Raw genomic sequence first — 65,170 nt, forward strand, 5'->3', positions numbered from 1 at the left:
ATTAAACTAAAAATTTCGATTTAGAAATATAGTGAGTTTGTATCCATCTATTGGTTAACATAGAAAAATAATGTTTAAAAATTGATTATGTAGGGTTGGGGTTTTAGACATTATAATCAAAATCAGTTTTTGAACTACTTTATTTGAAGTTAGAGCTAATGCTATTTTTTTTTTAATTCTTCAGGGGAATAAAAAAACAAAACATTCACAATTGCTTTAAAATTGGGAGGGTCGTCTTCAAAATGATCATTCTCAAGTAAGCATAAATATTTACAGATCAGTTTTTAATAATTGTCATTTTGGGATAATTACTGTTGTAATTTTAATATAAATTGGACCTTCCAAGCTGTTGTTTTATATTTCATATTTCTTTTAAACAATAGCAAAGCTTGGTATTTACAAGAATTTTCATTGTGGTATAACTAACTTTTTGTTGCTATGTACTTCAGTGAAATTTTTTATCTAAAATTTATGATTTTGATTTTGCCTTTGATTTTACACATGTTCAATGTATGATTTTGCGAAGCACATGGCCGCTTTGAATTTTTCTTTTAAGGTTTTTAATTGGGTTTGGTGAAAACATGAATTCGGATGGTTTTTTCCTAAAATTTAAAGTCTTGAATGATTTGAAGTTAATTGGAATGCATAACCCAATTAAATCCCGTATATCTTTATATAATTTTATACATTTATAGCCTATGATCAGGTATCAGAATATTAGTTAACACAATTTGTTTATTTCAAACACCTTACATGGAGATATAAAAATGCTTCAAACTGGCAAATCCAAGTTTGATTATTTGACTCAATAAACACGACATTTGTTTGATGCTTTTCACTATTTTTTTCCTCAATTCAGAGAGTTGCATGTAAAGAGTTGTTACCAGCAGGTTGTGAAGTCATCATATCATCATCATCGTACTCAGTATATCCCACCAATAGCAAAGCTATAGTAGGGTCTGAGGAGGGTAAGATGTAGACAGCCTTACCTCTACCCCATAAGGATAGAGAGGCCGCTTCCGGTGAGACCCCCGGCTCGATAGTAGTTTTGCATCAAGCCTTGGACATAAGGCACATAACACTCAATCATCGGGACACCGGCTGATCGGTGCATGTACCCTTGTCTTTCGGCTATCAACGCCACTACATGATGCCTGATTAACCGTCCGTCACTTTTAACGTTATTTTCACGAGATTAGTAAAATAACGTCAAAATTAGTGCAATTTCACTTTTGCCCACCCGAGGGTTCACACATATATACATCATATGTGCGCACCGCAAGCAGGGCTATAGGTTGTGAAGTTTATGTTACAAAGAAGTTTTTAAATTTCTTTACGGCAGTGGTGGTGCTTTATAGTTTATACTTTATAATGCGGAGGAGGGGAGAAGGATGATCGAGAAATTGAAAGTATCACGGACTTTGTAACGAATTCTAACAAATTTTCAGTCAATTAGATGGCAAATACTTATAGTAAACAAATATTGCTCTGTAGTGCACTGTAACAAATTTTTAAAGTTGTCTATGTATATTTCTAAATATGATCAACTTTTGCACTGTATAACATTAACCAAATAAAAAATCTCTATCTTTTAATACTTGACATTTCAAATATGTGAGTAAGATCACAATCAAAGTTAGAATTTTACGTTTCAAATTTTGTTTATATGATTTCTCCATTAATTCATCCAATTCAGCACAGATTTTAATACTTATTTTTGTTATATATTAATTTACCACTTTGTATCATTCAATTAAGCAAGTAACGACCAACTTGATAAGAGGAAAACCAACTTTTACCATAAGAGTACTTGAGGCATGCTTCTTTGATACGATTGGTTTTAATTTATCTAATTATTTATCAAAAATTTCACCATTTTAGGTTTTTAACACGTTAATTGACTCATGCAGATAAAGCCCATTAGAGTTTGTAGTACATAGACTTTGCAATTGTTGAAGTTCATTAAGACCAAAATGACTTGTCAACCGTTTAAAAAGCAAGTTGCCAATAATAGTCAAAATGTATCCGAAAATGTAATTGTAACAAAAGAGAAAACACTTTCAAGTGACTTGTGAAATCATATTGTTTTCATGTTTCACCTTGTGTAATTATTTATATTTCATATTAATTTTTTGTTGCTTTTATCTTATTACCAACCCGTGTATCACACGGGTTCTAATATAGTGTTTTATTAAATTTGAAACCCACAAGTACCAATCAACAAATTGAATATGTGAATTACATTCAATAATTAAATATAATGATTCAATCAGAATGGAATGCTAGCTAACGTTGATTTTATGTGATGCAAGCCACAAAAGAATCTCATGACAAATTACAAATAAAGTGAAAAATTTGATGCACCGGTAAAGATAAAATTCATGTTACACGCCATATACTATTTAGTATTTATTCATATGAATGGTTACTTGGTCTATGAAAGATAAGGGGCCCACCAGTGGAATTTGCAAGCCCACATGAGTTTTCTGTTTAGAATAAAAGGGGGCTCAATAATTATAAACCTAATGTTTTTTTGAGAGAAGAGACGACAGCGGCAGAAGTCTTTTTTTGGAGGTGATATAAGTTGGTTAGAGGTTTTTTTGATCTCAAGAAAGAAGAGGAGAGTGACGAGCTAGCATCAAAGATTCCAAGCACAAGAAAGTATTTATCTTCATCTTGGTTTGAACTATTCTAGTTTCAATCATGAATATTATTCGTTTTGGATGCCTTGGTTTGTGTTCGTTTATTATTATTATGATAGGCTAAACTTGTTTGAACCACCTGGGTTTTGGTTAATAATGATTGATTAATGAGTTGCGCTCTATTTCTTTAACGAGCATGCGTTGATTATTTAGTTGTAAAGTTTAATTTTATCGCTTTATTTTTTGTGACATACTACTACGTTTGATATTATTTTTGTCAAAGTGAATGATATGTGATCCTGTCTTTCATTAATTAGTTTCGTGTCAGTTTAGGGTTGCATGTAGTTTGATTGCTTTCTATTGTGGTGTATCTTTTTGATTATGGATATTAAGGTTTGCAATACTGTGATGTGTATGTGATAGGTTATTATACACATAAGTTGTTTGATAAAATGTTTTAGTGAAATTTAGATTCCATTTGGGATTTACTATGTGATACAAAATTTTATATCTTATGAAATTGTTTGATATAATATTCAGTGAGGTGTATATGCTAAAGACTATGGATGCCAATGTGTATATCAGTGCTCAAATACAAATTCCATTTGGGACTTTATTGCATCTTTGTTAATAGAATTATTTCACTACTGATTTGATTTGGTTAACGTGTTATTTTCATAAACATTTTGTTGACTCAATGAGGGGAATTTATGTGATGGTTTAACTATGGCAGGTATTTGGTTGAATTCATAGATCACAAAGGAGAATTTGGTCACACACAAGTGAGTTACGATTTTTTCGAAAAACAAAACCTAGATCATTTCATTCATAAGTAAACAAGCTTAGAAATTATTACATTTAGAAACTGTGGTGGTTGTATAGTTTGTTTAATGGGATTGTATGATATTATCTTGTTATAGGAAAAAGTTTGAAGAAGAGAATGAGAGCTTGTATCTAGTTCAACTCATCATACTAGGTGTTACCAATCTGGTTAGACGTCTTCATTTGATAATTTCTTTTTCTTTTTTCTTTTTGGTTTATGTCGATTAACCTTGTTTAGATAAAATATAATCAGAATTAACAAATGATAACAACATGAATCGTAGTAGCTAACACAACATCCCACATTAAAATGCTTTAGCTAATATCATAATATTCTGGCATGCAAGGATCACAAGCAAAGATAAAATATATTTATGGAAAAGGGCCTCAAAATTCCATTTCGGTTTAGACCTTTAAAATGGTTGAGCCGACCCTGGGTAGACAAACCATAGGATTTGTTGACTAGATTTGTTTAGCCCGGTAGTCCACCTTTTTTTTAGTCCTACCCGGATAATTAGAGTCACTTATCTTGTTGCGTGACCGTTTTAGGTTGACTGTTACGAGACATTGATCGGTTATTCTTTATTAGGTTAAGTTGACTTGTAAGCTGAGTTATTTAGCGGCTTCAGTTGAATTACCTTTTTTTCCCTAGACCTGTTAAGATTACGAGTCTTAGAGGAAACTGCGTTATTGAGGCCTACCCGGAGATATAGCATTAGGGTACGCTAAGTTTTCATCGGTCATTGTTACACGCTTTCTAGAATTGATTATGGATTATTAGTGAGATCTACCCGGAGATCTAATTTCCCTTTGTTATCCCTAGTTAACTATCTTTAGACCCCGGTTTCACATGTTCGTTAGCACAATAGCACCCATAACTCGTTGATCATCATTAGGATACCAGACCTAGGTGGTTCCCTTTATCATATCTGAGAGCTCCGTTAGTTCATTAAGTTTCCTCATTAGTTAAGTTAAGTTACTTTATTATTTAGGTAAGACTTGGTTAGGGTTAGTGATCCGAGCCACCTCACGTGTCTTTGTGTTCGATACTCGGACTTACTAGACTGTGCTGATACGCAACTGGTACACTTGCCGTTTGTGTGAAACTTAGTTGCGTTATCCGTTTTATACTAAAACATAGTGTTGAATTGCAAGAATTAGTTATTAATATTTATATATATTTTCGCGCATCAATTTTTTGATAAAACGTTAACAAAATAATAAATAAAACATCCATATTATACATTTTTTCTTTCAATTATACAAACAAAAGTAGTGTGTATTTATTTCGTTTTATGTTTACTTATAGGTATAACATGGTTTTTGTTCCATTTACAGGAATTGGCAACCATAATAGAAATGTTACTCTTGATGTGGCTCTCTTTGGATCTGAAACCGCTGAATCTTATGCATGGTTATTGAGGTGTTTTAAAAGTGCTTTTGGGTAACCCTCAGTGGTTGTAATTGACCAAGACCCCTCCTTGAAACGTGCAATTAAAGATGTTTTCCCTAATTCTAGACACGGGTTGTGAATGACACGGGTTGTGAATGTGGCATATTATGGATAAACTATCTCGGAAGGTATAAACTCCATTATATTTTATTTTTCCATTTTTTTCTTTATAACAATAATGATTATACTGTTTTTAATTCCCTAAATAGATTACATTCACAGGTCGATGTCAATCTTTGCAACACTACTGACTTTAAGACTCGGCTTTGTGATATTTTGTAGACTGATTCTATAACACCCGAATTGTTTGAGAAGAAGTGGGATTCAATAATGACTTACTTTCAGTTAAATTATCATGCCTAGATGAAAGATATATTCCAGACTAGAGAGTCATGGATTCCAGCATGCTATCGTGAAGAAAATATGTCTGGTCTAATGCGTACTCATCAAGATTAGAGAGCGAGAATTATTTTTTTGGAAAATTTTGCACGCACGTTGCACTTTGGTCGAGTTCTTGGCACATTTTGAAACTGCATTGGAACATCAAAGACATGAACATCAGAAGAATAATCATAATTATCGTTACACAAGTGTAGGAATAATGAGTAACTACACTCTTGAAAAACAAATTCATGAAATATATACTAGAACTATCTTTTTTGATGTCCAATTGATAATTTCAGGCTGCACTTCTCGAAGCTACAAACCGGTCGGTGATTTTATAAAGTTTAACATTCGAGACTTTGAGCATCTGCCTGCTTCTTTTCACGAGGTATATCGAACGGTCTTACATGACTTTTTTCTGATACTTTTTGTTTCTTACATAACACTATATAGTAAATACTACTTTCGTGGTCATAGTTTCTAACCAGCCAGTAGCCCAAACCGATTGCTATTTTCTATATATTCATTCCTAGAATTGTACCGAAACCCATACCTGCTACCACTTTTTTTTTGCTCATCGGTCAACTTTGTGATATACTCATGGGACAAGCTGTGTTTCACCCTCGGTTTAATCTTCTGCCCAACATATTCATAATATTTTAACATTTTCTTTTCTTTCAACTTTCCTTGTTTCAACATCTTCTCACGGGGTGATACAAAGTCATCATCCGAATCGCATCTACTAGCTGCATTTACTTTCAATTAATAACACATTTTACTAAAAAACAATCGCTTACTTAGTGAGCATTTAAGTATTAACAAGCATCTTACACTTAAAAAATTCCTCAACTATAGATGTTTCTTGGCGCAATGAACTTCCTTTCATTGCATTGCTTGCATTATCTACAACGGAACACCAACATTAACTATATATCGACTACAAAAATATATATTGGAATATTATTACCTTTGATGTTAATCTCTTTCTTGACCTTATTCCCGGAACCTACATTTCTCAAAGTACTTTTGTTTGCTATTCTTGGACTTCTCTGAACTAACAAACCAACAAACAATGTCTTACTAACAAACCAACAAACTAAATCATAACCTCCCATATTTGACAACTTCAAACAGCAACTGATCACTCAAAAAACACATCCCCGTATAAACAACGCAACAAAACAAATAATCTGACCCCATAAACAAACAACTTTCCCCGTATACAACATTAAAAAACTCATCAAACCCAACACTTAAACAGAACACTTAAAACACATAACAAATCCGATTAAACAACACAAAAAAATAATTAAAAAAATCCAACCTTACCCGTATACCATACCACGATACAAACAACACAACACAACACACTTTAAAACCACCTGAACAAAACCATTAGAACCACCCAAACAAAACACACTGTTTTGTTGTGTTGTTTATATGTGGATATGTTTTTGAGTGATCTATTGCTGTTTGAAGTTGTCAAATATGGGAGGTTATGATTTGGTTTGTCAGTAACACATTGTTTGTTGGTTTGTTAGTACGAAGAAGCCCACGAATAGAAAACAAAACTACTTTGAGAGATGTAGGTTCCGGGAATGAGGTTGAGAAAGCGATTAACTTTAAAGGTAATAAGATTACGATATTTATTTTTCTAGTCGATATATAGTTAATGTTGGTCTTTCGTTGTAGATAATGCAAAAAATGCAATGAAAGAAAGTTCATCGCACCGAGAAACATCTATCTTTGAGGAATTTTTTAAGCGTAAGATGCTTGTTAATACTGAAATGCTCACTAAGTAAGCGATTGTTTTTTAGTAAAATGTGTGGAAGTAAATGCAGCTAGCAGATGCGATTCGGATGATGACTTTGTAACACCCCGTGAGAAGATGTTGAAACAAGGAAAGTTGAAAGAAAAGAAGTTAAAGTATTATGAATATGTTGGGTAGAAGATTAAATCGTGGGTAAAACACAGCTTGTTTCATGAGTATATCATAAAGTTGACCGATGAGCAAAAAAAGTGGTAGCATGTATGGGTTTCGGTACAATTCTAAAAATGAATATATCGAACATATCAACCTGTTTGGGCGACTGACTGGTTAGAAACTATGACCACAAAAGTAGCATTACTATATTAGTGATATGTAAGAAAAAAAAGTATAAAAAAGTCATGTAAGAGTGCTCGATATACCTAGTAAAAAGAAGCAGGTAGATACTCAAAGTCTCGAATGTTAAACTTTATAAAATCACCGACCGGTTTGTAGCTTCGAGAAGTGCAGCCTTATTTCCATTTGGACATCAGAAAAGATGGTTCTAGTATTTATTTCATGAGCTTATTTTTCAAGAGTGTAGTTACTCATTATTCCTACACATATGTAACAAAATGATGATCATTCTTATGATGTTCATGTCTTTGATGTTCCAATTCAGTTTCAAAATGTGCCAAGAACTCGACCAACGTGCGTGCAAAATTTTCCAAAAAATTAGTTCTCGCTCTCTGATCTTGATGACGTACGCATTAGACCAGACATGTTTTTTTCACGATAGTATCCTGGAATCCATGACTCTCTAGTCTGGAATATATCTTTCAGCCATGCATGATAATTTAACTGAAAATAAATCATTATTGAATCCCACTTCTTCTCAAATAATTCGGGTGTTATAGAATCAGTCTAGAAAATCACAAAGCCGAGTCTTAAAAGTCAGTAGTGTTGCAAAGATTGGCACCGACCTGGGAATGTAATCTTTTTAAGGAATTGAAAACAATATAATTATTTTTATAAAATAAAAGGGAAAAATAAAATAAAATGGAGGTTATACCTTCCCAGATAGTTTATCCATAATATGCCACATGCACAAACGTTGTCTAGAATTAGGGAAAACGTCTTCAATTTCACGTTTCTTGGCGGGATCATGGTTAATTACAACCACTAAGGGTTCGTACCCAAAAACACTCTTAAAACACCTTAATAACCATGCATAAGATTCAGCGGTTTCAGATCCAAGGAGAGCCACACCAAGAGTAACATTTCTATTATGGTTGTCAATTCTAGTAAATGGAACAAAACCATGTTATACCAACAAAAAAACATAAATAGAAACAAATACACACTATGTTTGTTTCTATAATTAAAAAGAAAAATGTATTATATGGACTGAAAGTTTTGTACTTGTTATGAGGATTTGTAGCATTAAATTAGGTGCTGTTTGTTTTTTTACAGGTAAAATTTATGCAGTCTGCGGACCATATCTGCATACATCTGTAGCAGAAGATGTGGACCAAACCTCTACAGTCTGCTAGAAGATTGTTTGTTTTTTAACTTCTGCAGACTAAAATAAGCTGAAATTTGATAAACTGATTTTTTAAAACTTAATAAATGTTGGGTCACCGATACTTTCATAACTTGTTTACGGGTAAGGTTGGGTCACCGATGCTTCCATCTTCCAATAATCATTCTCGACTTTTTTTATCTATAATTTTTTTTTATCAGTTAACGGATTTGATGAAGTTTAGTTGTTTGGTTTGTTTTATTAGATTCATTTCGAAAAAGCATATTTATACTTACAAGAAGTTAGGAACAACAAATTCTAAATTAGATAACACATATTAAATAATAAATAAATTAACGATGTAAAACACTATGAAAAAAACACAACGGATAAAACACTATGAAAATAAAAACACAATGACAAAAACACAATTAAATAACACAATGTAAAAATCACAATGCAAAAAACACTATGAAAAAAGAAAACACAATTGCATAACACAATTTTGGTAAACACAATTTGTAAAAACCCACCGCCGCCCACCGCCACCACCTTGTCGAAAATGGCCACCGGAAAAAACTCAATGGAAAACACTATGAAAAAACACAATGAAAAAAAACACAACGTATAAAACACAATGGAAAAAACACTATGAAAATAAAAACACAATGACAAAAGCCCAATTAAATAACACAATGTAAAAAACACAATGCAAAAAACACTATGAAAAAATAAAACACAATTGTATAATACAATTTTGGTAAAACACAATTTGTAAAAACCCACTAAATGTTTTTTATTTTTATATAACAATATGATACTCATATAAAAGATAAAAAAATACTCATTATTATGGTGAAATTGTTTTTAAAAAAAAGTCGTATAAAAAACTTATGGACATTTTAAAATGATGGGAAATTTGGCATGTGCCTTGCATTTGGAGAGAGAAAATCAACAAATGGCTATTATGCCCTTACCCTTGTTTTATACTTGATTTTCTCTCTAATTTAATATCAATCATTCAAGTTTAAAATGAACGGACAAGATTATTTCATATCATTCTTACAAAAACTAATCTTTTTATTATAATTATAAAAAAATTTTGGTAGTAATAGCCCACTATTCTAGTAGTGTAATTCAACCCTATATATATCTTATCCAATGCAACCTAAAATTATTTAGATACAAGATTAACAATATAAACAGTGGTGGAACAATAACTTTTAAGTGCAAGCTCACAATTTAAACGATCATAGTGACAACAATATAGGGTGTTAAACTATAAAAAGTTGACGCCGGTGAATAGCTGTATCAGTATGAGTATAGAACAGAGGATTAAGGTGCTGTTTGTTTTTCCTCAAAAGCACTTCTCCACCTCTTTTGTCTGCACTGAGAAGAGGGCGCGCAGACGTTGGGCTCTGCAGTGTGTTTGTTTTTCCGAAGACGTTTCATTAAAAAACGTCTGCGCGCCCTCTTCTCCCAGAAGTGTTGGTATTGTTACTTCTCACCTCTTCTAACCAATTTCTTTCCCTCTTTCTTATTCCATCAGACACTCCCAAACCCTAATCCCCTCATCCTCTCCACTGCCACCCAACTCACCCACCATCAACCTGTCGCTCCACTGCCGCCCAACTCTCCCACCGCTGCAACCCCATCTCTCCACTGCTCCAGCGCCGCCGCCCCACCGCCGCAACCTGCCGCTGCCGCTCTACTGCTCCAGTGCCGCCCCACCGCTGCAACCCCGCCGTCCTCTATTCCCCCATATCAGGTTTAATTTCATACCTTTTGTTACTATTGATGTTTGGTGTGTAGGTTCTGTTATTATTGAGTTTGGTGATTTTAGGGTTTATTGAACCAGATTATGCTATCTCGTAGTGGTTAATACATGTTTTGATTGATTTTGGTGATTGTTAGGGCTTATTGAACCAGAGTGTGTGTTTGTTTGTCTCGTGGTAATGAATACGTGTTTTGATTGTTATTTTTATGCTATAAACATTTTCATGATTTTACTTGATAATTGTTGCTATGTTAGGCGTTAGTTTGTGGAAAAGATAATTGCTTTGAAGTTACTTGAACTGTGAATGCTAGCTAATATATCAAACATTAACTTGTTATATGTCTTATGAGATTAGATTAGATTAGATTTAGAATAGTTTTGGTAGTCTGCAGTTATTAAAAAACAAACAGTCTTCTTGTTGCAGACTGCAGAGTTTTGGTCCACCTCTTCTGCTACAGATGTTGGCAGATGTGGTTTCGCAGTCTTCTGACATTTTACCTCTGAAAAACAAACAACACCTAACATACCTGAAACTATATTTCGTTCGGCAGATGTTAATTTGACACAACCCATAATCTAAAAGGTTGATAGAAGAATATCACATATAACATAACCGAGTATAAGATGTTGCATATGATCTTATTAACTACATAAAGATGATAATACTTTAAATTCATAAACCACGTACACAACATGTTTAGTTGTTTACCATAAAATCTACCATTAGAAGCATAAAAACTCACTGGTCGAAGTTGAAACCATTAGACCCACCGGTATACACCGGTAGGGGTTGGAGAATGGTCCGACATGGCTGCCATGTCATCCGTGTGACACAAGTGAACACCACCCGCCCTAAAATGGTTCACACGTGACCTAAGGGGAATGACCATGGTCATTCTGGTCATTCACCCAATGATGGTGGGGCCAACCTTTTTAATGGCTTCATTTTCTTTTTAATAAAATCTAATCTAATAAAAAGAGATAGAAAATGGATAATGAGAAGAATAGTGTATTTCCTTGGGTGAATGGTGTTAAATGATGATATTTAAGGATGGGGGCAAAGATGACGTGACGCAAACGTGACGAATGAGAGGAATGGTGTTGAGGGGGCATATACTCATTAGCCTTATCATAATTAGGTGTTGGCTAACCATGCTACGTGCTTGGAATCATTAATAAACCAGTTTAAATGAGCACATGATTCATCCTAATTAACCAGGATGCCGAGACTAAACAAACTTGTTTATATAAAATTAGTATTTATATTACACCCATAATGATGATTAAAAAAACTTCATAATTTATATTTAATTACAAAGATTATAATACAAATAAAAATATCTAAAAAAATTAATGAGTAAGTAATAAACAACCCAAACTCAAAGCTTGTATTATTACTTAAGAACTCAAGCTCAAGTTTCAAGCATAGGATTCAAAACGAAGACAAACTCGAGCTCTTTTAAATAAAATAAGAAAAAGTTAAATGTAGTTGAGTTTGTACTTTACTCGACTCATTTACAGTTTATACCAAGAAGAATGGAATTAATCAAATATCATTGTCATGTTATCAAAATAGCAAGTAAATTTGTGTTTTAAAACATTAAATATTTATTTATTTATTTATTTATTTTGTCAATAAATTAATTTCTTCATAAATAAAACAAAAAAAATTCAATTACAATAGAGAGGTGGATGAGCGGGGTTACAAGTTGCGTCGCCACCCCTTTTTGAATGACAAACATTATCCTACTGAAAACAAAGTTATAGTTCTTTGACGTCGATAAGTTAATGTTCACGACCCGTTGAACTCTTTTAAAAAACGTAATACGGTAATAGCTTTGGGGAAAGGGACCCAAATGTATCAAAGAATTCATACTCATTCTTAATTCATACTCTTATTAGCATTTAAAAAAAAGACAAGAAAAACTATGCGCTTGAAAGAATTCATGAAATAAAATATACAACATTCTTAATTCACATGGTATTGTTATTTGTATATACATACTCATCTTGCTAGATCTTGTTGACCTTAATCTTGTTGTCTTCTCGACCATTTATAGTCATCCATTTTTGCCATAGTACATACACAAGTGTGTGTGTGTATATGTGTACTTATTGTTCCTTGAACCCTACTAACTATTCTTTCTTTAAAGAATCACACTTCTAGTCCTCACAAAACAAAAGGCCTTAGCTAACAATATTCAATACAAGTTCTAACCATGGATGCCAAGATGTGGCGTAGCTCGACAGTCAAACCCGATCGTGCTCGTGACCGAGTTGGCTCAACTACTCATGAGCCAAGTGGATCTTCAAAGTCGGTGTGGAAAGTAATATGGCAAAAGATAAGGAGAGAAAGAAAGAAGTTTCTAATGAGACTGCCCACGACGAATGCTCGAGTTTCTTATGACGAGTACAACTATGCCCAAAATTTTGATCAAGGGTCGGAATGGAGAAACGAGATTGATATACTACCTCGATCTTTCTCTGTTCAATACACAAATCGACATTCACCTATCATCTAGATAGTCAGTTTCTATTATCAAGTATATTTGAAGTTAATCCTGAACTGGTTAAAAGAGAAGGTTGTAAGGGCTAAGTGAAAGAGTTAAGATTAGTTAGTATTTAATCAATACTATTAATTTTTAGAGTTATGGGTTAGTAAGTTGGTCTATTTGGATGTTCATTTTGTTAGTTTGAAAGACTAGAAAGCAGGAGTTTGAGTCATAGTATGTTTAGGAAATTAATTAGTATAAAAATAGATAGTTAGGTCATATGTAATTAGTGCAAGTGTCAAAAATTATAATAAATATAAAAGTTGATCTTTTTTTGTGTTCGTGTTGTTGAGCCTGATTTCCAACAAAGCATATATCAAAAACAATGTTTTCATAACTGATCAGTCCAAATGAAGACAAGTTAAGAGTCCTCAATCAACCTTCATATGGCTATGATTACTGATCGGATCAACCAGTGAATCCGGTTCATAAAACACCAATAAAATTAGTATGATTTGTTGGATCAACCAGTGAATCCGGTTCATAAAACACCAATAAAATTAGTATGATTTGTTATATATTTTTGTACTTATCTTTTCCATTTTGGTTGATGTGTGATATTTTGGGTTATGATTGATGCTATCTATAATTTGATAATGATAAAGTCTTTTTCTTCCCTTCCTTTTGAAGGTTTATTTTATTTACAATAAAACACATTTCGTGTCTTATAAAGAAGAAACAATAGTATGAAAAATATGTCATTATGTTTGATTTTATGTGATTTGACATAAACTAAATTAGCTGCACTCGTTTGCTAGCTCGGTCTTAGTTATTAAAAATCATTTTATTTAAAAAAAATGTTAAATGACTCGTTACATGCACGTATGTAATGTGTCAAGTCCCGGATCGATAATCAACACATGAATTAAACGAATAACTCACGAATAACTCTCGTTTATATTAATCAAAAAACTGATTACAACTCTCTCAAACCCTAACTCGGTTTAACTCTTGATGAACACTAACACGGTTACATCTAGATGAACCCTAAATCGGTTACATCTCGTGTGTGCCTCTTGGATGAACCCTAACTCGGTTGCATCTCACACCACCACAAACTATAATGTCTAACCATGACATGTTTATATAGGACTGACCTAACTTGCTAGCCAAGACATTACCTATTATAATTACAATACAATTAGAAAACATACTATAATTATGAAACATAACCAACTATGACCGACTTGTCATTATTGGCCCCTCAAATTCACCAACTTATGAATTGATGTATGAAATTACTTCCACGAATGTGTAAATGAGTTAAGCCATAAGCTACTCTATTGAAGCTCAAGTTGAAATTGAAGCTTGGCCGGTATAGATGAACCTGAGCACGAGCTTTATATTGCAATTCGATACAAGTCTATTATTCTTACATATATTATGATATTTACATAATATAATAAAATATATAATTGCAAAATTATTCTCTTCAAATTTAATGATTATAGAAATGTTATGTTCTTTACATTATATAAAATATTAAAATTTAAATGGATTAAAGAATAAATGAACATATAAATATGAAAAAATAGCTAAATAACAAATACAATATAACCTCAATAAATTAATAATGTTAGAACCGGAATATTTTATTAATTTAACGAGATATTATTATATTGATAAATTAATAAATTATTAATTTAAAGCATTGAAGAAATTATGGCGGATACCGTTCAAATCCGGTCGATGATGATTCAGTACCTTTGGAACCGGTCACTCAGAAAGAAGCATTGCAAGCGACAACAACTATTCACAACTTTTTGTTGCAATGCGAGAATATTGTGTCTCAACTCTTAAGTGCAATGGGAATATTTAAAGATGAACCGAATATAGATTTGAAGTTAAAAAAACATGTGACTATAAATATATTTTTTACTAAACAGTCCTAGAATTTTGAAATATTTTAGTAGTAATTATTAACTTATAGTTTCGCTAGGTCTAAGAGCATTCACGGCATGTTCTCTATCTCTATCTCTATAATTACACTAAAAAACACTACATTTTTTTCTCTCATATACAATTAATTAATACTTTATTACATATTTATCATTATATTTTCTCTCTCCTCCACTCACAAACAACTTCAAATATATTAAATAGAGAATGAACAGTATTTTTCCAAATTTACTCAAAATTTACTAATCTTTTTAAAATTTTCTCTCTCCTTCACTTACAAACACTTAGCATCCTCTAAAAAAATTTAGAGAACTCCTCGCATAATTATAGAGGAGCGGTTGAGAATGCTCTAATATATTTACACTGGGATTTCAAAAATTTATTATTTTATTATTTTATCGATTGGGGTCCAATTTTGTACCGGTCCTAAGTTGAAACCGGACAAATTATTAATTATATCGAAATTATTAATTAATCAAGTATTAAGTTATAGAAGTTCTACTTTAAATAGTAAACCAAACACACCAAGCCTATTAGAGTTTTTAACATTAATCACAACTTACAAGTCAAGCGCTACATCTCTTATGTAAAATAGTCATGCTCAGTATTAGTTGAGCTTGATTTGCCCATTTACACCACCAACATATAAGTGTATAATATTTTAACTTAGAATTAATAACTTCATCTAATTTGTTTTTTAGTTTGCTTGCTCTCACCTTGTGTGTGCGAAATGGATATTCAATCAGTTTGCCCTTCGTAACACACATATGTATGTTCGTGTGGTTGCCAACGTACGTGTGTGTGTTCACATGTACACTTTAATGAATTAGTTGAAGATTCACTTCATTAATAAATCTTTTTGGTAATTTTAGCGTTTTTTAACTCGAATCATTTTCCAAACAAGTCTCTAGTTTCTGATAAATATATGGTTCTATCTGGCCTTGAACTACTTGAGGAAGTGGCTCTCATATTAGCCTACCCTAGGACATGAACAAGATGACATTAAATTGATTTAATCCAGTGGCGAAGCTTGGGCTGAGGCATAAGGGGGGGCCGAGCTCAAAATGCATACAAAATTCCACAAACGAAAGGGGCCGGGCTCAGATTTTCGGCCGAAAAAGGCTAAACTTACACTACGTATACAAATTTTCGGCCGAAAACGGGTAAATTTACACTACTATGCAAAACACAGGGGGGTGGGGCCACCCCAGGCCTCAATGAAGCTTCGCCCCTGATTTGATCATAACTTAAAACTTGTCAAGATATGAAGCCATTACATTATTAACACTTAGGGACCCTAAATACATAACATAATATTCTTATATTTTTATTGATAATGGTACTTTATATTATCTAAAAGGTCACACGACTATGTGTAATTCCATACATAGTTGTGCTCGAAAAGGTTAATAGTCGTTTCTAGCAACTTAGCAAGGTTGTAAGCTTACTATGACATCTTAAGCCATACGATCATGTTTGAAGATAATATTCGACTTTTAAAAGATGTGACAAAATGGCAATTACATATCTTATTCATGTAACATTTTAAAGCTAGATCCAAATATGTTATTTTTGACAAGCTATAGGACTATTGATGTAATTCTCTAAAAAAGACATATGCTTCTTAGTCTTGACCATCATACATACACATGTTGTCAATATGTATTGTTCCTTTATCGTACGAATTATCGTCCTTTAAGCTTCACTTCAGCCATGGATATCAAGATGTGGCGTAGCTCAACGGTCAAACCTGATAATGTCTGTGCTTGACTAGGTTCAGCAACTCGAGAGCCAAGTGGGTTTTCAAAGTCCGTGTAGAAAGTCATATGGCAGAAATTAAGGAGGGAGAGAGAGAGAGAAATTTCTACTAACGTCGTCCAATAAGCATGCTCAATTTTCTTATGACGAGTACAGTTATGCCCAAAACTTCCATCAAGGATCAGAATGGAGAAATGAGATTGATATACCACCTCGATCATTCTCCGTTCAATACTCAAATCCAAATTCTCCTATCACCTGAAGATAATCACTTTATCGACTTATTTTCGATTACATGATTATTTTCAATCGTTGTCATTGTAACATATTTATTTTTCATTTTTTTCTCACGTCTATTTTGTTCGATTCTTGTAATAGTTTTAATGTCGTCTTCATAAAGAATAAAACAATAGTATGGGAATTGTGAATCAATGTTTGTGATTTCACATAAATATTTATGATCACATCTAATGTGCTATTACGTTTGCATGTCATTCGCGTTTAGTTGTTTCTCATCCTATTCGTGTTCACAACATGTTCTCGTGTTAATTTATTTTTAACACCTATAATTTGATAACTTCGATTAGAAATTCATTTTTTACACACACAAAAGACGAGATGTATGTACAAACCGATTGAGAAATTAAGTAGAAATTCAAATCGCGTTTAAAGTATTATATACGGACATTTGAACTACTACTTTTAGTACTTCTCTCGATTTGTTAACCCGACCCGTGTTCCAAACAAGACCATAGTTTCAGATTATATGGTGCTATCCTGCCTTGAATTACTTGAGGTAGTGGTTGTCTTATATAAGCCTACCCCAGGACATAGATTCAATTATGTTATACAATTATGTGATCTGTTAATAAAACACATAATCAAAGTTTGAAAATCAACACATAGGGACACTCATACACAACATATTTTATTTTTTAGATTAACTACATTAATATAAGATATATTTTATTTGTGATAGTTGAGACATGTTATCGTGTTAGGGGTTGTTTGGTAATCTCTTAACCGTCATTAAGAGGATACTTCTTAATAGGTCATAACCTCTTAAATCCGTCAAAATTGTATGCTCAAATATCTATAACAGATCAAAGGTTGGGCAAAAGGGTTGGCGGGAAGGACTCTACAGTTCTCAGCAGTGTGACCAGTACGGCCACATCGGTTACATTGTCGACACGGGACTTGAGTTGGATGGTGAAGTCTACAGGTTGGGCAAAAGGGTTGGTTTCCTGTGTAAGGTTTCTTAGTTGACGGGGCAGGGAGTGCGGGATTGGTTAAGGCATAGTTATGGACTACAGGGGGTGTTGGGTAGGTTGACAGTAGGTTAGGAGCGTGTACTGGAGGTTGGTAGGCGGGTTGCTGGACAACGAGCGGGTTGGTAAGCGCGTAGGTTTGATGATTGGGTCTGCGCCTACGCTTGAGGTTGTTACGGTTTGAGGGTTCTGGCTTGGTTTCTGTTGGTTCTGGGACAGTCTTGGTGAGTTTGGTCTTCTCGGCTCCCCGCAGGAACAGGGTTCCTGCCCTGACATGGTTGTCGCTGAGCACAGCGGCCAACTCGATGGCGTCAGAGAGGGTTGCTGGGTTCCTGGCCCATACAGAATCTTGAATTTCCATGGGGAGACCCCCAAGAAACTTCTCGATGGCTCGGCGGGAAGGGGTAACTAGGTGCGGGACAAGCAAACTTAGTTCGTGGAAGCGCGTAGCGTACTCGCGCGCTTCGCCACTGTACTGCTTCAAGTTCCAAAATTCCTCCTCAAGGCGCTTTATTTCGTTGGGAGGGCAGAATTCTCTAGTCAAAAGTTCCTTGAATTCCTCCCAGAGCATGCTAGAAGCAGCCTCTGCGCCACTCGCGTGAGCTACTCCGTTCCACCAAGTAAGCGCCCTTGATTCTAGGACACTTGAGGCGTATAAGGTTCGTCGGTCTGGAGGGCATTGGGTATGGAGGAAGGTGTTCTCAATTTTCTCGAGCCATTGGAGCATTACGGTGGCTCTTTCAAGCCCTGTGAATTTCGGAGGGTTACCCGCATTAAAGGATTTAATATTGTATCCGGAGGGGTTGGTATTATTTTGGTTTAAGGCTTGGGCTATTGCGGCGGCCATTTCCTGGGAACGTTGCTGCATACGTCTGCGCGCGGTTTCTCTCCTCTGATGACGGTGAGCTGATAGCGGAGGCATTCTATAAAAGTTTTAATTTTTTGTTAATATCTTGGTATGGGAAATCGTTTTAGCGCAAAGTATATCGTCGTAAAGCTTGTTTCGCGGAGTTAAATGCTATCAAATTTTAAAGTAAAATATGAATTTAAATACAAACTTAATACAGGTAATGAATTCGAATTGAAAATCGACAATTCATGCATCACCATGACTTTCCGAATTCTCAATTTAAAATATCGAGTAAATGAATATTGGAGATTGACAATTCATGTATCACCATGACTTTCCGAATTCTCAATTTAAAATATCGAGTAAATGAATATTGGAGATTGACAATTCATGTATCACCATGACTTTTCAAATCTTCAATTTAAAACATAAAGTTAATGGGGATTGAAAATCAACTATTCATGTATCACCATGACTTTTCGGATTCTCAATGCTAAATCCCAACAACAAACGAATATGTAAGTAAAGAAATAAATTGAAATTTAACAATAAAAATCGAAAGATCGCGGATAAAACACGAAATCATGTGCTGCGTATGCGCAAGCATATTTTATAAATATCGAGTAATTAACAATTAACGCGCAAACATGAGATATTTCTCATGCGCGAAAAGGGACTCTTAGGTATTCTAGGTCGTTACGTCTAACCACCTATCATAAAGTCACGGAGCTCTGATACCAATCTGTAACACCCCGACCGATGGCGGATTATACATCGGGGCGCCACGTATTGTTTCATTACTCGTGACACTATTTGGGTGTCAATATTTAATAAATACATTTTCATTGCGCACGCGCAGAACACAAATCGTAAAGTAACATAAATCATATCATAACTCAAAATATTCAAATAACATAATTTGTCTTGTTACATTTTAATCTAGGTCCAAAGAAAAGGAAAACATCCTACGTGTCCTTGAGATTCCCAAAAGCAGCTACAGCAAACCTGAACATGTGTTAAAATAAAACGTCAACACTTGCGTGTCGGTGAGAAATCAAGTTTAATAGATATAAATAGATAATAACAAACACTGCGCGCAACATGTGCTTAACTGGGGTTTAACATAGGGTGTAATCAGATTGTGATCAAGCCTAAATAGATCATAGCTCATAGTTCAATCCGTGCTCCCAATCGAGCACAAAAACAAATAATCATACGTGCATGTGTAAACAAAACAAGAAAACCGTAAACGATAGGTCTCCCGTGTTCATCTAATGGATCCATGAAAACTTCGGAATAGGCCGAACAAAGCGGTTAATGATTCACACATACAAATAAACAGCCAAGTAAACGTCCATAACACATGGGGTTTTGCGCACATAAATTTCATAAACAAGTTTAAGACTCAAGTTGTACGAACACATGAACATCCCAAAACGTTAAAAATAAAAGGGGATTAAGTACGAGATTACTCACTTGTAAACGGTGCGTTGAAAGATAATGCAAGAATCCAATTTTTAAACAAGCACAAGTTAACCTATAAATAAGAGGTTATTGGTTTAACGATTGGTTTTTATGTCTTGAATATATGTAAGTCACTTAAACAAATTATTATAAATTATTTATTTACCGAGATTCTGGGCAGAACAGAAGAGAAGACGGAGGCAAAGAGAGGAATGGAGTTGCTGAGGAACTACGGCAGAGAGCAAAGGGAGAGAGATTTGGGGAGTGTTTAAGTGTAGTGTGTGTAGTGTAAATAAACAAGAAATTAGCTTAATTTATAGGAAAACCCAAGGGAACACAATCCCTTGAAAGGGGAAAATATCTTATCAAATCAAGCAAAAGATATTAAAAAGCACAAGAATCCAAAAGCAAAAGATATCAAAAGATATGCCGGCAGCTGCAGGGGATGGGGAAAAGCTGACAGGTTACAGATCAAAGCATGGGAGGTGTCAGATAAAGCACTGTTCAAGACATGCAAAAGAAGATTTCAAAAGATTATGTCAGTCACTTTTTCTGTCAACCAATAGGATTGGTGCGCATGCTGCGCCGAAAGTGGCTTTTCGGACAGATGTCGGAACTGACCTACAGTGCTCATACCAAAGATAAGATATTTCAAAAGAATACAGGCTGACCTAAACTGAAGAAAAGACTTAAGGTCTAGCGCGAGAAGACTCGAGCGCGCGCGAGGGCGAAGGCAGACAGAGAACAATCCTTAGCGCGCCGCGGGAAGAACTATAATCCTTAGCGCGTCGCGGGAAGAACTACAATTCTTAGCGCGCCGCGGGAAGAACTATAATCCTTAGCGCGTCGCGGGAAGAACTACAATTCTTGGCGCGCCACGGGAAGAACTATAATCCTTAGCGCGCCGCGGGAAGAACTACCATTCTTAGCGCGCTGCGGGAACAGTTCGCCTCACGTATCGCAGGAACAGCTGGTCTTCGCGCAGGCTTCCTTGTAAGGAGTCTGGCGCGTGGAGCTGCGCAGACATCCTTAGGCGGGAAGAACCAAAGGACAAGCAAAGAGTTAAGAGAAAAAAGGGGTTCAAGGCGTAAGGGTTAAGCAGAGGGGCGGGACGGCGACAAGAGAGAAAAAGGCGAGATGGCGACAAGAGAGAAAAAGGGCGAGATGGCGACAAGAGAGAAAAAGGGAGGCGGAACGGCGGAGAGAAGGAAGAAAGGGACGGGTCGGCGGAAAAGAAATTATTATTATTAGTAAGTAATATTAAAATATATATATATATAATTTATTTAATGTTAAATTTACAAAGATTAATAATCAAATTTTAAATCATAAAAAGAATCGGATTCGAAAACGGGTACCTGGGTCGGGTCGAATTGGGCAGATGTCACAGTATAGTCTCATTCACTTTTGAGAACTAAGTAAAACCAAACAAGTTTCATGATAACATTACTTTCATATGAAGTTATCTCAAACACTTCTTATTATTTTAATAATATTGTTACTTTAGGAGTATAATGAAGACGTGACAATAAAAATAGTCTTAATCAACTCTTTCTCATAAGTAATATTCTTTTCACGTAATATTGTATGAGAACTAATTACATGACCAAATGAGGCTAATACTTTATACCGTTAATAATGAAATTTAGAAAGTATGACACCTAGGGTGTCATATCAAAACTTATATGTATTCTTTTATGAGATTAATAATAATAAAACATATAACTTGGTCTTTTATTTGCTTTATTCGATACTATATATGCATATATAAATGTAAGATGGTAAAATAGGCTAGCTATATTTCCAATAATAAATTAAGCATCTTAGATAGACAATGTATTTTTATAAAGTAAAATGACACGACTTCAAAATTCACGAAATAATTACAAAGTTTTAATTTTTAGGGCCTTATGATTTGATTGTGTAAAATATTTTTTTTATAAACATAGAGTTAAAATGTCTAAAGTGATGTCAGAACCCACAGCTTTTTGATTGAAAATCGTATCCCTTTACCACTAAACCAAGCTAGTGATTGTGTAATTACGTTTAAACATAATATATACATATTATTTTCATAAAACTATATATATAATTTGTTTTTAAAAATACCGGGCCTATCAGGGTGTCAGGCCAGGCTCCGTCGACCACCTGACCCTCTCTTATAGCCGGCTCTGAGATCAAGCATGGGTCTCTATTGAAGAACAAAGGTTTCTTATCACTGTACCAAATTGGTATTTTATATTTTTATTGCTTTTTATAACAAGAACTCCTAATTTAAGATTCAAATATAAAATAGTTAACAAATATAAAATAATTTATTTTTATGACTAAGACCACTTTAAAATAAATAACTATTAACTCGATCAATAACTTATATTATTATAAGCTCGAGGTAAACAATAAACTTCTTGGCCACGTATTAGATATTTATATTTTTAATGATTCTATTAAAATTGTGATTCACTACGTTTTTTAAATTTGAGAGCTCTGTTGCCCTATTATTATTATTATGGTCAGACTATGTTATTTTAGTCGGGTTCACGCTAGCTTCATAGTTTTCCTTGAGTGTTTCCCCAGGAAACCATACCGTCGGCTGTCACAGGACAGCCGTTGTGCCGCCACAATAACAGAACTCTGGGACGTACCACGCGGTGGGAAGAAAACCCGGATGGGCTCGAGATTCGAACAGACTACTCACAAGGCCAAACTCAAATTGTCCATTGTTATAATTCACCAAAAGTGATACAAGTGAGGATCAAACTTGAGTTTTCACACGAGAATTCTGGTCTGCCTATCACTAGGCCTCCGGTTATGATAACAAGAACAAGAGCTCGTTATTATTTAAGATTCATATATAAAATAATTAATTTTGATGACTAAAACCGTTTAAAACAAACTATCACTAACTTCTTAAGTTCAAGGTAAACAACAAGGGATTACTTCATAAAATAGTAACCAACTTTAAAAGTTGTTCCAATCAGGTCACTGATAAAACTTTTGTTCCAATCAGGTCATTGAACTTTCATTTTTGTTTCAATCCTAGATATTTTACCTGTATAGCAGGTAATCTAGGTTTTTTTAAATTTTTCAATGTTTTTACTTTACATAATAACTTTTAAAGATTGCGAAAATTAGTAAAAATGCGAAATATAATTTTAAAATTCCGAAAATTTGCAAAAAAAAGTTCGGGAAATGGAAAAAATTGAAAAAAAAAATAAAAAAAATGTTCAAAACTGGTCGGAACGGGTTAGGGTCAACAGGTTTGGGTTAGAAGGAGTCAAGGTCGGAACGGGTCAAAACGGGTTTCGGGTAAGTTTTTTTGGACCAACGAATCAGCGCATTTTCAACACGTTACAGCTCGTTTTAACAGCAAAAGCTCATTTAAGCGATTTTTTTCAGTTCGTTTTAACACTTAACAGCTCATTTAAGCGATTTTTCTGTTCGTTTCAGCATCTAACAGCTCGTTTAAGCGATTTTTGAGTTTGTTTCAACACCTAACAACTCGTTTAAGCGATTTTTGAGTTCGTTTCAGCACCTAACAGCTCGTTTAAGCGAATTTTGAGTTCGTTTCAGCACCTAACAGCTCGTTTAAGCGATTTTTCAGTTTGTTTCAGCACTCAAACGAGCTGTTAGATGCTGAAACGAACTCAAAAATCGTTTAAACGAGCTGTTAGGTACTGAAACGAACTCAAAAATCGCTTAAAGTTAGGTGCTGAAACGAACTGAAAAATCGCTTAAACGAGCTGTTAGGTGCTGAAACGAACTGAAAAATTGCTTAAACGAGCTGTTAAGTGTTGAAACGAACTGAAAAAATCGCTTAAACGAGGTTTTGCTGTTAAAACGAGCTATAACGTGTTGAAAACGCGCTGATTCGTTGGTCCAAAAAAAACTGACCCGAAACCCGTTTTGTCCCTTTCCGACCTTGACCCGTTCTAACCCAAACCTGTTGATCCTAACCCGTTACGACCCGTTTTGAACAATTTTTTTCAATTTTTGCAATTTTTCGAACTTTTTTTGAAAATTTTCGGAATTTTTCGTATTTTTACTAATTTGTGCAACCTTTGAAAGTTATTATGCAATGTAAAAACATTGAAAAATTTAAAAAAACTTAGATTACTTGCTATTCAAGTAAAATATCTAGGATTGGAACAAAAATGAAATTTCAATTACCTGATTGGAACAAAAGTTTTTATCAGTGATTTAATTGAAACAACTTTCAAAGTTGGTTACTATTCTATAGAGTAATCCCAAACAATAAACAAATAACTATAATAAACTCAATAACGCATTAAGACTTTTTATGTATTTATGCTTTCAACTTATTAAGTCTTGTAAGTTATAACATTTTACAATAAACTAAACATAATACAATAATAAAAGATAACTAAAATTAATTAGGAAGAAAACGGCATTGACTACCTAATAGAATTGAAGAGTCAGCTAAATTCATCAACATATCTGATCAAACATAACTCGAACCGAAAAATTAGTATACAAGCATATATAGATAGATGAATTTCCGACCCCATGGAAAGAAGTTAAGCGGCATGTCACTGAAAGTTGATCCGTGATATACATACTCATATTTGACGTCACTTGATAAAAGCAAGTGGGCTAGAAAAACGGTACAATTTAAAACAGACACAACTTTTTATCACCTTCGACTGTGTTTGGGCTACGGGTATGGGTAGAAACTGGGTCGGGTTCAGAACCGGGTATTTTGTGCACCTTTACAATGTAGAGGTGCACAAACCGGGTATTTTTAGAACCTAAACCGGGTATGGTCAATAAAAGTCAAAACCGGGTTGGGTAGGAATCGCTTCTGTGTATAGTCGGGTGTTTGACCGGGTTTCTGGATTCAGGGCGGTTGGGTTTTGGCTGGGTAAAGATCTGGGTCGGGTCTGATTCCAGGTACAGGTCTAGAGAGAAACCCAATACCAGGTCATTCCCGTGAGTCAAGTACGGGTAGGAACCGGTTTCAGATCGGATTCGAAACCAGGTATTTTGTGCACAGTAGTCCATTGTATAGAAAGGATATTAGAAAAAGTTGTTAAGAGAAAGCGGACCAGAATTCTTCGAACTTTTTTATTAATTCCATCATAATTTTTCGAACCATATTTGGGATGGCCCATTAAGATTTGTGAAAGCATACAAGACACCAAACATATGTTTACTAAAAGGTTGATACTTGATACTTGATAGGTTTACAAATGGTTAATGGGTTTGCCCGGCCCAACTGTTTACTAAAAGAAACAAAACTGATCATTTTGAGTTTTGACCTTTCTTTCCATTTTATTTAGACATCTTTAAACTATCCACTTATATGATTACATCCCATATGTTAGTACTTAGAACAATGACGGACTGAGGAAAATTTTCTTAACAGGGGTCTATAATTTGTCAGTTGACTATCGCTATATATTCACATGGTAGGTTGAGATGTTTAAACTATAATAGTACTTAAAAAAATTTCACAGGAAACAATCGACCATCTGTGCCACAAGGATAGGTCCGTCTCTGGTTAAACATACACATGTTTTATAATTTGTTTTAAAGTAATGCGTGTTTCTTCGTCTTGTTGATAAAGTTAATTGCTAACGTATCATAATGAGTTTCAGATATCTTCTCTCATTTTATCTTTACATATATGTATTGTAGCGATATTTTGCATATAAATTATCTATCTCCACCCACACCCTAGAGTAGAACACATGGTTTACAATTTTAACTCATAGCCAACAGGGCCGTCACTGAAAATTTGAGTGTCCAAGACAAGTATTAAAAAATAGGTCTTATATAATTTTTTTTTTCAAATGATCAACGATAATTGTAATACGAATATAGAAAAGGTTATTGACTTACTATAGCAATAACATTTTTAGGCATTTTGGTTTCTGAAACATCGAACTCTCATTATTTAAGGTTAATTTTCATTTAAATACATATAAAAAAATTAGCATGCGTTTATTGAGACCATGCCCTAATGCCCTATACGCCGGCCAAGCCCTGAATGGGATCTAAGACGACCCTGGTATCCAGCAACTCACCATAACAAACCAACCTTTATAATACTTATACTATTATTTTAATTTCTAGTTTATTTTTAATTACGTAGATTTCTTTTCTTACCTCTTGCAGAGAATTTCGTATGCGAATTTTGTAGTTCAGAATCATAATGATAATGGCATGTACTTTTAATATTATATCAAACTTAAATTTCTAGTTTATTTTGAAAAACAAAAAATACGAAAAGGGGTGGTCTTTTGTGGACTGTGGAGAAGATGGTTTTAGGGTTCATGTACTATTTGGGATCATTTTATGTATTATTTTAAAGATATTATTTGATTTATTCGGCTCATCTAAAAGTATTGGACAATATATTGGGGCTCATATGAATTTTGTAGTTTATTATTATTATTTTTTTTAAATTTATTTGTCTATGATTTATCAAGTCTTGTATTTTTTATTTAGATGGACTTTTTTAATCTAATATTATTTTTCTAATTCTTGAAGGATAAGCATTTTCATAGTTGAAAGATATAGTTAGGGGCAAGAGGGGCTCACATTCCATTTTCTAAAAGTTCATCATCATCGTACTCAGTATATCCCACAAATAACAAAGTTATGGTAGGGTCTGAGGAGGGTAAGATGTAGACAGCCTTACCTCTACTCCATAGGGATAGAGAGGCTGCTTCCGATGAGACCCCGGCTTGATAGCAGTTTTGCATCAAGCCTTGGACATAAGGCACATAGCACTCAATCATCGGGACACCGACTAATCAGTGCATGTACCATTGTCTTTCAGCTATCAACGCCACCACATGACAAAGCTAGAGATAGAGAATGTGATGTGTGAGATTTTGAAAACATATGGGTGAGATCTAATATACATAATATTATTAAATTATTATGAGTGTATTAAAAAAAGAAATATAATATAAGCTTATGTGAGTATGACAAAGATAGAGATAAAAAATGTAATGTTTTAAAATACAGGGGTGAGATCTGATACACATAAAATTAACTTACTAAACATACAAATAACTAGAGTAATTACGTTATAAAAAAGAAAATAGTGTAATAATAATTACTTTAATGTTAACATAATACTCTAGTTATTTGTATATTTCTCACGATTGAAACCTTTTGTATTTGATCCAAACCCTAATATATAAACAAATTTTAGAGAAAAATGTATTTTTTGTTTTTGTTAAATTATATAGATGGAGATAGAGAATCCGATGTGAATGTCTTTTTTGATAACATTCCAGTAATTTTACATTGTTTTCTAAAAGCAGATGTTTAGTTTTTAAAAATTACGTCAAACTATAAATAAAGGTTGTAGTTCTAAATTTGATTAACTTATCAAGAAAATTAAAATGTGCTTAAAGGAAAAAGGAAATTAATATGATGATGTAAGCAATGGATAAGAAGAGAAAGCACAATAAAAAAGGGAGAAAAGTGAAGCAAGAATCGAAATGTTTTTCTTTTTCTTATAGACAATAAAATGCACTTGAATAACGAATACTCAACGAAACTTAATTTTTTTTCTAATAAAGGAGACGTCAAACCCATTTGTTACATGGAGAGTTATCGATCCGAAACATGATAGTTTACTTGCTGATAACAAAAGGTTAACAATAACTATGAAAAATTAATTAAAATCGAGCATGTCTTGTTTAATTTAAGAGAGATTAAGATTAACTAATTAATAATTGTTCAAGCTTGAATTTGACTCGGGCTTGATATTTATCAAATATTCAATAATAAGATGTATAGTGTGTACATATATAAATTTGATACATAATGAAAGAAAAGTAGAAGGATACAACTCTTTTAATCAAAGTCTTTACTTTACTTTATATTTTATATTTTTAATTAAAAAAAGATTTGCCCAATTTAATTAAATAAATGAGTATATTTGGTCATTTCATTTACAACTAACAGAAAAATCAAACAAAGTTAGCTAAAAATGCAAATAGATAAAATGTGAAAACCTTATGCCTTAAATTGATGTGAAAACATGTGTTGATAATAGCTAGTCATTGTTAAACCTCATGTATTCAAGCCAACATTAACTTTAATTATTATTGTTATTATTTTTAATATTATTATTGTTCTATTCTCTCAAATTTTGAATCCTTTAATTGTAATTTTGTTAAATTCCAATATAGAAAAATATATTATGAATTCAAAAAAAACAAACCTTTTAACTTTTGAACTCTTTTTAAGTGTAATTATAAGATATTTTATTTAGTGATGTTAAATCTTTTTATTAACGTTAATTATACTAGTGGATTTAAAGTATCCATGAAATGAATGAAAAGAAAAAAGAAACCAAAAGCTTTTTCTTTGAAACATTGTAGTGGTAATTATCAAGGATTTTGTCTAGTTATAAAAGCATGTCATCTCATCTTCCCATTCTACAATCACGACATTACTCCCTTTTACTCTTTTTTCTTTATGATAAAGAGGTCAATTTGACTACTCCATATAGGTCCGAGTAATGAGGTAGGGTTGTAAACAAACTAGACAAATTAACACGTGTGAATCGACTGAATGAAATGTACACGAACATGGTTTCGTTTTTCTTTTTTTTCGTTTGCTAAAATTTTTCCGCTATTGTTTAATCAAGTTTAGAATGAAAGTGATATTGATCTATTCCAAGTTTTGTTTTGTCAACGAAGGCTTGAACACTATACAAGATGTTGGTAACGAATTCATAATTGTTCTCAGTGAATGTAAAAGGTGATTCAAGATAGAGGTAAATGTTAGACTAAAAAGGGAGAGAAAAATGAAAAGAGTGCGCATTATTTGTGGCCATAAAAAAACTCTTAAGAAATTCAAAAAAAATAATTAAAAAATCATAAGTAAAATTAGAATGTTTCCTACATCTTTCTCGTTCAAAAACACACACACACACAATGTTGAGAAAAAAGACAAAATGACGAAAATAAATAAAAAACACAATGATATATAAAAAAGACAAAACAGATCGCAAAATATAACAAAATGTCGAGCAAAATATAAAACAATGTTGAGAAATATAACATAATATCAAGAAAAAAACACACAGTGTCAAAGAAAAAAGATAATCAATGACGAAAAATAAAACACAATAATAAAATAAAAAGACACAATGATATTTTTCCTCAATATCGTGTTATTTTATCTTATATTTTTAGAACGAGGAAGACGGGGCCGGGGGGGCATTTTTGTTTTTCTTTTACTTTTTTCATTTGCTCTTTTTTAAATTTTGAGTTATGAATTTTTTTAAATGACTTTTTTTATCATAAATCTTTTTCATTTATATAATAACTTAGCCCTCAAGATAGAACGGGGCAGCTAAAAACATCACATTCAAAAGTCTTTTGAAGTGTTTGATTCTTTCTTTTAAAAGTATTTATCATCTAAGAATTTTTATTTCTTGATTAAAAAAATAACACATTTTGATTCCTATAAAGGCCAATAAAACCCCCCTTTTTTAAGCCCACGAGTATCACAATTTGATTTGGAATTGGAACACACAAATTAAACTTAGTCTATAATAATATAACAAAGGACAACTATTTGAAACCAATAATAATAAACAAACGCACAAACGATTCAGAGACAGCAAGGTCTTCAAGTTTTATAAAAAACCTTTTTTTTTTCTTTTGATAATAATTACATTTGAATGCACATTGTGTCTTCCAACTTTTTTTTTGTTTAATGGCTATTGAATACACCAATATTAAATCCACTTAAATTCAATGACGGTTAGGAACAAAGCGGTGCGCGAAAGCGAAACAACACATACATGCACAACGAAAAACACGCATAAACGAAAATATAAACGACACAGGAATTTAATGTGGTTCGGTCCCCGCGAGGGGTCCTACGTCCATGGGCTGCAACTAGGTTTTCTTATTAGCTCAGAACGAAGATTACAATTACATGATGGGATATATATAATAAACAAGATTAGGGTTAAACATAATTAGGAACCAAAACCGGGCCTCCTAATAAAACCGGCCCAAAGGCCTTCATAACCCAACAATCTCCCACTTGAAGGCCTTGAGATAATTCCAGCCTGCCATCCAAGCAAATAACAATCTCAATCATCCAGTAACTCTAGTAATCTTTAGTAATAGAAATCTACCAAGCCTCTAGTTCCAAAAACAAGCTAAAACTTCAACAAAAGAAGTTCTCCAAGCCTCCAGTTCTCTAGGAACAAACTAAGATTTCTATCAATCCACACCCTAGTTGCATCGACCCTTCTCATCAGTTACCTGAAAGGCTCATTGAAGCTCCCGAGAGCTCCAATCCGGTCATCACAGACCCAACCATGACAAAACCCGCCAATGACTCATCCTCAATCTTAACCGGCCCTCACTTACTCACACTACCGGCTCCAAAGACTTCCAGAGGATAAACACTATCCAAAATCAGCAGACTATACCAAGAGAGATTTTCACATTCGGATTTCCCAGTCTTCCGAACTCAACGTCCCTTTGGAAACAAACATGGAACACACCGCGTGCTCCCACTGTTACCAAAACCCCGAACATGTTAAGACCTCCGAATACGCTCAAGCTAACATCGCTGTGGCTCTAGGCTTCATGTCTGCAAACTGAAACCCCTTAGCTCTACCCGATTCAGCGAGCCAAGACTTTATAACTCGAAAGTTGGTTCACTTCTTCCGAAGATACAGAGACAGTATCTTCCAAAGTCTTTAACTAAAAGATTCAACAAATGCTTCATTGAAGTGAGTAACAAGAAATAAAGCAAACCAGAATCTTGAACCCAAGAGTCTTCACCGCCTTCACCGAGTCCCAATGCGTCAACCCCGGATACATTCTCAAAAGCAGAATTCCAAACCATTCGACATCGACTCTTAAAATGTCTCACCTCAACGCAACCTACCAAGTCGACTATGCCCAGCTCCCACTGTCTCTGTTATCCCAACCCATGCCATACCAACACTCCATGAGATGAACCCCATTCGTACTATCCCGACAAATAACTTTACCCAACACGAGATCCTAAACCTCTCAAATGGTGTACCACTTATCACCACCAAACAAGATATAACTTCACAATTCCAAACGAACAAGAAGTAATAATCACAGTTCCGAACCAGCTAACAGGCAAACAATTATAACAACAGTAGAACTTTCATGATGAACAAGCGGTACCAAGGGTTCTATGACCGTACACACGATCAGTTAACGCAAACCCTAACCGAAAGATCATCCAAACGAGCAATAGTTCACATGACTTGCAACTGACCTATTATTTTTCACTTATTTCGTCACCAGCACACCCGCTGGTTCCATTTTCTCCAAGTTTACCCCATATCAGTACCACATCCAAGTTCCATTTGACAAACCAACCAACCCAAATAATTAACCGTTGAACATTCCGATCAAAACCATCCCGTCTTCAGCTATAACAATAGCAAACAGGAACAGATCGTAACCAGTGAACAGACACAACAATGGCATGGGCCCTGAACTTGAGGGTTGTTCAACTGAAAACTGTCAAATAAACCGATTTGCCCCTCAGACTAATCTCATGCGGACAAATCTTTACACGAAACATTAATTATCACAAAACCCAGTTAAAGTAATAATGGTTGATAATTACAGTCAAACCTGAACTTAGAAAACACTCGAATTTCCAAACTCTAAACCCGGTAATACCAATTGGTAACAGGTGCCAAGAGTTAATTCATGTACTAAGCATTCAATTGATTTAACCAAAACAATCAAAACAAAGAAAGGCATAAAAAAAATAATTGAATATTACCTCCTGCTCCTTTCCATGTGGTTAAAAGAAAACTAAACAAAGAATACTTCTTTCATGTGATAACAACCACATAAAGTTTTTTTTTCTTTGATAACCCACTCCCCAAGAAACAACCATGACTCCAACAATTTACCACTGATGCAAACAAAGTAAAAGGCACATGTTCTTATTAGCGCCGTATCCGGCCAAAATCAATCCATGCAAACCGAAAAAATAACACAAGACCACCGTTGTCAACCAAGAACCCAGCCACACCCGATCACGACGATCGCAATCAAAACAAGCCCGGTTACAACCTCGGCTACGGCGTTTTTTTCGTCTGCGAATTGAACCAGATTTGTACTTCGTGATTTATTTCACCGTGTTCAATTTGAACCCAGACCCATGATCGAGAAAAAAATCAAGAAATTCCGGCAGTGATTAATTAAGGGAGCACGAAACAGAATCGCAAACCAGATCCAAATTGAAACCCTAACTCAACCGCCAATCTTGAACCGTTGATCACAGATGAACACAAACCAGAAATCAATCCCACGATTTCGATCTTTGAACCGGAATAAACTAAAACATTGAATCGTTTTCTGTGTAACAAGTAGTGTGTTCAACGAGCCAAAGCTCTGATACCACTTGTTAGGAACAAAGCGGTGCGCGGAAGCGAAACAACACACGCATGCATAACGATAAACACGCATAAACGAAAATATAAACGACACAAGAATTTAACGTGGTTCGGTCCCCGCGAGGGGACCTACGTCCACAGGCTGCAACTAGGTTTTCTTATTAGCTCAGAACGAAGATTACAATTACATGATGGGATATATATAATAAACAAGATTAGGGTTAAACATAATTATGAACCAAAACCGGGCCTCCTAATAAAACCGGCCCAAAGGCCTTCATAACCCAACAATGACGGGAATTGAACTCTCATCCCTAATGTTATCTAACCACAATACACTGTTAACTGTCCAACCGATATCTTGGATTCTAAGCACTCTTCAGTATCTCGCACTATCATTTTCACTCGATATGATAGTTTTTTTTATTATCCGACCACGCAAAACCGATGTGTCACTTGTCGTCAGTATTCTTCAGTATCATGACTTTACATAACGTGAATATGTTATCTTGTGTGGTCGACAATGTTGATAGTACAAGTGGATTCATTTGAGACAATAACAAATAGTTAATAGTGCAATGTTTATTGAACAAAAAGGTACATTCACGGTGTTCATGATGATTAAAGAGTAAGTCACAAAGGCCTCGTGATAGAGGCAAACCATCATATCATGTTTTGAGTTACTAAATTTTTCATATAATTTTGATGGATCATGATTACTATCTTTTTTTCAGAACACCAAATTTATTGTGCTTTTAGGTCGTGACACTCCCTAAATCGGAGAGTCTCGTTGCCCCACTCTGGTAAGACTATGTTGTATTAATTGGGTCAACACTGGCTTCAGAGTTTGACTTGGGCTTTCCCCGGGAAACTATACCACCGGCTACCACTTGAAAATTGTTATGCTACCACAAGAGCAGAATTCTAGTGCTAACACACGGTGTGATAAAATCCGGGTGGGCTCAGGATTCGAGTTGACAATCTTTTAAGACTTAGCTGAAATCATTGAAGTGTACTAAAGGGATGCAAATAGAGTGTACTCAAGGCTTAGCTGAAATCATTTGAAGTGTGCTCAATGCGATCAAGTGCTCAATGTATTCACCATACAAGTCTTCCCTTCACAAGGGATGCAAATAGAGTTGGCGGATGGTAAGAGAATGGCCCTTACTTGATCAAAGAACTCCATGCCAAGCACCACCTTGAAATCGTCCATTTCAACAATGGTGAAGTTAATCTGCCCAGCCCAATCTCCAATATGAACGTGGACGTTCTTGGCTTCCCCACGTATAGGCTTAGCATTGGTGTTAAAAGTCTTGATGGCACCATTCCCTTGAACTATGTTAACACCCAGCCGCTTAGCCTCTTCAACGGCCATGAAGTTGTGAGTGGCACCCGTGTCAACCATGGCACGGACCTCGTTTCCCTTTATCTTCGCACGAACAAATTGTAGCCCTTTGCTCGGTGTGGATCAGCATTCGACTTGTGCCTTGATCGCATTGAGCACTTGCATCGACCCCATGCAAGCATCATTGTCATCGTTACAGCATTCTTCTCGAGCGATCATAGCATGTAAGCTGGCTTTCTTTGGACATTCCCTAGCTCGATGTCCAAGCCCGTCACAAATAAAGCAACGATCATCCGTCTTCATGGGCTTCTTATCACGAGCTTTCCATTGCGGCGTAGCCTTATGGTCGTTGGGCTGATGTGGCTTTGCTCCCCCACCTTTCTCGTGATTCGGCTTACGATCCTTGGGCTTTTTATTCCCCCTCTCTTTTCGAGGGTAGTCGTTGAGCCCTTCAACTATATCTATGGCTAAAGAAAGATCTTGGACACCCCTCCGTTTAAGCTCCACTCTAGCCCAAGCTTGTAGGCCAGCGAGAAAGTTGAAGAGACGGTCTTTCTCCGTCAGGTCCGGTATCTCAAGGATTATTGAAGTGTACTCATTGATGTAGTCCCTGAGAGAACCGGGGTGTCTTATGTTCCGGAGACGAAGCCTCGCTTCATCTTCAGCATTCTCCGGATAAAATTGCTTCTTGACCTCTCGAACAAAATCAGCCCAAGTATTCATAAGACACGTACCTTCATCGATTTCCACCGTTTTACATCTCCACCACAAAGCCGCGGTGTCCTTCAAGTAGGCCGAAGCCGTGTTGATCTTTACTTGATCATCGATGATACCGATCCCTTTAAAGTATTGCGTCATCTCCCATAAGAAGTTCTCCACAGCCTTTGCTTCTCGTTTACCCATGAAGGGAGATGGTTTAGGAACGTCTATCTTTGGCCCCAAGTTTAAGACGTTTCCACCAGCAACAGTGTTCACCATTGCGTTGGTGCAATTGTTGATCTTAGTTTCCAACCCAAGAATAATTCGATGAACGCCCACCGATTGTCTATCCATGTCCTGACGCATCTGAATGATAGCATCCTTTATCATCAGCTGCATCTCTTCCCTCATGGCATCGAAAGTAGCCTTCATGTCCACACGAAGGTCACTTAGATCGGTCTCCAACGCTTCCACTCGTTGGACAGCGTCATCGAACTTAGCCTCCGGCCCGGATGCTGAATTCTCCAACTCAGCCACCCGTTTGTCTAAGGACTTATCCTTAGACGAACCACTACTCTTCATGCCTCCATGGTGCGAAGTCTCGTCTCGCCCACGATCTCCTTCACCAATAGCAATTCCCAAGCCAACACCCTTTCCTGAATCAGCCATTTCCCAATCGAATCGACGTGCTCTGATACCACTTGTCACGGAGTTAACCTTTAGACTCTCGTGCAGCACTTAGACTCCTTCTAAGTTCAGCCTTGATCACCAAAACGCAGCAACGATTCTTAGACTTGAAATGGAACACAAGATTGTTTGAGAATGCTTAAGGGAACTTTAGATAACAAGAAAGCTTTTACAAAGTGAACTTGTATTGCTGAATTGTTGGATGATTATAAATGAGCAGCCCTACATCTATTTATACATGCTCCACCTACTTCTAGAGTGTTCCATTCTAGGTCCTTCCACTATTAAAATATGACAAATATCTATGATATTTACAAAGAGAATTCTAGAGCTTCATATCCAGATTTTTCTAAGTAAAAATCCATGATATTCCAAGGAAAATATCTAAGATATTTTCCATGTAGCTTGGCTCTTGATTCAGCCAGAAAACTCTGGAAAAACGAGCTGATGCGGTCTGATTTTAGGCGGGTCGTGACACTTAGCTGAAATCATTCATTGACATATCCACCAAAGTGTCATAAGTGATTACTTGATTTTAACATATTTGATTTTTATGTTAGTTTTGTTTAAGTGTTGAACACTTGAACTTATAATTATTATGGAGGTTTAAATGTTTCCTAAGCTTATCCCCAATATACAATATGTATATAGGTTATTTGGGTCAATAAATTGGTTCATCGTGTCTGAGGCTGTGGAGCTCATTAGTAGAGTTCAACGGTTTATTCACAGTAATGTTATGACTTCAATATTGATCGATGTAGTTTATAAAAGACTTGTAGTGGCACCAATTGTTGCCTATTTACCTTCTATTTCAATGTAAAGAAATATTGTTTATATAGAATCCAACAAATATATTAAAAACTTTACACTTGAATTAGCTGGCATTTTGATCTTTGGATGGATCATAGATGAGAGGGAAACATACGTGTGTAAATCTAATAAAGGTTTCTTCTCTAGTGGGCTTGGGGGCTAGTGTTTTTACAGTGGGTCATATTGCGTTAAAAGTAGCTCATGCATGGCGACCAAACACGATAAAGTGTGTCTTGACAACCAACACGTGTTTATACCATTTGCATTGGTGATACGTTGACTGCGATGAGACGCTCGGTCCAATATTGGTTTCCTTGTGCTTGGGGATCTGGAGTCACTTACTCGCGCCCAACGGGTAATCAATAGTAATGTCCTGGCCCCAAGATTTATGACTATGATTTTTAAACGACTTAGGCCGGTGATGCATCTTGTTGCTCGATGTAAAACACTACTCGTTTAAATAAAAAGAATTATACCAAAGCAGTTGTCAGATTTGGTTTCTTCTATGATCGATCTCATACACTTTTATGTTTTAACAGAAATTAATACAAGACCTTAAAATAGAGTTTTTATTTGATGTAAACATTATATACACAAAGAGTGAGAATTCAGAAAAAAAATGTATTTTAGACATCATTTCTAGTGTTATATAATTAGTCAATCGATGCTGTAAAGTTAAAGGTTATTAGTTTATATATTGATGTAATAACACAACTTATTTGGACGAATGTACGTCAGTTTTGATTAACAAACCGTATAAAATTGTAAAAGCATGCTTAAAAAGTTTGGCAATACTTAGTCTTCTCCCATTTTTTCCTTGGGTTTCCTTCTACTCAAAAGTTTATGCACTAATGCACTTTTGTTTTTTATTATGTCTATGTTTATATATGATGTAATTGAGGGTTCTAAACAAAACAACTTTGGGTAGATTTACTTTATAAGTTTTATTGTTTAGTTTATAAGTGTTAAAACATTCTATCTATTGTATTGTTTTAAGTGTAATGCATAAGACGGTTACGTAACCGTTATAGTATAACGTCTATCTTTCTCTCTCCTGATATATTCAATTAGCATTACGGATAAGTGTTTATGTAGTTAACATAGTTCTCAACTTAAAATGATTATTTGTCATGGGTGTAATTTTATATATTTTTACTAACTAGAAAAATGTATGTGTGATGCAGCTGGGAACATAGGAATTGATAATCACGTAACATGTTATTTTTTTTAAGTAAATAAAAAAAACTATAACAATAATTTACTCAAATTAAAGAAAAATAATGCTCGTTATTGTGATGAATTTTTAAAAAATATATATTTTAGCCTATGAAAAAATTATGAGTGTCTATAAATCTTGAAAGAAGTTGGTTTGAAATACATTGAATAAAATATATGGTTAAATATGAGAGGCCAAAAGTTTAAGTATACTTTGAATAACTAAAAAAGTTGTTTAAAGTTTAGAGGGTAAAAGTGTAACTTATAATTCGTTAGGCGCCAGTGTAATCTAACCATACATCTTTCTCTCTATCATGGTTCTCTAATGAAATATGAGTTTGTAATAACTGTATCAACATATCATTTAACCACTAAATATGCTAATAACATACTTCATTGTATTTGTGATTTGTATGAGAACACCGAAGAGAAGTTTGGTATAGTGAAACTAATCACTGATAATCGAATCGGTTAAATAATGGGAATAAAGATAGAGAAAATGTATCTAGACAAACGAAGTCGGTTCTACTATTTTGTTTGAAACACGAACTCAACTTACGAAACTGGTAGATTTTAACGGGTGCAATATACATATAACATGATATGTTTACCCTTTTCATGATAATTCCATCTTAACAATGTTTGGCTTCTTTTCTTCACTTCTATCAATTCTTTGGATTTTGTGATTTTTGTTTGAAATCGTGATTGAATTTTGTTTGGTATGCAAAAGCATGCTTGATTAGGTTTTAGGCTTAAACTTAATTAAAGTAAAAGTATAATTTGTTTTGGCTTTGGTGATCAAGATGTTGATGTTTAACGTCTGCCTTTCCTATCTATATGACATGTATCATTATTCCTAGAAAATTATATGTACCCGAAAGGCCAAACACATCATAAGGATTATCGTGTAACAAGTGATACCAATGATGTCGTTGTTTTAAAATCTTGATTTTGAAATAAAGATTTTAGAAGTGTTGGCTATTGATGAGGAAAAGAAAGTAAGGATCAAGTTAGATAATCCTATTCATTGTGGAAATTACTTTATATCTTGTTTTAGTGTTTCTATAAAAATGGTAACAATTCTTCTACTAATAAAGCTTCTTTACTAAAAAGAAATTAGTTATTTACTCGTATTTTTATATTATTAATAATAACGATTAAATAACAAGCAGTTACAAATAATTTAGTGTGCATGCACTTAATCGCTTGCTCTTTTTAGTTTTTGGTGTTGTTACTAACTAGTATGGAAACTCACGCTTCAAGATAGGTTGTAGGAACGAGCTGGTGGGGATGTATTTGGTAGTATATCGATGATTTAATATAAAACCATCTAGGGTTTAACCTAAACGATGGTAAAAACAAGAAAACCACACGATTAACAAACATGATTAGAGTTAAAAAATCAACTTTATTTATAATAAGTTAAATAGAAAAGAATCAGAAAAAGAAGGATACATATATAAAAATAAAATAGAAAAAATTTTGTTAGAAAAATGAATAAAAAACTTTAGTGAACTGATAACTCTATTAAAATTTAAGGGTGAAAACGTAAATCAGTTAAAGAAAAAAAATTATTATTAAACTCTAGAGTCGTATGATAATAACTTTATTAAAGAACATGACTAAAAATGTAAATTAGTAAATTAATTAAAAAAAAGGGTAGAAACATAAATCAATTAAAAATATTATTAAAACTAAGGGTTGTATAATGCAAAGTTCAAGACTAGAAACATAAAATAAAAAAATGGTCTTTTATAAACGAATCACCCGGAATAAAAAAAAAATGCTAAGTTCAACATGACGCCACGCGAGCCACTCTTAAATTATGATTATTGAAAATCGTATATATGATTATTTGTTGAATATATGTTAGTTATTTTTATATGTGTGATCATAAATGTATCAAAAAAGTTTGTGGGTTTATTTTAATGTCTTGAATCGTTAAGAATATTATCTTTAAATGTAAAAAACACTACATGTAATCTCATGTAAACTGTCGTCTTAGATGTTAGGGTACTTAGAGCACACGGGCACTTCCTCTATAGAGGACCGGTTAGGTCGACAACAAGTCAACAACGCCACCAAAGTCACAACTTGGAGAATCGGCAAGGCCATTTGACTTCGTGAAACCGATTGAACATGTGGAGAATAGAAATGTTAGGCAAGTATCCTATGGCATTGAGCTATTTTTTTAGAAAAAAATACTAATTTTAATTTAAACGCAATAAATTAATTCACTTTTTTCTATATTTCTAACATAATTTATACAATTTTCTACCACATGCACTATCACGATTTCAATCAAAAAATCAAAAGGTGATTCTAGCAATAAACTCTCTAGATTGAAAGACGGTTTCACTGTTTTAAACAAATTCATCTAAGACACTAATCGTCGTTTCAATAACCGTATCAATACTCATATTACCCGCAATATCCTCCCGCACCAAACATGGCTACATAAATTCACTTATTCTTTACAAGATGATCAAACATTCAACCCTTTTGCACCTCGCTACAATAACCGACCTTTCTGTAACCCAACCCGTAACGAAGAACAACCACTCCTGGTATATGATGAAGGAGATAATGAACATAATAAAGAACAACATTAGATGAAGAACATGGCGAACATTTATTTTAACAACTCATCAAGAAAAAAAGATTCAAATCACGAACGATCCATGTTTTTTGGACCAACGAACAAGAAGTCGCTTTGTGTAAAGACTTAGGTTCATATGCCTGAAGGCGCGATAGTATGAAATCAACAAAAGCACGACGGGCTTTGGGGTGGAGTGCTTACAAGAAACTAAATGCACACCAAATATATTCAAAATAAAGCTCTTTTAATTTGAAGTTGGGTCACTTCAACAAATTCTACATACCAAAGGCATTATTTCTGTTTTTTATTTTAAAGTTCATAATTTTGTAGACTAATGTTTATTCTTAAAACTATAATGGATCCACATATAATGGTGTTCATAACAAAGTGTTGAGTAATACCAAAAGAAATATAAGAAAGCTTTTACCCCCTTCATTCACGGGAGATTGTAAAAACCCATCAAACAAAGCTTGTTTCCTAAATTGATTATCATATCTTAATGTGATTTATATGTTGTATGGTAGTTTCTTAAGGATTCCACTAAAATGATGCATCTGAATCAGTCAAAAGTAAAATGTGTTTAGTTCAGTAAAAGACACATTTTAATGGTTTATAGAGTCTTTTAACGGGTATATTTAAAAAAACATACAAAATACTTTAGATGTTACATTTTAATGTATCACACCTTTTAATGATTCAGTATAAGATTATCAAGCAATTCCTTAATCGAGTCTAATTCATGCCTTATATACCTTGGAAGTTGGAAATAATGTTTTCTTCATTTATCAGCCATGACCCAATCTAATAATTTAGTGATAATTCACTTTATCACAAAAGATGCCACGTCTTCACATAATCATATTTTAAAAGAAAATAAAGGAGCGTATTTATTAGATAACTAGCACACAAATTAACTTAACGTACCAACTATTCGACCAATTATACGAATTAAGTAATGTAATTAACTTATTATGTATAAAACATAATGTAATTATAGTGTAGTGTAAATGTCACAAACACGTGATTGGTTCACGTGGTGGTGTCGCGTCAATATCTTTTCTTTTTTCATTTTGCTGCTTATAAATTTATGTTTACGATTTACTGATGACACTATTGATATCGACCGAATCGCGTTGACTTGCAGCCACACCACACGAGTTTTACCAATCGACTATACATCATTTTAAATATGTTTTTTAGGAAAATTGGATTTTAATAATCCCAACTTAATGCAGTTGGCTGATAATAATCCTAACTTTGAAAGTAGCTGTCACTGGTCCCAACTTTCACACTATTTATTTTCATTGGACCTCCGTTAAAAAAAAACTTAACGACGTTATGTTTTTTCCAAATTTCAAACTGATATTTTATGGCTTTTGATCGGAATGAGAATACGAGTCGATTGATGTAAAACTTACTTCCAAACGGTGGTCCAAACGACTAAAGGATGCTTCAATTTCGGTGTTTAAACTTTTAGTTAACAAAAATCAAGCTGTTTGAAACGTCGTTTCGAGTTAAGTTTTACATCAATCGACTCGTATTCTCATTCCGATCAAAAGCGCTAAAATATCAGTTTGAAATTTGGAAAAAAGCATAACGTCGTTAAGTTTTTTTTTTAACGGAGATCCAACGAAAATAAATAGTGTGAAAGTTGGGACCAGTGACAGCTACTTTCAAAGTTGAGATTATTATCAGCTAACTGCATTAAGTTGGGATTATTAAAATTCAATTTTCCTTTTTTTTTATTTATTATAACATCTACAATAATATAAAGGTCAGTTTTGGAATTTCTTTTCGTTACTGTTGAACATAACCGACACTAATCGAATTTTCGTCACTGCACTGCTGCAATTATACCATGCCAAAATATTAAAATTTTAAAGACTATATATTTTTCTTATTTTTTTACCTTTCTACCATCACCATAACAAACAAGCCCAGAAAGAAATACCAAATCTTAAGCCTCTACTTCTTTTTCTCTCTCTCTCTCTCTCCATACGATATATATTATAATATATATATATATAGGCATGCATGTATGAACAAATTGAAGCACAGCAAAAAAAAAAAAAAAAACAAAAGCAGATTATAATAATTCAAAAGCAGGGATTCTTCTCTCTTTCCTACTAAAAAGGCTCCAGAATTGTGTAGTTAATTTGCACTGCTGCTTGGAATCATTCATTCATTCTCTTTATTTGAATGCTTGCTTGCTTATGAAGAAAACCTGAAAACCTAAAACCTTCATTTCACATATTCCCAACGGCAAATACACATCAGGTACGACTTTTAATCGTTTTAATGCTACTAATATTGTTCTTACGTCAAGTTGCTAATGATGAATGTGCATAATTGATTTGTCGTAGCTTCGGACTCTGTTTATTGGCGTCCTTTACTTCAAATAGTTGATGAGGGTGTACGTTTTCGTCAAATGATCGGTTAAACGGAGTCCAAAACTACGAATTAATCGATTATTTGACGAAAACGTACTGTACTTCAATCGATTCAGTCTAATCAGTGCAAATTGTTTGATGTTTTGAGATCTGAATGATGCATATTAGTTGATTTTTGAGCTGTGTGATTGATTCGTTTTGTTGCTAATATTGCTTATACGTCAAGTTGCTAATGATGAATGTGAACGATTTTCGTCGGATAATCTTTTAATTGGGAATCTGTTTATTGACGTCGTAAACGATCGTAATGCCTTTTACTTCGAATAACCGATTAAACAGAGTCCGAAACTAAGAATTAATCGATTTTTTCAACAATTTTCGTGATTAAATCGCGGTTTCGGACTCTCTTTATTGACTAAACCTGTTACGACTCGGTTTTTAGATCCTATTTATGCATCGCATTTGATATCCCGTGATCCTTTTAATCGATTCAGTTTGAGTTGTTGATGAATGTGTAGGAATATCATCGTTCATTATACTAATAATATAACTACAATTGTTTCCTTGTTCCAATGCTGATGAAGAAACCTGAAAACTTCTGGATTTCGAACGGAGAATACGCTCAATCGATCGCTGTTCTTACACCGATTCTCGTTCATCATCAGGTGCGTTCAATCATTGAACTCGAATCAATGCAAATTGCTCATAAAATATATGCGTTTTGTGTGATTTTACTATCTTCGTATTTCTTCGAATATTCGGTTGATTCGCAGTTTCTGACTCTGTTTATTGACTAAAACGGTAACGAATACCATACTGATTTTTCGGTTCGATACCAGTACTATTGAAATTACTGAACATACCAAAACCAAATGATACCGATATTACTGGTACTAATTGTGTTCGGTCGGTACCAGTATCGGTATTCAAAAAATATTTCTGTGGTGTTCAGTTTGGTACCTGGTACCAGTAAAGTTAATGTACCGAAACATAGAAAAGATATATTCATGTACCGATTGTGTTGAGTCATGTGCATAGTTCATTTGTACGGTACAAATTATTATTGCTAGTAATTACCCTCTGTGGAAAGTCTAGGAAGTAACAACACGAAAGGAATATAACGTATACAATCGCATCAAACTTTTGTACCACACATCACTCAAACTTCTGACCATTTTTTAACTTAGTCATGTTGGTAATTGATGTACACATTCACAAAGAGTATTTTATATCGGTATATGGTTTTTTTGTTTTTTGAAACGACAACTTTCATAAATCGTTGTTTATACGTTTCATATAACATACTAAAAGCGATCATACGTGTCATATATCATTGTTACATTCTTTTGTGTGTTGGTCTAATACGTTATATAGCCCGTATGACTTTGAGGAACAACCCATTTGGCATATATGAAATTTTTTTTACTTTATAAATTTACCCGTTTTCTTTCGTTCAAACTTCGTTACCGTGTGTAATGCATCATATTATCACATGTTATAAAGCATGCATGGTAATTTCCCACATGTCATACTCATAAGACCATATAAACCCTATGAAATGTCAAATAATAAATTGTTGCTTTTTAACATCACCCTTATTTTATTTAGGATATAATATTTTTTACAACTTTTTATAAATATTGTGTTCAAATTTCTTATATAGGCTAATTTAATATTGTGCGTCATATCACATATGTGATTGTGGGTGGTCACATATATTAACTTTATTTTCATTATCCTGACATGAAATGAAATGGAAAAACAAACGTACACGTAAATTAATTGTGACCTAGATATATTAATTCAATATGGCAATAATGATCAAAACTTCATTTATATCTTTTCTTTAACCTTCTATACAAATTCTGATTGTGTAAGATTATATACTTGGATTGTACTTAACCTTTTAATCAAACTTAAGGACATTGGCCAACTTGTGATCCAAATATCCAGTTCTCGGTTCCGGTTTGAAACATGAAACCAGCTGTGTAAACCAAACATGTCGTTTTATCATTGATAGGTTTATTTATTTTTGAAAATAAACATGTTATAATATGAACGATAATTATTCTATAAAAATGTTTTGTACAAAGTAATAACCGAAGAAAGTTTTTTTCAAATAAATTGGTATAAAGCTGTAAAACCAACAGTCGAACCGGTAAAGATGACCAGTCCAAACCCATACAGCCCGACTAGTTTGGTTTGTCATTCATGGTTTAACCCGTAACTTTGGTTAAAACCAGTCAAGTCAAACAACCTTACACCACCAAAGTTATGTCTTGTATTTGGCCTTATGATCTAATGACATGCGGGTAATGATTATGAGTTGAGAACTTGAGATCTTTATGGTCTCAGGTTTCAAATCTGACTCAATGTGATTTTTTTACACTTAGGGGTTTTCACTTTGATAGTGTTGTTAAATGAAAGCATCAAAATTAGTATGAACAATTATGAGTCGGTTCAAACATTTTTCAAAAGAAAAATGTATTCATACAACAAATTTAAAATCACCACTATAAAGTTTGGTGAGGAAAAGGTAGAGATCCAATCCTAAGTATCGTGGGATTCGAGGATTGCTTAGTGGCAACGGTATGCACCATTCGTATTGGTGAACAAAAGAAGAATATAAAATATTATATTATACTCAAATTTTATATCCATTGAAAGTTACAATATAAAAAAGTCTTTAAAATTTGTTTGTCTCGACGTATATATGTATCTTTTCACTTTTTTTTCAGGTTTTGCTGATCACCCACATCATCGGCAAAGAATCTTCACTTTATTAGTTGTTAAATACATAGCCTTAATTTGGTAACATCTGAAATATTAATATTATAATACTTTTATTTTTTGAACGGCTAATTTTATTGAACGAATAATTAATAAGGCTATAGCAAGAAGCTAAACAAGATACAACATACACACCCATTACGTTTACACCATTAATTATATTTCTCAATAAGAATACAGACACCATTTCTTCCGATATAACTCCACCATTTTCACCAATTATAATGTACTTATAAAGAAAATTTCAGATATATCTTCACATAAATTTTTTTTTTAAAAATAATTTTTTAAATATAATACATTATCTACACTTAAAAGGTTAAAAGAAATTAATTTTATTTTACTTAGACTGTAATATGTAAGTTTGAGAATTTTTAGTTTATTAAAGTGTAAATTTGATAAATGTGAAGTTTGAGAGAAATACACAAGCTGTTCATACTTACTCAATTAGAGCGTAAATTCTATAAGGCTATGTGTAATGGTTTCACTAAAAAGTTGAAAAAAGAATGTTGCCCGGGTCACCCACCACACGTAGACAAGAATGCTTCGCTTTTCACACTCACCGAGGTGTGTAATAGTCTCACAAAGGGTTCAACTTTTTTTTTTAAATATTTTTTTTAACAAAGAATGGTGAGGAGTGTGATTGTGATTGTGTTCAAAAAATTAAATAAACAAACAAACTCGCTCTACGCTTGTGACCGCCCTAACCACCAGCCCACCATTCCCCGAATGATGATATGGTATGTGGGCGTGAACTCATTACACATGGCCAGATGGCCTAATTTGCTATATTATTTTAATAATGCATGAACACATTTATTATAAATAAAAATTAATAGAAATGGATGACCACATATGCTAGCTCCTACTTGTCTTCTACACTACTCTTAAAAGAAAAATTACATTTTTCTGACATACTTGTATTGAAGTAACAGTTATGCAGCTTGTAGTTTCAGCTTTTGTGAGATTGTAACCAACTTTATTTAATAAATAGTACTCAAAATTAAGTTACATATGAATAAATTCATAGATGATCAGGTGGGTCAGTGTCCCGTCAGTGATCTAAATGACCGTTCATAAAAAAAATATGAATAACTTCGGAGATGATCAAGTGGGCCAGTAGTCCGTCGGTGATCTAAATGGTCGTTCATAAAAAAAACATAAGAATAACTTCAGAGATAATTTAGGTGGGCCAGTGTCCCGTTAGTGATCTAAATGGTCGTTCATAAAAAAAACATATGAATAACTTCACAGATGATCAGGTGGGTCAGTGTCCCGTTAGTGATCTAAATGGTCGTTAAAAAAAACATATGAATAACTTAAAAGTCCCATCCTAGTTAAGATTCCATGAGTGTTTGAATGCATGTTTGCTTTATATGTATATCTAGGTTCAATGAACATGTTATTTACTTATTTGTGGTTACATAAATTGTTAAGTGCACCAAGTATACACATTATGATTTCTTGACCTCTTAACAATTTGCAGATGAGAAGGAACTAAGCCCGTGGTGTAACCGGACAAGATCTTGGTATTTATAATACGATAATCTCATGAGTGTGAAAAAACTTGAAGGTGGTATGGTAAACACGTCGGATAGTATAAGCAACCGGTATGCTAAGCTTTTAAATGGTTCGTGGTTGGCCCAGTTCCGCTATGGGTCGAATCCTTGGATGGCTAGATATGTTTACAGCGTGATGTTTCTGTTAGCGAATTTGCTTGCGTGGGCTGTCCGTGACTATGGACCGAGTGCATTGACCGAAATGAAGAGTAAGTTTGAGGGCGCATTTGGATATGCGTTATGAAATAATAATTTTTGAAAAACACATATCAAAACACTCACAAATTCAACAGAGAGAATTTCTGTTTGCGTCCATGTGGTTATAATGTTGACGCTAGGGGTGCAAGAGCCGAGCCGCTTGCAAACTACTTGAGACCGGCTCGTAAAAAAGCTCGATTGAGCCGAGCTTTATCAAGATCGAGCTGGCTCGCGAGCCTAAACGAGCCTGCCATTTATATAATTTTTTAACATATAAATTTATTAATTACTAATTAGTATATATAATATTATGAAAAAATAAATAAAAATAACTAAATAATATATATTACTTTATACATAAAATTATAATTGAAAAAAATATATACAAAAATAATTAAAAATATATATAAAAAATAATTAATAAATGGTAAACGAGCCGAGCTCGAGCTTTGAAAATAGATCTCGAAAGGAGCCGAGCTCGAGCTCCGTGTAAGTTAAACGAGCCAAACTTGAGCCTAGTCGAGCTCATGCTCGGCTCGGCTCGGCTCATTCGCACCTGTAACTGACTCCCACCACAGGGACGCAAATGGGCCATTTTGACTTTTAGGGTCGCATAATGCGCGATGACTTTTTGCTAACAAAAAATAATAATAAAAAATGATCAAAACAGCAAATCTAACCAAACCACAAGGACGAAAACAACACTCTACCCTTTATTTTTACTAAAAGCATTTTCTAAAACTTATTTTTTATTTCAGGATTAAAAAGTTGCCAAGGTGGTAAAGACTGTTTAGGCACAGAAGGAGTTTTAAGAGTTAGCATGGGTTGTTTTGTATCCTTTTATATCATTCATAATAATCTTATATACAAACTTATGATAAAAATTTATTTCCTTAACATATGTTAGATATTTTACTTCACAATGTCTCTTTCAACGGCTGGAACCTCGAAGTTGTACGGACGAAAAGAATTATGGCATTCGGGTTGGTGGTCTGCCAAGATTTTCCTAATGATCACCTTAATCGTGTTGCCATTTTTCCTTCCGACCGATATTATTATGATATATGGTTAGCTTTGATTACATAATCAATCATGTAACGTGCATATTTGGTAAAACGGTAGGGATGGGTAACGGGTCAAAACGGGACACTTGTTTTGGGTCAGGTTGGATTGGGCCGAAACAGTTTTTGCCCCGTAAATTCGTATTTTTTTTATAATAACCAGCTTCTAAAACTGTTGACCCTATTGGGCCTACCTGAGTTGGGCCTAAACCTGTTGGACCGGGCCCAATACATGGGTATCCTCTACAACACCTTTAAGGCTATGGGTCGGGTCAAAACAGGTGATCATTATATGGGTCGGGTTGGTTCGGTCTGAAACATTTTTTTGGTGAAAAGTTTCACTTTTTTCTTATAAATATTAATGGAATTTTGTGAACATAAATAATTTATAAGGTTTTATAAATTAAAGATCCTATCCAACTCATGACTATATTGGGCCATCCTGAGATTGGGCCCAAACCCGTTGAGTCGGGCCCAATATAAGGGTTTTATCTACAAGATTAAAGGCCGGCTTTGAAGGAGGGCAGGATGGTCGATCACCCCGGTAGGCCCGAATTTTATTTTATAGTTTTTTTTACATACTTTTAATTAAAAGAAAAAATATATTCTTAATGTTTAAACCCAATTACTCAACTTATTTAAGCCCATTTCTATAAAATAATTGTTTGCCCAACCCAAATCATAACAAATAAAGCCCATTTAAACATATAATTGTTTAAGCCCGAATTTTTCTTTTTTTTTTGCTAAAGGCCCAAAACTTTTTCTCTCTTTCGGCCCAAAAACTTTAACGATCCTCGGGGACGGCCCTGACAAGACTACAACCCATTTATAAGCTATATTTTTATTTACACAACCGAAATGAATCTTACATATTTGAACTGATGCAATGTTATTCATTTGCAGGGGATATTGCACATTTTGGTGCAGGGTATGTTTTTTTTTTTAATTATTTCATTTAATTTAACCTCATGACTTTGATCGTGCGAAAACCTCTAATGGATCTTGATTGTTATTATTTTGTAGAGTGTTCTTGCTAATTCAGCTAATCAGTATAATCAGTTTCATTACATGGTTAAATGATTGCTGCCTGTCAGAAAAATACGCCGAGAGATGGTAAGTTATTAATGAACCCAAATAATCAAATTTATTTTTCATGTAATTAATACTTTTCGTGTATAATTTATTTGCGCAGCCACATTCATTCTATGCTGCTAGCAACTGCTGCGTACATCGTTTGCATATTCGGGATCATTTTAATGTACATTTGGTACACACCGCAAGCGAGTTGTCTACTCAATATTTTCTTCATCACATGGACACTTGTACTGCTACAACTTATGACTAGTGTTTCTCTGCATCCAAAAGTAAGTTAAATCATAAGAACTAGAGGTGGCAAAATGAGTGGGTCGGTTCGGGTTGACCCAAAATACTTTTTGTTGAAAAAGATTATTTTTTCTAAACTAGTCTCTTTATAAAAATATTTGAGGCGTTACACATTAAAAGTAGGGTAAATTTCATAATATAAACGAATGTTACACTTTCTCTAGATTTTAACGACTCCCGTTATAAAAAAATACCATATTACACTTTGTTATCATTTTGCAACCGAGTTTAAATTAGTTTTAAGGCCATATTTTTGCTGATTTATAAGATTGGGAGAATTCCGTATATACCTTTACAAACTTGCGAAATATCATGTATACCCTTACAAGCTGGTCAAAATATAAACTTTACCCATTTCATTAGAAACCAGTTAAGAAACGACTATTTTACCCTTATGTTCATAAATCTTTAAAATTTCATATTTACCCATATTTAACCTTAAACTTTATTTACTCATCAATAATATTTTTCTCAAAATATAAGATTTACCCATTTCCTTGAACACAAGTCATTTTAGTTTATATGCATATCCCATGTGGCATTATTTATTATTTTATCTATAGTTTTAAAAAGGGGTAACTCTATATAATAGTAACTAAGTTTTGAAATTGTTCCAATCTGACACTCATAAAATCTTTTGTTTCAATCTGGTCACTAAAGTAATCTTTTTGTTCTAATCCTAAATATTTTACCTGGATAGCAGGTCATGTAGGTTTTTTATTTTATTTTTAAATAGTTTGACATTGCAAAATATTTTTAAAAAATTGAGAAAAATTGCCAAAAAAAATCTGAAAATTGCAAAAAAAAAAAAATTCTGAAAAATTGCAAAAATAAAAAATCTTGTTTTTTTTATTTATTTTTTCAATTTTTCAGTTTTTTTTTTTGCAATTTTTCACAATTATTTTTTTTTCTCTCAATTTTTACTAATTTTGTCAATATTTAAAAAAATATTTTGCAATGTCAAACTATTTAAAATAAAAAAACCTACAAAACCTGCTATCCATGTAAAATATATATAGGATTTGAACAAAAAATAAACTTTAGTGACCTGATTGGAACAAAAGATTATATGAGTAACCTGATTGGAACAATTTCAAAACTTGGTTTATTCTATAGAGTAATTCCTTTTAAAAAAATACATCATTTATTAAAATTGTAAATAAATTTGTTATATATTTTCCTCATAAGAAATTTTTGCTTGTGATATCTAATGTGGTGGTTGGCATGACATAGATCAAACTAGTGCCACATCAGCAATTTACGCGTAAAACAGCTAAAATAGATAACATTTTGGGAAACTTTTAGCCCGTTTAAGCCGTTTTTTTTCTACTTAAAATTCTTTTACTTACCGGTTTGGCCCGTTTGTGATCAAACACATAAGTGGAATTGACCCGTTCACAGTTAAATGGATGCATAATCGTTACTTGTTAGAATAACAACTTATTATTATTTTTTTTGAAACAGATCAGTGCCGGATTCTTGACTCCAGGTTTTATGGGACTTTATGTTGTGTTCCTATGTTGGTCTGCTATTAGAAGGTATTTATAAGACTTAAAAACTTATTAATTAATATTATTGTTAATTTGCAGCATGATTGCTTAATATTTGAGTATGTGTGTTTTGCATACAGTGAACCACCAGATGATAAATGTCTAAGAAAATCTGAAACCTCAAGAGACTGGCTAACCATCATTGTAAGCCTCACACCTTTCATACATACATATATATACACACACATGATAACTTTTAAAATTCAAAATATATCTTTTTTTGCTGATTTTTCAATTGTACTTGTAAGTAAAATGCTACGCAGTCGATATCACTATCGGTTATCGGTCCTTGGAAAAATATTGGTACTGATAATATCGGTGATATTGGCTCGATATCTGACCGATATATCACTGATATTTCCGATATCAGTATTTTAAGTCTTAATTTTTTTAGTGTTCAATGTTAGCGTGTTAAGTCTTAATCAGTTCCTACTTGCTACACTAAAGTGGTAATTTTGTTTGATTTCTTGACTTAACATATATAAATGTGATTTCTCTTCAAGTATAAAACCAAAATTATATTTAATTGTTAACATTTCCATAATTCACAATATCACATTGTCTTCTCATATCTCTTTAACACAACCATTTAAGATTGTTCGTCGTTTCTTTTTTTATTTTAAAATATAATATATTTTTATTTTTTACAACAAAACCTTAGTCTTTGTAAATTTAGTTTTGAATTTTGTGACAACATTTTGTTATAAATATCATTTTTATATACACAATATTTAATATAACAATAAATCAAACACCAAGATTTGTTTTTTCATCTTAAAATTATAGTGCATAACATAAAAAAAGTCATAAATAAAAATTATTATATGAAATAATTGAATTTTCATATTACATATAATATTTTTTATTTTTATTATATTTTCTACCCGTATGGAGCACGGGCTCTAACCTAGTTACCAATATCTCACCATGATAACCAATATCTCAAAAATATCGGTCCTTGACTGATATCTGATATTTTTTCGCATTAACTGCTAGGTAAAATGTATAATTAGTGTTGACTTTGATACTAGAAACAAGTTATTTGATGCTTAAGATTCAACTGTTTGACTTGTTTCAGTTCATTTTGTTGTGAACAGAGCTTTGTTATTGCTGTACTGGCGATTGTTATCGCAACTTTCTCAACTGGAATCGATTCTAAATGTTTTCAGGTACTGGGTAATATTTCTTTATTTACAACTACTATGTCTTTGTCTTCAAACAATTACATTATACATTGCTTTCTGTTGAGCATTGCTTAAAAATATATATATTCATCCATACACACACACACATATATATATATATGTGTGTGTAAGGACGTTCTTTTCAGAACCGATAGTATGTTGAGAAGTGCGAGGAACACATTAACCTTGTACTTTTTATTATAAAGATTGCCTAGAATGCATATAGGTATTGAACTATTGATAATCTTTAGTCTAAATCCTAACTTTTTCTATATATATAATTGTTTTAAGATGACAATCTCTCTTACTTTTCCATATAAAAAAAAAATGTTTAATTATCAAGACAAAATGATTAAACTCATAATTTGAAGGGCCATAAGGTGAATACCTAAAGAGAAAATACAAAATATGTTCATTTTGAATATATTTGTAATTTATATTAGTTCTTGTTATATCAGATTTTAGCCTTAGGCAAAACGTACTGGCGACAAATATGGGGCGACGGGGCAATAAGGGGCGCGAACACCCCCCCCCCCCACCCGACAAAATGGGCGATTAGGGGGGGGGGGGCGATGAGAACTTGTCGCCGGATCGTGTTTATGTTATATTATTATTATTATTATTATAATAGTGTGTGATATATATACATATATATGTATATGGGGCTACAACACCATTACAACCCAAAAACAAAAACCTACCCTTTGCTGACCGGACGCCACATTGCGCAAATCACCCCATTTTGTAGCCCCTCCACTACATATAGACTTATAGTCATAAAATTAGTTGGAAAAGTGTTTACTTTTGTTTAATTTATTAATATGTCATGTCTTAGAATGTACAAACCTGACCAAATTTGTACTTTTAAAAATTTTAATCTTTGAAAGGGTTTATGTACTCAAGAAAATTCGCTTAAGCGAGTAACTAAATAAATAAGTAAATAAAAATGTCAGATACTGTACTTTTAAACGAAATATTATGAATCCCGAAAAGTACATAAATGAAATTTGTTCGTAAGATAAAAAAACGTACATGTTTGTGACAAGTTACTCGTATAGACTCTAAAACCACTTTATTTTCGCCTGTCAAACAGACCGTTTTGTTTTGTTATGTTTTTTTTAATGCAGGCGTACGGGTGATTCCATATATATAATACGATTATGTATCGAGTCATATATTGTTGTATTTACTTTAGCTATAGCATAAATTAAATAAAAAAAATGTGTGTGAAGATGATAATAATAATAATAATAATAATAATAATAATAATAATAATAATAATAATAATAATGTTATTTAATGTGCAGTTCAAAAAGGAAGAGAAACAGGAGGAAGAAGATGATGTACCATATGGTTTCGGATTCTTTCACCTTGTTTTCGCAACAGGAGCTATGTACTTCGCAATGTTATTAATCGGATGGACTTATCACCACCCTATGAAAAAGTAAATATACATTTTAGTTAGTTAGTTAGTTAGTTAATTTGAACTTTAATTATTTTGTTTATATAATTATTTAACTGCACTCTATGCAGGTGGACCATTGACGTTGGTTGGACTAGTACTTGGGTTAGAATAGTAAACGAGTGGCTTGCTGTTTGCGTTTACCGTAAGTATTCAATTCTAGTGTGTGTTATTTTTGAAAATCGAAACATAGATAAAAAAATTTTCATTTGACGATATATTTGAAATTCACGAAACAAAGGATTTATAGAAGTTATATTAAAAAAAATAGACGGAAAATGAAATATAATTAGCGTTAAAAAAACACGGCATAGGCTGTAATTGTGTTACAAAGACATTGTTCACTCAAGAGAGTAAACCAACTCCTTTTACTGCAGTATATAGTTTTGAATTTACAAGTACCTTTTTAACTTGTTTTGACAAAACAAATAATAATAATAATAATAATAATAATAATAATAATAATAAATATGTTTATTGTCATAAGTTAAACTTATTGAGTACTTTACACCAAAATTTAGAAGAAAAATGAGCAATTAGCTTGAATTATTCTGTATACTTGTATATTTTTACTTGACTACTTGTATATTTGTAGTATTATATATTAATATATGATGGTAAAGTTAAAATACAAAGGGAGACAAAAATGAGAAGTGTGAGAAGGATTTGTGAGCATACAAAAAACCCTTTAATAATAAATTAAAAAAATAATAATAAAAAATCATAACTCAAAATATAAATAAAAAACGAAAAAAATTAATAAAACTAAAATGTTTCCGCCATCATTCCCGTTAAAAAAAATTAAAAAAATTAAAAAAATACACAATGGCGAGATCAAAGACACAATGACGAAAAAAAATTGGATGTGAGGGTCGGGTTTTATCCGGGGAATCCCTCAATAGGTGGACCGCTAGGGGCTCCGTCCGTCCGGACTCGTGGCTGGCGCAGGCTACCTTTAGCCAATGGGGGCCGGGTACGGAGTACCCGGCGTTACTTAGTTGGTCGTTCAGGAAAAAAAAAGAATAACTTGGCCCTAATATATGAATACTATATAAAACAAAATTTTGAGTTAAACGGGTCATGTTCGTGTCAACAAGTGAAAATTCTTGTTATGCTCGAATTCATGCGTGAGTGACACAATTTTCGAGATTCTTGTGGGCCCGTCATGAACCCACGACCCATTCATCACCCTCAGAAAAACTTTTTTGAAATGAACACTAATGTATAAATATTAAATATATATCTAAAAACAATAGTACTATATGTTACATCGTATGACGTTTGGTTTTGGTAATACTAAAGCGAAATAACGGTATGTTTGTAGTGTGGATGTTAGTAGCTCCTATCGTGTGGAAAAACGGACAGGTAGAGATAAACGAATGAAGACTCGCCTTAACCAAACTAATGAAGCAATGTTATATAAATATCCGCCAAGTATTATGTCGCAAAATTATATGAAGTCAAGAAAGAAGGAAACGTTTAACGGTATGAACCCGTAAATATCCAACCTAATTCAACAATTATTTGTTTCTTATGTTATACATATGTATACATATATATTGGATATGACACAGGGCAAAACAAATAGCCATGACCCTTGAGAGAAGCCATTGTAAAAGGAAATGTAAACTCTTATATTGGGTTGTATATTTATGTATAAATATTGATGAAGAAAAATTACAATTACAAGTTATTGTGTATTTAAGTTTGGATTTTAGCTGTTTTTGGTTATAAATATGAGTGTCATTATGTAACGAAACAAAATAATAATTATATCACACACACACACAACGAACCTAACCCGGAAACCCTTAAAGTTGTGTAACCCAAACACGAGCTACTTATCATATTTATCTAAACGAGTCATACGGGTTGACAAATTGTGTACACATTAAATAAATGGATTGACGTGCTTATTCAAACGGCTTAAACATGTCAACCTTAAACATGATTTGTTTAATAGAAAGCAGATTAAATATGGCAAATCAAGTTTCTAGTAAAATGGTGTAATAAGTGATTCATTTTTTTTACAAAATTACAATTATAAAATTTGTCTTTGAGGCTATGAGCAAAAGTTATCGTTAGTTAGAACCGTATTGGTGGGGTCCAGTAAGTTCACCAGCATATCTTCTATCCACGTAGGCATGCTTAATGAAGTTGCGAAGTTTCTCAGTGTTACTGTCAAAAGAGAAAATATCTTAATTGCAATTTGTATTTGAAAGAAAAAGCATTGCGCTACATTCACAACCAGATACCAGTTTTCGGGAAAGGATTGACGTTGTGCATCCCATTCTTTAAAATATATCTCCTTTGCACTCTGATTTTTCAAATAGAAGAGGTCAAAATCGAACTTGGTAAATTTTGATAGATTATATCTCATTGTCAAGTAATCATATAATCGAGTAATGTATGTAGAGGTCATTGATGTACTGAATTTTCAATTTTGCTAATACCAAATCTAGCAAAAAGAACATGCCTAAAGATAATAATAATAATAATAATAATAATAATAATAATAATAATAATAATAATAATAATAATGCCTTAAAAAAGTTTTTAAAAGAACTAAAATCAATTATTTAATGCATCTGAATATCATTAAGCATTGAATCAGTGTAAAAAGACTTCTTTTTTCCTTTTTTGTTATAGCATCATGCATGCTTTTAGCCTGATTTATAGTATATTTGCGTGGCCAAGAAAAGTTTTAATACACATAACTAGGGATGATATCAGTATTGTACCCGTACCAAAAATCAGTAAATCTAAGAACCAATACCCATACCCGAATTATATGGTACGGGTATGGGTACAGGTACGAGTACGGGTAGTTTAGGGACAGTACTCGCTTTGGTACCACTTTTTTCTTTAGAAAATTCTCCAATAAGTTTAGTATTGATACTTGTACGGTACCGACAATCAATTATCTATAATACCAAAAGCAAATCCGTAATCCACTACCAAAACTAAAAATGAAACAAATCAACCATAATATAACATCCATTCATGTGGCTGTTACTAGATACTGATTGGAAGAAGAAGAAGAAGAAGAAGATCTAGGGTTTGATTAGAACTGTTAGTATTTGATATTTTGATTATCAATGGTTTTGAAAAGTCCGCTTGAAGCCTTGAGGATATCCCAATAAAAACACGGTTAGAGTTATAAGTTTTGGAAATTCCAATAAAAACCCCTACATATTCTTAACGGGTACCGAGTACCATAATACCCGTACGTAAAATCAGTAAATTTTGGTGCATGTACCGAATAGATGGGTACAGGTACAGATACAAGTACAGGTTCGGATACTAAATGGGTAAAGGTACGGGTATTCGGGAAAAAAAAGTCTCATCCCTGCATAGTGCCCATAGCAGGATAGGTTAAACAAATGTCCCTAAAATATTAAAAAAAATGTATATATGCAACCACATTACCGCATTTCCTCCTCCTTGGAGGGCGCTAACTTCTGTGTGGTAAATTTGGCCATCGACACGGATTTTACCCTGTGAGTGAATTCACGACTGTAGAAAATCGAAATACATGTTTTAATATAACGCATGTAACAAGTTCAAAGTTATTTTAAGTAACAATTTTATCTAAGTAATTCTTTCCCTAGAGAAATGCAAGTTATTTATCAACCATAAAAAGTTAAAACTTACTGTATGGCACTGCAATTTGTGCAAACAAATGTCCAGAAGCTTGTGCAAACATACTGAGGTCCCTGTTAAGGAAATAAACATACTAAAACTATCAATGCCACAATAATAAAACTATTAGCCAACATGGTTGAATGCAAGTTGTACCAAGATCAGTGTCAGTATTACTGTAGCTACGTTTTAATTGGGGGTGAGCAGAAAACCGAATTAACCTAACCGAAACATTAACCGATAGTTAAATTTTTGTTTTTTTGAAAAACCGAATTTTCGGTTTCGGATCGGTTTTCCATTTTTAAAAAACAGAAAAAATAAAAAACGAACCGAGCCGAGCCGATTGATGGTGATGAAGATTATGAAGATGATGAAGACTAAGACTAAACTTTGAAGATGAACAATATGATGAATGAAGATTAGGACTAAACTTTTAGTGTTTTTTTCTTTTCTGATTAAAATTTTTGTTGAGTTTTAAACTCTACTACTCTAGCAACTTTGTATTCGTATGGTTCCACGTAACTCGCGTCTATTTTTTGTTTTGTATTCAATATATTTCATCATCATCATCATCATCATCGTACTCAGTATATCCCACCAATAGCAAAGCTATGGTAGGGTCTGAGGAGGGTAAGATGTAAGACAGCCTTACCTCTACCCCATGGGGATAGAGAGGCTGCTTCCGGTGAGACCCCCGGCTGGATAGTAGTATTGCATCAAGCCTTGGACATATTACATAAGGCACATAGCACTCAATCATCGGGACGCCGGCTGATTGGTGCATGTACCCTTGTCTTTCGGCTATCAACGCCACCACATGATGCGTGATTAACCTTCCATCACTTTTAACGTTATTTTCACAAAATTAGTAAAATAACGTCAAAATTAGTGCAATTTTACTTTTGCCCACCGCGAGGGTTCACGCATATATACATTATATGCGCGCACCGCAAGCAGGGCACATCTTCGTATTCAATATATTTGTGGTACCTTAATACGCTCTTACAAGCTTAAAATCATCATCTTCGTTTTTTTTTTTTTTTTTTGCATTGTTTACATAATTGAAAAAAAAAACAACTATAACCGAACTGCAACCAAAAAACCAAAAAACCGAACGGTTTATATGTTCAAAAAACCGAAACTTCGGTTTCGGTATTGGTTTCGCCTAATAACCAAACCGTGCTCAGCCCTAGTTTTATTTAAGTTAATGCCAGAAACAGGTGAAGACAATACCAAACTATTGCAGTTAATACACCTTCGATTCTCTGGAAGTTCGACAGATTCCGTATAGCTCTTTCATTCCTCTCCTCCTCCTTCATCCTACTCACCATTTCCGTATACGAAAAAACCCCAACTGCATCAAAACACACACGTCAATCGACATTAACAATACATATTTGAGGGAGCTTAACTACTTTCTTGGGCTTGAAGTTATCTATACTTCAATTTAAACCAATCCAAATATACCACTAATATACTCACTCCCACTAAGATGTTGGATGCCAAACTGGCACCAACACCTTTAAGCACTAATGTTTTTTGTGTCTGTAAGTGAACTATACTCGGATCCTACTCATTATCTTTCGATTGTGGGGGCTCTTCAGTATCTCACAATTACTCGTCCCTGACGTCTCCAACGTTGTTAATCAAGTTAAATCAGTTTTTACATGCTCCAGCACTTACATATTATGAAGCTGTCAAACGGATTCTCAGATATATTAAGGGTACTCTTGCCTTTGGTCTTCACTACTAACGGCCCTTTCATACTTCCCTACTAGGTTACTCTGATGCTTACTGGGCTCGAAACACGTCGATCTACTTATGGTTACTCTATTTTTTTTATTTTTTATTTTTTTGTGGAAACCATCTCATGGAGTGCTAAGAAACAACCTACTATTGCTCGTTCCAGTTGCGAATCTGAATATCGAGCTATGGCAAATGCAGCTGCTGAGATAGTATGGCTTAGTCATCTTCTTCAAGAACTTCATGCCTTACCGCCTAACCGCCCAAATATTCCCTGTGATAATCGAAGTGCTTGATTTCTCACTCAAAATCCTCTCTCTCACAAACAAGCCAAACACATTGGTTTGGATTATCATTTTTTTTTGTGAACTTGTTGCTTCTGTTAAACTGCATACCAAGTTCTTTTTTAGAAGGGTTTTGTTATGTCATATAAGCTAGTCCTAACCACATATATCAATAATATGGTAATTAAGGATAGTAAAGTACCAGGTAAGGATGCAGACTTCGATATAGGTTCGTTGTATTCGTCGCAGTTGTTATGAATATATTTCTCCTGTACAAAGAGCCTATCACGTTATGTTTAGTGGTTTATGCTTGATGTATCAACTCTAATGTATTAGTTCATTCTTGTTAACTAGTTAGTATACATGTTTCTATAAATTTAAACTTACCGGTGCTTCCAACGCTTGCTTAAGTCTCTTTACCACCAAATCCATCGAAGGTCGTTTTTCTCTATCCCTATGCAAACATTGATACGCAATATACGATATCTCTTTCAACGAACCTGGGTACAATTGCTCCGCCACGAGAGGATCAATAATTTCATGTAATTTGTCTTCTTTGTAGTAGTCTTTAGCATAATGGGCAAGATACCCCCGTTTATCGTCTACTTCTATAAAGCACAACTTCCCGCACAAAACTTCAAACAATATGACCCCAAATGAATAAACATCAGATTCTTTTGTGAGTACCCCGGTTTGTATATACACGGGATCACAATAACCAAGTGTGCCACAAGCGTCGGTAACAAGGAAAGTGTCTTTTTCATTCACACGGCCTACTTTCGAAAGTCCTAGATCGGATATCATACCTTTCCAGTTGTGATCTAAAAGAATATTTGAACTCTTTATATCCCTATGGATAACTCTATGTTTTTCTGCAACGCGGTTATGAAGATAATCCAAACCCAAGGCTACATCAATACATATATTAATCTTTTGCATGCATGTTAGAGTTGTGTCCACGCATATAAACTTATCGAAGCTTCCATGCTCAGCGTGCTCATAAACAAGGATCTTTTCGTTATCTTCCTCGCAAAAGCCAAGAAGTGTGAAGAGGTATGTACCCGCCTCAACACCAAGCAAGGCGGGTCAACCCACAAGATAAAGACATTATGAAGGCACGAAAGCCAAAACCCAGGCGCATCGCGCATACAAAACATGCTCAGGCATCATATGCTCGCGCATAACATATGCGCGCGGCGCATATCGCATGCTCTTGCACATCACATATGCTCGCGTGTCACATATGCGCGTGGCGCACCAGCGCGCGGCGCATATCACACGCTCGTGCATATCACACCTGCGCATGAAATATCTGCGCGTGAGAATAAAAAGAAGACTTCGCGCATCCTCAGGATGGGCGCATATCACACGTGCACATAATCAACCTCGTCCTTATCCAAATCAGGATCAGGGCAACCTTGATTGTGCACGTCAGACACTCTTCTAGAAGGCATCTTTTTAAGGAGTAAGAATATGCTGATGTTGACAGCTGCCAAATGAAAGGTCGACAACTCAGCATGACACATGTGCTACCACATGATTTCAACCAACGAGAAAGCGCCAGGTGTCCCAGAGGACACGTGGGCGCAGTGCGATTGGAGGAGGCCAACGAGGCTGAGCCCAGCCAGTGGAAACCCTAGCACTATAAATACAGCATCAACTCCACTTTGATGACACATTCATTCACACTCAATCATTGACAGTTACAAGCAGTGATATCACATTCAATCATATTGAATTATATTCACTCACAGTCAGTTACAGAAAAAACACACAGTCACACAATCAAGAGTATTCAGCGATTCAGCAATACTCTTGAGATTTCACTGACTCACACTTTATTATCTTCTCCACAAAGATACTGATTCTCACGCCGGAGGGTTACCCCAAAGAGGACCCCTCTGTCCCTTTCTGAGGGGTAAGTAACGGCGCTGTTCATTTTGTAGGTGGAAGAACACGGATTCAAAGGAACCATCGGTGAAACAGTTTAATCATACCCGAGGAAAGTAGATCTGCTACCAGTGAGTAGATCCACGTTTCATCATTGGCGCCATCCACTGTTACAAACGGCAATCAGATCTCATCCAGATCTACGAAAAAAAATCAATCACCATGGTTTCTGGAGTTCGTAACGTTGATCAAGCTCTGGAGGATATTGAACGTGAGGGTGTTAACGACGGACAGCAGGTTCTGAGGGTTCCGCGTGATTCTACGCGTACCACCAGCAACCGTCCCTTCGTCACAACCCCTCACGGCCAGACTGAAACTCCTCCAGACGATCATACGTTACAAAATATGGCCGGCGCGAAGCTGAAAGGACCAATGGGTCCAGAAGATGAAGCAAACGATCCGAATGAATGGCTCATAAATGAGCAGCGGCGTCTGATGGAAAAGTACACTGAAATGATCAAACAGAAGAAGCTAGCCGACCAAACACAAAGGCAAGCGATTGATAAGCAGCCTACAAAAAGGCCGCGCGCGCCGGAAGAAGGGCATTCTGTTCACACTGCACACACTGAGTTCAGTGATGAAGAAGTGCATAGCATGAGGAAGACAAGGGATACTCATGCAGGAGGCTCGCAGCTCCGCGCGCCTGTGAACATGGCGCCTGGGGCCAGAGCAGATCTGGATCTGCACATGCCATACAGCCCACCGGTCAGAGGGCAAGTTGACGTAACCACACCCTACAGACCAGCCATCCTGGTAAAACACTCAAAGTTTACTGCGCGCATCGCGCAGGCTCCCATCCAGCACAAGACCAAGATGCCAAGTGGTCTGGGCAAATATGATGGCACAACAGATCCAGATGACTTTTTGCAGGGGTTTCTATAACACGGAAACCTAGAGAGCTGGACGATGCCAACATGGTGTCATATGTTTGCTCGCTGCCTCACGGGCGCTGCGCGGGTATGGTTCGAAAGCTTGCCGACAGGGCAAATTGATGGGTTCGAGGAACTATTAGAAAAGTTCCAAGCCCACTTCGTACAGCAGCGCAGGCACACGCGCGATCCTGATGACATCATGCACTGCATACGCAGGAATGATGAAACGATTGAAGATTACATCACTCGTTTCAATCAGGAGTCCCTGGCAATCGGGGGCATAACTGAGCAGCTCCTGCGCGTGGCCTTTATACAAGGCGCGCGCAGTGATCAGTTACGACGAGCTCTCGTAAGCAAAGATGGTATGGCCCACCACGTGGGCCAAGTTAATGGAGGCATCGCGAGTTTTCGCGAGAAATGAGAAACAGATTGCCCAAGATAGGGCAAGAGAAAGAGCGCATCAGGCTGAATCACCGCGCAGCAAAGAGAAGAGGGCCAAACAGAACTCTGTATGGTCCAGGTTGCAGCCAACAAGTTTTTCTTCCGCGGAAAAACAAGCGCAACCAAGCTCACCCCAGCCCCAAAAGGATGCTCGTAAACACGGGGAGGGTGACAAGAGGGAGGGCGGCAGAGATCCCAGCAGACCTCTGCCAAGAATATGGACTCCTCTCACTAAAACACCTTCACAGGTGTTAAGTACTGAGAATGTCCAATTCAAGCCTCCCAAACAACTACACTACAAGGGACCGCAAAACAGTGGCAAATATTGTGAATTTCACAGGTCCCCGGGCCACAACACCGACGCATGCCATCATTTAAAGGATGCGATCGAGAAGGATGTAAAGTCGGGCAGGCTGGCTCACTTGGTAAAAAACCAAAGAATAGAAGATGAGCAACCGGAGGGAGCCTCTGCCAGCAAGAAGTACAAAAGAATCTGTGTGGCTGAGGGGGGACGACAAGGGCAGACGTCAAGAAAGAGAAGCGCGCAAATTCACGGAGATTGGCGCGAGCAGCAAGTCATCTTCCAAGAATCAGGGGAGGCCCTTCAATAAGCAGTCCTCTAGTCATTACCACACACATTGCTCATTACGAAGTGTCAAAGGTCCTGGTGGACACTGGAAGCGAATCTGACATTATGTATGAGCAGTGTTTCAGAAGTTAGACCCGGCAGACCAAGCGCGGCTCGAAATTGTGAACGCACCGATCTGTGGTGTCTCAAATGAAATCATACATCCCCTAGGCCAGATTCAGTTTTGAACTAACTATGGGGGATGATGAGCACAAGCGAGCCGAAGTTGTCAACTTCTTGGTCTTGCCCACCACGTCATGCCACAATATGATCCTGGGTAGGGGAACGATTTGCCCAATTTAATGCTGTACCGTCGCCAGCGCACGGCGCATTGGGGATCCCTACAACAACAGGCGTAGCATTTGTTTACCGCGATCATTTGTGCGCAGTGACAAGCACGCCGCGGGAAGGGAGAATGAAACTTACAATGGCTGACAATGCGCCAGAGAAGTGGATTTTAAACCCAAAATTCCCAGAGCAAACGGTCACAATTGGCGCTACCATTTCAGACGAAACGAGATTGAGAATGAAAAAGTTGCTTACAAAATACACGTCGGTTTTCGCGTGGCAACACTCCGATATGACGGGGGTCCCCGCGAGACTTGGCGCAACATTCTCTTAACACGTTTAAGTCGGTGGAGCCAATTGCACAGAAAAAGAGAATCATGGGGGATGAAAAGGCGAAGGCCATGAATGAGCAAGTGGAGGACCTGTTGCGCGCAAACATCATCCGCCCAATTCGATACCAGACATGGGTAGCCAATCCTGTGATGGTAAAGAAAAGCAAACGGGTCATGGAGAATGTGTATTGACTTCAAGGACCTCAACAAAGCATGTCCGAAAGATTGTTACCCCTCCCAAACATCGACGCAAAGGTGGACTCCGTGGCGCCATTCAAGCTCAAATGTTTCCTGGATGCCTATAAAGGCTATCACCAGATTCAAATGGCACCACAGGATGAAGACAAGACGGCCTTCAGAACCGACAAGGGTGTTTTTTGTTACACAAAAATGCCCTTTGGTTTAAAGAATGCGGGCGCAACCTATCAGAGACTTATGGATTCGGTTTTCAGTGAACAAATCGGAAGAAATCTAGAAGTCTACGTCGATGATTTGGTGATCAAGAGCAGGGAGGAGAGACAAATGCTCAAGACATCGAGGGAAACCCTTCAGCGCCTAACGGAGGTTAACATGAAGCTCAACCCGAGCAAATGTACTTTCGGCGCAGAAGAGGGGAAATTTCTTGGTGTAATGGTCACTAAGGATGGTTTCAAGGTGAACCCTGAAAAGGTGGAAGCCATCCTTGACATGCCTTCACCATCCACCATGAAAGAGGTTCAGAAGCTGAATGGTAGATTGGTGTCAATCAACAGGTTCCTAGCGAACCACGCCAGCAAATCTACTCCATTCGTTAACACCTCTGAGGAACTGTTTGAAGAAGAGCCAATTCAAGTGGACGCCTGAGGCTGAGCAAGCTTTCAATGAGATAAAAGAATGTCTCATTAAATGCCAGCGCTCACAGCTCCACTTCCTGGCGAGACCCTTACATTGTACCTGTCAGCTGGAGACCGCGCGATCGGCGCAGTATTATTGGTGGATCGCAAGGGGATACAAACGCCGATATATTATGTGAGTCGGGTGCTCACAGACCCTGAGACGCGCTATTCCATAATGGAAAAGTTAGTTTTGTCACTAACACACGCGTCGCGCAAGCTCCATAGATACTTCAATGGTCATCCTATTGAAGTTCTGACTGGTTACAACATCCAGCAAGTTTTGCGACGCCCCGCGCTCTCCGGAAGGCTGACAAAGTGGGCGCTGGAATTAGGTGAACACACGATCACTTATAAGCCCCGTCCAGCGATAAAGGGTCAAGTTTTGGCGGATTTCATCACGGAAATCCCAGACGGAAAGATTGAAGAAGCTCAGCGCGAGGTAGATCCTCCGCGAGCAAATGATGAAGAAGATGTTTGGAGGCTATTCACTGATGGAGCCTCCAACAGCGAAGGGTCCGGCGCAGGCCTCAAACTGATGGACCCTGATAATCGTGAATATACTTATGCTATCAGGTTGGACTTCAAGAGTACCAACAATGAGGCTGAGTATGAAGCCCTGCTGGCTGGTCTGCGCAT

At 34.9% G+C, this 65,170-nt stretch overlaps 2 protein-coding genes and 1 long non-coding RNA gene across 3 annotated transcripts; 1 reads left to right on the forward strand and 2 right to left on the reverse strand.

The window, feature by feature from the left end:
• Positions 1 to 42,874: 42,874 nt before the first annotated feature.
• Positions 42,875 to 55,109, forward strand: LOC143578593 (uncharacterized). The gene is made up of 13 exons (XM_077062124.1): positions 42,875 to 42,957; positions 46,569 to 46,850; positions 47,598 to 47,671; positions 47,747 to 47,906; positions 48,804 to 48,828; positions 48,924 to 49,013; positions 49,093 to 49,264; positions 50,748 to 50,821; positions 50,914 to 50,977; positions 51,931 to 52,002; positions 53,325 to 53,461; positions 53,551 to 53,624; positions 54,804 to 55,109. The coding sequence occupies exons 2-13, from the start codon at positions 46,634 to 46,636 to the stop codon at positions 54,860 to 54,862; spliced, it is 1,218 nt and encodes a 405-aa protein (XP_076918239.1). The 5' UTR covers positions 42,875 to 42,957; positions 46,569 to 46,633; the 3' UTR covers positions 54,863 to 55,109.
• Positions 55,110 to 55,740: 631 nt separating this feature from the next.
• LOC143578594 (uncharacterized) lies at positions 55,741 to 58,384 on the reverse strand. The gene is made up of 4 exons (XR_013143301.1): positions 58,355 to 58,384; positions 57,134 to 57,195; positions 56,909 to 56,995; positions 55,741 to 55,796 (listed from the first exon to the last, which is right to left on the reverse strand). It is a non-coding gene; the product is annotated as an uncharacterized LOC143578594 (long non-coding RNA).
• Positions 58,385 to 59,284: 900 nt separating this feature from the next.
• On the reverse strand, positions 59,285 to 60,087 carry LOC143578586 (calmodulin-binding receptor-like cytoplasmic kinase 3). The gene is made up of 3 exons (XM_077062119.1): positions 59,536 to 60,087; positions 59,351 to 59,417; positions 59,285 to 59,304 (listed from the first exon to the last, which is right to left on the reverse strand). Exons 1-3 carry the CDS (start codon positions 60,085 to 60,087, stop codon positions 59,285 to 59,287), a joined length of 639 nt encoding a protein of 212 aa, XP_076918234.1.
• Between the last annotated feature and the right edge of the window lie 5,083 nt (positions 60,088 to 65,170).

Source organism: Bidens hawaiensis, unplaced genomic scaffold, assembly GCF_021521415.1.
Source record: "Bidens hawaiensis isolate Kalapana, Puna unplaced genomic scaffold, B.hawaiensis_p1.1 tig00029297_1, whole genome shotgun sequence".
NCBI classification, from domain to species: Eukaryota; Viridiplantae; Streptophyta; class Magnoliopsida; order Asterales; family Asteraceae; genus Bidens; species Bidens hawaiensis.

Excerpts from the sequence above, each read along its gene's own strand:
- LOC143578593 (XM_077062124.1), top strand. The coding sequence starts at position 46,634 with ATGAGTGTGAAAAAACTTGAAGGTGGTATGGTAAACACGTCGGATAGT. Across the intron at positions 46,851-47,597 it reads TGCATTGACCGAAATGAAGA|GATTAAAAAGTTGCCAAGGT; the intron begins GTAAGTTTGAGG and ends TTTTTATTTCAG. Across the intron at positions 47,907-48,803 it reads CGATATTATTATGATATATG|GGGATATTGCACATTTTGGT; the intron begins GTTAGCTTTGAT and ends ATTCATTTGCAG.
- LOC143578586 (XM_077062119.1), bottom strand. The coding sequence starts at position 60,087 with ATGCAAAAGATTAATATATGTATTGATGTAGCCTTGGGTTTGGATTAT. Across the intron at positions 59,418-59,535 it reads AGCAAGCGTTGGAAGCACCG|GAGAAATATATTCATAACAA; the intron begins GTAAGTTTAAAT and ends CTCTTTGTACAG. Across the intron at positions 59,305-59,350 it reads GAAGTCTGCATCCTTACCTG|GACTAGCTTATATGACATAA; the intron begins GTACTTTACTAT and ends ATATGTGGTTAG.